This window comes from Diceros bicornis, chromosome 18 (assembly GCF_020826845.1).
Source record: "Diceros bicornis minor isolate mBicDic1 chromosome 18, mDicBic1.mat.cur, whole genome shotgun sequence".
NCBI lineage: Eukaryota > Metazoa > Chordata > Mammalia > Perissodactyla > Rhinocerotidae > Diceros > Diceros bicornis.
Window position 1 is genome coordinate 37344518 of NC_080757.1, and position 67531 is coordinate 37412048.

The 67531-nt window shown below is 54.8% G+C and overlaps 6 protein-coding genes across 6 annotated transcripts; all 6 read left to right on the forward strand.

Moving 5' to 3' along the window:
- The first annotated feature begins 9852 nt into the window (after positions 1–9852).
- HOXB9 (homeobox B9) lies at positions 9853–14584 on the forward strand. Its single transcript, XM_058559362.1, has 2 exons — positions 9853–10369; positions 13018–14584. Exons 1-2 carry the CDS (start codon positions 9853–9855, stop codon positions 13251–13253), a joined length of 753 nt encoding a protein of 250 aa, XP_058415345.1. The 3' UTR covers positions 13254–14584.
- A 6866-nt stretch (positions 14585–21450) lies between these two features.
- Positions 21451–22979, forward strand: HOXB8 (homeobox B8). The gene is made up of 2 exons (XM_058559363.1): positions 21451–21874; positions 22672–22979. The coding sequence occupies exons 1-2, from the start codon at positions 21451–21453 to the stop codon at positions 22977–22979; spliced, it is 732 nt and encodes a 243-aa protein (XP_058415346.1).
- A 2193-nt stretch (positions 22980–25172) lies between these two features.
- On the forward strand, positions 25173–28027 carry HOXB7 (homeobox B7). Its single transcript, XM_058559364.1, has 2 exons — positions 25173–25616; positions 27714–28027. Exons 1-2 carry the CDS (start codon positions 25217–25219, stop codon positions 27965–27967), a joined length of 654 nt encoding a protein of 217 aa, XP_058415347.1. The 5' UTR covers positions 25173–25216; the 3' UTR covers positions 27968–28027.
- Positions 28028–37522: 9495 nt separating this feature from the next.
- Positions 37523–39232, forward strand: HOXB6 (homeobox B6). Its single transcript, XM_058559365.1, has 2 exons — positions 37523–37937; positions 38973–39232. The coding sequence occupies exons 1-2, from the start codon at positions 37523–37525 to the stop codon at positions 39230–39232; spliced, it is 675 nt and encodes a 224-aa protein (XP_058415348.1).
- A 2638-nt stretch (positions 39233–41870) lies between these two features.
- On the forward strand, positions 41871–43363 carry HOXB5 (homeobox B5). Its single transcript, XM_058559367.1, has 2 exons — positions 41871–42432; positions 43116–43363. Exons 1-2 carry the CDS (start codon positions 41871–41873, stop codon positions 43361–43363), a joined length of 810 nt encoding a protein of 269 aa, XP_058415350.1.
- Positions 43364–57190: 13827 nt separating this feature from the next.
- Positions 57191–58859, forward strand: HOXB4 (homeobox B4). Its single transcript, XM_058559368.1, has 2 exons — positions 57191–57713; positions 58561–58859. The coding sequence occupies exons 1-2, from the start codon at positions 57257–57259 to the stop codon at positions 58857–58859; spliced, it is 756 nt and encodes a 251-aa protein (XP_058415351.1). The 5' UTR covers positions 57191–57256.
- Positions 58860–67531: the final 8672 nt, after the last annotated feature.

The following is a 67531-nucleotide window of genomic DNA, read 5'->3' on the forward strand; positions in this document are numbered from 1 at the left end:
CGGGTCTCTGGGACGCGGCTTCTGGCACCTCTGACGTCTCTGAGATCCCCCCCACCCACCCAATAATGAACCCTAGGAAAGGAGATGCGCCAGGAAGGCTCAGAAATATTTATTCTTGTGACTCTTACTAGATGAAAGGGGGTCTCAATTTCAGGGTTTTTTGAGGATCCTGTGTTCTCCATCTGTGTCTACATTGCCTCCTCTCACTATCCAAATTGTCCAGCCCCCTCCAATTATGCTAGAACTCTGCCTTATCTTCAAGGAGGGAGGGGAGTAGGGAAAAGTTGCCCCTACATCTTACAGCTTGGTCATCTACATTTTCAATTTTCTCAATCGTTTGGAGATCGACGTGCTTTTGGAAACGTATCCGGAAAACTTTTGAGCGTGTAAAGAAACGTTACCTAAATGGCTTTTACTCACCGAGTGATCATCAGCTCAACTAGTGTTTGAGTGACTTTCAGGAGGGTGCTTGTCGGCACCAGTGCCCCTGTCGGTGGGTGTCTGCGCTGAGCATTTGAAAGTTGACTCCTCTGGGGCCAGGCGACCTCAGAATGAGAAGGCTGGCTGGCATCTATGGGAATGGGTTTGAGGTGTTTGGCCCCATGAAGAGAGTTTTATTTTTTAAACTAGGATCCATGGCCTGGGTTCTGGGGATGTGGGCAAAGGGAAGCCACAAAGTCCTTGAAAAGTGTATGCAAAACTTGTGTGTGCACAGGTACGTCATTCTAAGGCTGTGGCCTCTTCAGATTTTTCAGAATCTAAAACTCTAAAATGGTTCAATCCCCTTTCCTCTGTCCAGGGAGCCTCGGAGACCTGGGTCAGCAATGGGCAGGGAGCCAGCACACTGACCTGCCCCCACTGCAGGCCCCAGGGTGGGGCAGGGGGTAGGTAATAACAGTCTTGAATGGTGTGGAAACTGTCGGCCTCTCAGTCCTGCCCTCCACCCATGGCAAACAGCTCCCAGAGGCAAATCCTGATAGGAGGGGTGACGGCTGGTGGCTGCCATCACAGTTTTTTTTTTAATAAAAGTATAGCATGATAAAGAGTGAAATGAGGGAGTTTGGGGCACATAATGAGGAGGAAAGCTGGAGGGGCCTCCCCATGCATATCCTGGAATACGAATATTGGATGGAATGATGGAAATAAGCTGCTTCCTGTCCTCCAGCTGTTAATGAGCTCTCCCTTCCTCCTTCTAGGTGCAAGGAAGGGGCCAGAGGTGCCCCCACCCCAACCGGCTGGGGCACAGTGGGACTGCCTGCAGCAGAGTTAGCCTTTCAGAAAATTCGGGAACTGTAGATCACAGCCTAGTGTTTTCCCCCGCCATTCCATTTTTTATCCATTTAAAAAAATCCCAGGCAGAGCTTTGGCACCTTTTCTTCGACGAGGGGGGTGGAGTTGGCCAGTTACAGAGGGCCGCAACTGTGTGTGTCTGTGGGAGGAAGGTGCCCTCAGTGCACCAAATGCCCACCTGGGTCTGCAGCTGGGCCTCAACCCTGTGCCCAGACCAGCCTGAGCTGGAGCCCATCTTGGCCTCCAGTGCCTCTTAGACCTGAATCTTTGGTATTTCGGGGTGCATAACTGTGAGGCATGATCGAATTCCTTTGCTCTCCCACCAAGAAGCACACCTAAACCAGGCCCCTCCAGCAAGTTCACTCCCAGTTATCTGGAGCCCCAGGAGAAAAGGGATTTTTCTTACCTTTGGTTCACAATGACCAAATTGCGATTTCAAATCCGGATTCCACAAAGTTTTGTTAAAAACCAAAGAGCAGAAAAGAACTATGGAGAGGGTAGTGGAGGTCGGGTGTAGTGGTTGTTTTTGTTTGATTTAGAGGCGTTTGAAGAGCCGGAGAGGAGACGGCGGCAGAGCTCTCGGCAGAGGCCAGTGTGGACACCACCCAGGGCCGGCCGTCACCGTCACTTCCACTCCGGGGAAGACCGGCCGCTCGGTTTCTCCTGCGGGAGCCTCGGCCCCGCACAACTCGCTCAGGCCTTCTGATCCCCTCTCCCTTTCCAGCAAGTGCCTGGCAATAAACGGGCGGGGCAGAGCAAAGGTCTGGCTCTGGCTGCTGGAGATGAAAAAGAAAAAAAAAAAACCCGCTTTGTGCGGAAAGATGCAAAGCACGGAGGCCACAGGGCGTGGCTGGCAGAGCCGGGGCTTTAGCAAGCAGGGAGCAGGGCCCTAACTCCGCTTCGGCGAAGAGCTGGGAGCCTGGCCCGGGTGAGCTGAGCCCGAGGACGCGCGGGGCCCGGGAGTTCTCCGTGGGGGCGGCGACTCCCGTCCCGGCCGAGGCCGCTTCTCTGCACGCGGGCCCCGGCGCCGCGCCGGCGAAGAAAGGGGCCGAGGCGGGGGCTGCCGCGGCTCGTAAATTTGTTTCCCCTGCCTTTTAACCCGCCCCCCCTCCCCGGCCGTCTTTCTTTTCAGGACATGAGGGGATGTAAACCGTTTGAAGTTCATCAACACGGTGAAGTTTTATTGTATTTCCGGTCCCCAAGATTTATACCCGGGAGGGGGCGCGGGCGGCCGGGCAGACTCCTTCGCTCCCTCGGACTTCCCCGCCGGACACGTGGCCACTCGGACCGTCGCCGCCAGGGCGAGGGCGAGGGAGCCGGCCGGCCGGACGGGAGGGCGCGCTCCGCACCTTCCGACGGCCGCTCCAGCCCGGCCCGGCGCCGCCGCCGCCCAGGTAAGTCCGCCGCCGGGTGCCGGTGTGCCCGTGAGCACCTGTGGGGGATGCGGCTGTGGGAGGTGGCAGTGGGGGACATGAGTGCGGGGCGGGGAGCGAAGGGCCCAGGCTGAAGGTCAGGAAAGAGGAAGCAAATTTGTTCTCAGCCTCCCGGTTTCAATTGTGAATTCAGAATGGATTGTCTTACCTGGGACCGCTCAGCCTCTGCGGAGCCGGGTCCCGGACATTTCGAGCCGAGGGACTTCACAGCGACTGTTCAGGTCAACCCACTTTCCTTCCAATCATGTTCTTCCGTTTGCTCCCTAGTCTTCCTGATACTTTCTCACATTGTCTGTTTCTCCGACTGTCACCTTCTGGGCCCTCCTCTCCTCTCTCCTGTCTGTATCCTGGTCTCAAAGCCGGGGTGGTGTAGGGCTTGAAGATGTGGCCTCTCAGAGCTACCCTGGGTGACCCTGGACTATAGGCACTAAACAGAAGTGAGTGTAGACCACCTTGATAACAGTCTGAAGTGAAGAAGTCTTTTTATCTGTGGAGACCTCCAGCTGCAGAGACAGCAGCTGAGAGGAGGTGACCAAGCAGGTATATCCACAAGGCCCTGCCCAGACCCGCAGGATCCCCTCCAGCCAGGGCTTCTGGAAGAGAGCAAAAGTTTTTGGGATCGGAGCTGCCAGGACCAGTTCCAGAATGGTTTTGCCTGGAGTCCTGCCTCCAGTTCTTCGGATATGTTGTTGGCTAGCAACTGGGCTCTGTTGGGGAAGAGGTGGAGGAAAATGAAGTTAGCTGGCCAGCCGTTTTGGCCCACAAAATGGCTGCAGGGGCCTGCCCTCAGTGAACCCTTGACCTGGAGCGTGAACTGGAACTGCTGAGTGAATTAGGTAGTTTCATGTTGTTGGGCCTGGATTTCTGAACACAACGACATTAAACCACCCGACTCACGGCAGTTACTGCTCCTCGCTTAGCTGGAGGAGTGGGGGGGCAGGTAGTGAAGCAGAGTCACGACTAGTGTATCACCCTTGCAAAATGGTGAAGAGATTGGAGGTCCCTCGCCCAGGAGCAGTAAGGATGTTCCCCAGAGAAGAGATCTGGGAAGTTCTTGGTGTCTTCCCACTTCTGTTTTTTTTTAGTGTGTGTTGGGAGGGAAAGGGGGAAAGGGGGACATTCCACTCTCCAAAGGCACCTTGCTGGGCTGTTCTGCGCAGCCAACGGATGGTAGTTGGGGCTTCAAGCTTCCTGCACTGGGGTCTTGGGCCCCTGTCTACATTCAGACTTTCCAAAGAAAGTCTCCTCACCTTGGCAAATGCTCGATTTCAAGAGACAGGGGATCCTTGAGGTCTTTGTAACCCTTTGGGGGACAGGGCTCCACCTCAATAGGAAGCTTCAGGTCTTTGAAGAGGGCTCAGTACGTCCCATTCTGAAAGAGAAACATCAGGATCCCTTGAAGTCTCAGCCTACAGGCCCCCAGGGTCCTTTCTGGGGCCCCCTAGTGGGATAGAGATGAGTCAAAAAAAGTCCTCCTTTTCCCAGTCCCTCAGTTGGCTCCTTCCCCACCGAGTGGCCAAGGCTTCCCCATAGACCCTTGGGCTGGGCTGCGGGTTTCCATAGGTCTTCCAGGGCCATCCCCTGGGAGAAGGGCCTGACTTGCAGGCTAGTGGGGAGCCCAGGCCGTTGGGCAGCTCAGTCCAGACTGATGGAGTGAAAGGAGATGAATCTGGGGGGTGGGGCAGGGGCAAAGCTGTGATACCCTCTTTGACCCCAGCCCTCTCCAGGCTGCTGGCTCTCTGCCCAGGAAAGGAATAACTAGAAGTGCTGGCGGAAGGAGGGGGACGTCCAAAGCATAAGCTAACTTTTGTTCCCAAACTTTTTCCCCCTGCTTGAGGCAGAGGAAATATGGAAAGGGGCCGGGGAAAGAGGCCTGACCGGATGGGGCTCCGGCGCCAGGCTGTCTTGGAGGGTGAGGGGGGTCTCTGAACAAGGGGCCTCTACTAGGGTGGAGGGGCCCTTGGGAGACCCACCCCCCAACGCAGAGGAAATGCAGCCTTCAACCCACTGTCCTGGTGAGCAAAGGCCACAACGGCTGCCCCTTGACATTTTCTTGTCCTCTGGTCTGGGTGAAGATGGCCTGGAGTATCCTGCTGCCTTACCTTACTTCTCCCCGGGCCTCTCACAAACCTGCCCAGCCACTCGGAGCCTGCCTGTGCCTTGGCCACCCCCTCCCAGGAACAGTGCTGTAAAAAGAAAAAAGGGGGATGTTAGAAAGGAGGAAATAAAGTCTTTGGAAAACAGAGAGTTTTACAACAGCCACAGTTTTATGGAAGCAATTCAGCAATAACCTTCTACCTGCTTAGCTCCTTTCCGCCCCGCCTGCTGCCCACCCCGTTTGGCCTCCTGGATGCCCCCTCCCAAAGAGTCAGCCGCCCCCTCCGTCTTCCGTATCCCTGATGGCTGAGAGCTGGTAAGAAGATTCCCGAGGTCTGCTTGGGCCGCTGACCTCTCCGTCCTTCCTTTCACCTCTGACATCCTGGGAGGGAGGTTTGGCAGAAGATTTCGTTACTTTGTAATTAAAATCCCCACATGGAGGGTGTGGAAGCGCTCAGGTTTGAACCCATGTGTGCAGATTCGATGTGATGCATTTTGGAGGCCGTTTTGCATAAAGGGTTCTGGGGACCTTGATTTCTTCCCCTCTGGAGCAAGTGTCCCCATGCCTCATTCTTTCCCAGAGTGGGTCTGGACTCTGATCCTGGGTCAGAAGAAATGGCTCTGGGTGCTTGATGACATAGACTTGGGGACTTCGCTAATTTCGTTGTATGCAGCTGTGTGTTTGTGTGACCTCCAGAGTTACCTGAGGGCTTGCGCATTCAACTCATCTCTGTCCACTGGTCAGATTCACACTTGCGTGGGGCACACTTGTGCACATGTACGCACTTGTGCACTCCCATGACATAAGCATCGTAAGATGCACACTGTCTCTGCAGTTTTGGGTAAGACACACAGGAAAGGATTTCATGATCCGACAAAAAAGTCACAAAATTTCATGACCTTCATGGGCCAATTTGAGACATTTCCTTCACCTTCCAGAGAAATATTTTAGAAGGAAATTGTAAAAGAATCCAGATTTAAGTCACATGCGTTTGTTTGAGGTTTCGGTATATATTTTGCTTGAATATCAAGTCAACAGGCAGATTTTCAAGTGAAGCTTCCGAATCAGCTGATGTTTTATAGCCACAATTCAAGTACACAAATACTTAAGTTTTTGCCCTTTCCATAGGTATGTGATGGTTATAAAAATGTACACACAAGCTTTTGGGTCATACATCTTCTTATATGAGCAGAATTGTAAACCCACATCACTCACAGCGGTTATACACGCGTCTACGTATGCACCATTAAAGATCTTACATACGAACGCCCAAGTACATCAGTATTATAGCTGGGCAGATTTTTTTATTACATATTGTATACACAGCATAGAGCACAGCCCATTTGCACACTGGGCTCCCCATAAAGAAATATTGATTTGAAATATCCATATAGGATACACACATCTATTCAAATACACCATGAGTAAATTTCAGCTTAGCTTATCAATTAAAAACAAACTTTTTCCCTTTTCCCATTTATTGTTTTTCTTTTTTTTCTTCTCTCTTTCATTTCCTTCTCTCCATCTAGATTTTCTTTCTTTTCTTAACAGGACCCTTCCGAAAGCCATTCCTTCCCTCCATCTAGATTTTCTTTCTTTTCTTAACAGGACCCTTCCAAAAGCCACCCCTGAAGCACAGGGACTCACCGGCTGGTCCTGGCCAGGGTCGGCCTCTGCTCTCCCCACCTCGGCCTCACTCTTGGCTGCTCTGGGGCCCAGTGTGGCCAGGGGCTGCAGTTCTTCCCTGCTTTCCCTTCCCCGAGCTACCAGCTCCCCGCCCCAGCTGTGTTCAGGCTCGGCTCCTGTGCAGGGAATAGGAAGAAGCTGCGAGGGAAGGCAGGGTTTGTCCTTCTTTCTCTTTAGGATTGGGAGTGGGGTGGGGAGCAGTTTTGCTTTCTCAGGACAAAGTGACCCCCACTGAAAGAAGCCCTCTATTAAGTATCTCTAGAAGCGGGGCTCCAGAGTTCGCCATCCTGTTTGCCTCTCTCTGTTGTGGTGGGTACCATTGTCGAGGAGAGAAAACAAGGATTTTGGAGGGTCCATAGGCCCTCAGAGCACCCAAACAAGGGGCTCTCTCTCTCAGTCGACCCTTTAATCATTTGCCTGAGCTGGAGTTGAGCTCCAATTGGGGGCAGCAATGCTTTCTAGAAAGCCTAGTTGTGGTGGCACTCATTGCTTGGTGCATCCACGTCCCCACCTGGAGGGAGATAGGCTGGGGTGCAGATTCCAGGGCTAGGGGGCTAGTTCATTCTCTTCCCTTCAGAGTCACCTCTTCTGAGAAGACTGAGACCTCTAAAACCTGGCATGTTGAAATTGTTCCCACCCTACAGCTTCCTTCTGAGCAAAGGCTGAGCTCTGCTCTCAGAAAAGAGGCTTGAGTCCCCGCCTCACCCAGCACCCAGGAGCCACCAGAGGCAACTCAGACAGACAGATAGCAACTCACAAACCTGAACCCTGTTTGCTGGGTGAGTCTGCTGTTATAGGGCACAAGCCATGAACCCAAATAAATGTTCTTCCTCCTCTAACTTCTTCCCTCAACTAAGTGGCCCTCCTGACTTCTCTCTTGTTGCAAAGAGAAGCAGCCGCAAAGCCAGGGCCAGGAGTGGGAACCAGAAGGGCTACAGTCAGAGCCCAGCACCCGCACAGCCTGGGTCTTAAGAACAGCCCAGCACTGTGACTTTTTTATAAATAAAAATAAAAAAGTCCCTGCCCACAGTCCCCATGTCCTTTTGAGCCCTAATTTATATACTACAGAAAGTCATATGCTCAGCGCGCCATGCTTCATAACACCGTTATTTATGGCAGGAGAGGTTTTTTTTTCCTGAACGATATATTTATTATAGGTAAAGCCAACAGCAGACTCCATGCGTCTGGCAAATCGAGAACAGGTGCCTTGCCTTAATTGTGATTCATTCGCTCTGCGCCCAGCTTTCTCGCTGGCGAGTCCGGGGAGCTCCCTCGATTTTCCCAAGCGTCCAACTGCTACTTAGAAGAATTTGCATCAGACTTTTGTTTCCCTACTTGGGTCCCAGGGAAAAAGCAGATCTTCACGCTGTTTGGTTCCCGATCTGCCAGGCTGTCGCCCTCGGAGAGCTGGGATGGAAGAGGAGGGGGCCGGCTGGGCGCCGGCATTGATCTTTAAAAAATCATTTTGAAATCGCCATAATGTGAAGAAATATGGCGCATCGCCCTCGTATTTCACACGTAATGACATGAGATGGCTTCATTTGGGAAGAAAAGCGGGCGGAAGTGTGTCTGTGCGTGTGCGGAGGTGATCCGCAGCCTTCTGCACGGCAGAGGGGTACATGGCCCAAAAGATAAAACCTCTAAATAGAATGGCCCCGCTTTTGTTAAAAGGACCAGGCTGGGGGCAGCCTGTCTTATCAGGGTTCAGAGTCGGAGAATGCCGAGAAAATGCGCCCCATCCTGCCCCTAAACCCAACCCAAGGAGAATCGGGTCTGTGCAGAGGCCGCGCCTCCGTGAGCGCCCACAACACGCAAAGCGGCTGCACCCAGGACAGGAGCTGGAGGAGCCGCCGCTGGGAGATGAGCCAGGAAGCCAGCCGGTGGTCCCGGGAGAGTCCCAGCAGGGCCGAATAGTAGATACTAATAAAACCGGCTATTTGGAAGCTCCAAGGAGAGAGTCTGCAGGAGGAGAGGCGGCAGGAGGGCAGGAGACTGACCCCGCAGGCTCTCCATCTGCGCTGGTGCCCAATACCGGTATTTGGAAATCTTTCTGAACGGCAATGCCGGGGTGATAGGAGCCGGACAGGAGAGGCGAAATCTCGGACGCGGCTCCTTCCTCACTGGGTGGAAGGGAGATAACTCGGGGCCTCCTCTCTGCTGACACCTCAGGGAAGTTCCCTTAACCTTTTCCCACATTCAGCTCCCCCATCTGGGCACTTTTAAGGGCCTGGCCTGTTATTCAATGGAGGAAAGGAGAAATGGCTGTGCCCCTCGCCCCATACTTCCTCTGGCCAGGACCAGAGAGAGGCCCAAGAAATTTAAAGGAGCTTTGGCTAGTCGTACTAAACTCAGAGGCTCGGCTTTCCAGGGCCTGCTGAATCTCTTTAATCTCATGCAGGCTCCAATTCTGGGACAGCTAAATTTTAGGATAGGATCCCTGGACACTCACTCCCTTTTATCCTGTTCTCTCTTCCCTCAGCTGCTGAGGTATCAGGAGAAGCTCTCATGCCTGTAAACCTCCCCAAATAGTTACAGAGAGCCCCCTCCAAAGGGATAACGTCCTATAAAACCTCCACTTCTCTCCCATCGCCTTTACTTCATCTCCAGTGGATTGCTGCTGCCCTGTTGTTTAATAAACATCTTGTGTCAAGGGGACAGAGAAGAGGAAACCAGGGCCTACAGGGTGGAGCGGAGGTGTTTGTGGGGGGACAGGACCACCTCCTCTTTAATTATGCTGTGGGCCTCTCTGGCTTCTCCCCAGACTGGGCTCTCTCCCTCCCTCTGCCCTGCTCTCCCTTTCTCCCTCCCGGACCTGCCCGGGGAGAGGGCTCCACAGCCTGCGTCCCTCCTGAGGCAGCCCGCTGCTTTCCCTCCGCCTCTCCTCCGCCCCCGCCGCCCCATGTCGAGAGCTCCCCCCCCTTCCTGCAAAAGAGGCGGGGGACCGGGCGGTCGGCAGCTCAGGCTGAGGTTACGTGGCCACCGGAGCCCTGACGTGATAGCACATTGCATCAGCATAAAACAATCCATCCTCGATATGGAATGCGGTGCGGACGGATGACAGCGAGAGCGCAGCCCCCTCGCCCGATTGATTTATGTCGGAGCTGACGCTTTATCAGGCAGTCGGAAAAACTTTGACCAATCATTTTGCAAGGAGCGCTGAGCCGGGCTGCTCCACTGTACTTTGTTGGCTGAGAAGTTGAGCAGGGGGTGGGGGTGGGAGGGTGGGGGGCTGGGGGGGTCGCGTCCGAAAGCCCTCACACGGGTCTGGGTGCCACCTCTCCCTGCCTGGGCGCCGCCGCGCGAGCGCTTCCCTTCCCCCTGCGAGCGCCCGGATAATGTCTGAGAATGTCCATTTCTGGGACGCTTAGCAGCTATTATGTCGACTCGATCATAAGTCACGAGAGTGAGGACGCGCCTCCAGCCAAGTTTCCTTCCGGCCAGTACGCGAGCCCCCGGCAGCCGGGCCACGCGGAGCACCTGGAGTTCCCCTCGTGCAGCTTCCAGCCCAAAGCGCCGGTGTTCGGCGCCTCCTGGGCGCCGCTGAGCCCGCACGCGTCCGGAAGCCTGCCATCCGTCTACCACCCCTACATCCAGCCCCAGGGCGTCCCGCCGGCCGAGAGCAGGTACCTCCGCACCTGGCTGGAGCCGGCGCCGCGCGGCGAAGCTGCTCCGGGGCAGGGCCAGGCGGCGGTGAAGGCGGAGCCGCTGCTGGGCGCGCCTGGGGAGCTGCTCAAGCAGGGCACGCCCGAGTACAGTTTGGAAACTTCGGCGGGCAGGGAGGCCGTCCTGTCTAATCAAAGACCCGGCTACGGGGACAATAAAATTTGCGAAGGAAGCGAGGACAAAGAGAGGCCGGATCAAAGTAAGTTATAAAAAGTGAGGAAATACCCAGGCCGAAGGCCAGGCGAGGGGGAGGGGAGAGGAGAGGCAATAAACTGCGGACAATGTGAAGGGAAACCGCGGCGGTGGCCGGAGAGCGAGCGGGGGCGGAGGGAAGAGGAGGAAGGAAGGGAGGACGCTGGGTGTCTCAGAAGGCGAGACTGATGCCACTGGAGGAGCGCCGCCCCCACTACCAGTCCAGGGGGGAATTGGGGCGCAGGGACCAACGCGCTGCTCTCTCGGCCTCCCTTCCCCCGCTCTCCCGGAGGCCAGGGCTGAAAGACCGGAGAGGGGCTGACGATGGCCGGCCGGGAGAGGACTGGCGGGGTCGGGGCAGGCTGCCAGTGAGGCCGAGAGTCTGCGCGGGCAACGGCGGAAGCGCACGGGGCTGCCCGGGACCGCGCGGCTGGCAGAGCTCCCCGCGCCACGCGCAGACCGTAAAAGCCGGCCAAGGGGAAGTGGGAGGGGGCTCATTAGGATTTTATTTGCGATGCAACAGCTTGGCGGAGGATCCTTCCTAGCAGATCTCGCGCAGTAGCCGCTCAGGGTCCGCAACCGGCGCCGGGAGGGGCGGGGGAAGCCCAAGACCCGGTGCCTGAGCCCCCTCCCCGGATGCGCCAGCCCCTCCCCGGGAGTCTTCCCTCCGGCCGCCCCCTCCCCTCCCTGGCATCCTCGCCCGGGTTGCCGCTTGCCCTTCTGCGGCCCCTCGCTGCTCGCCGCGGGCCTCCTTAGCCCCAGCCAGAGCTGTCCGCCTCGCGGGGAGTCGGGGAATCGCTTCCGAACTTTCGGGCCGACCGCCGGGGTGGAAAAGGAGAGATCCCGCCCGAAGGGACCCTGGGGAGAGGAAGGGTGGGAGAAGAGAGGCTGCTGCGAGTCGGAGAACTTTACCCTCCGACCACAGTTTCTCATCACCTCCACTCCTCCGAAAGCACCCCCGCCAGGAGCCCAAGTCTGGCTAATTTCCAGGAGGTGCTGCTCACTGGGAGAGTGGTCTCATATTTTTCGTTTTTAAGGTTGAGAAGGGCAAATTGGTTGGGGGCTCTTAGCCCCAAACAATAACTCTCTGGCTCGAGGAGACAAATCCTCACTTCTTACTCTTTTGGGGGAGTGAGGTTCTGATTTTTCAGTCTCTGCCTGCCCTGCCAGATTTCCCACCAACAGAGTGGCCCACAGTCCCTGTGGGGTGTCCTTGCCTGCCGGAGGCTAGAGAGCTGCCCCACTCCCCAGAGGTCCCTGCAGGGTCCCACCACCTCCAGCCTACCAGGTTGAATCACAAGAGCTGGGTTTGGGTAACAGGGGCTCTTCCAAACCCTCCCTGCTCACACCCAAACAGACTCCCCACCCCAAACCCCCAAACTCTGCCTGGAAAGCCCATTATTGCCAGGCAGCGGTTTGGCTAGGATCAATTATTAACAGATTTTTTCCTCTTTCATATTTAATGCGGCTGCGGGTCCCATCCCAAGCAATCACATTCAGGAAATAGCGCTGCAAGTTGGTAAGGCACAGTACTTAGTGTAGGATGAACCAGATTATTTAAAAAAAAAAAAATGTTCAGTGCTTTTCATTTGATGAGAAAGAATCTAGCAGAAGATGGCTATTATTTTTAATTGGCTCTGCTTTATTTGGCAACTTTTCTGAGTTCCAGGGTAGGGAGAGAGATGGTAAGGAGAAGAGAAGCCTGTATGTATTTTTGTTTCCTCTTTTTTTCTCCCCTTCCACTCAATTACCCCTTTCTCTGTTCCCCCTCACCACATGGAGCCAGTTGGAGTTCTGGCTGTGTTGTGAAGGGCTTTCCCCCCACATCATCCATGGCTCCCCACCTTGGGACTGGAGCAATCTTGCTTCCCAATTTCCCTGAACTTGCTTTAACAAAACTGCGAGCTGAGCAGGAGCGGAAAAGAAGAGACTATTGCAACCATAAGTTATCTGTGAGCCCCCGGCGCTCTCTTGTCCATGGGCTGGAGTTGACAAATGGTTGCAATTGGGTTGCATGTGAATTGGAGTGTGCTGGATGTTTGCGTCTCTAAGTGCAGACCCATATTTGCGGTGTTTGTGTGTGTGGGGGTGAGATATCTACACAGACACACATGCCTGGTGCCATGTGGCCAAGAGACACAAGTTTGTGGTCAAGGCAGGGTGTACTCGGACTGGACTGGAGGGCCAGGAGGTCTCTTGGCTGTGGCTGATCGGAAGCCGCTCTCCCCCAGCCCAACCCTTCTCTCAGCTCCCAGAGCTAGAGCCTGGACCGGTCAGGTCAGCCACCCCTCATCAGTCTGGTGGTGCTGGGGGGGGGGGCTTTAGCCATGCTGGGCTCTGACCTGAGTCCTAATCAGTTTGGACCCAAGTGGAGAAAATGAATGAGAGGAGCCCTGAGGCAGGCAAAGCCCTGGAAGTGCTGAGAAGCATGGGATGTGCTTGACTCCATCCTGTCCAAATAGCCTCTCACCTGGAGGTGTCTTTAGCAACTCCTGGCCCATTTCTGGGACCCTTTCTGGGAACTTGAAGGCCCAGGTGCCCCTTTCTCCAATGCAAGATGGGGAGTGGAGACCAGGGATGTGCCCTCTTGGAAGGAGAACACAGGGGCCTCCATCCCCCCTTCCCTTCTTTGATTCTGTGCTGCTTCTCTTTCAGCCAACCCCTCCGCCAACTGGCTGCACGCTCGCTCTTCCCGGAAAAAGCGCTGTCCCTACACCAAATACCAGACGCTGGAGCTAGAGAAGGAGTTTCTGTTCAATATGTACCTCACCAGGGACCGTAGGCACGAAGTGGCCAGACTCCTCAATCTGAGTGAGAGACAAGTCAAAATCTGGTTTCAGAACCGGCGGATGAAAATGAAGAAAATGAATAAGGAACAGGGCAAAGAGTGAAGATTCCCCCCAGCCCTCCCCCCTTCCCCATCTCACACTTATTTATCAGTGATGGCTGCAGAGCCAGTGCTGTCTGGGATGGATTCAAGTGAATGGGGAAGGGGGTCTTTCTCTTCCAAGTCCTTTTCTGCACCTAGAGCTGCTCCTTCCCTCTGCCCTTACCTGCCCTTCTCTTCACCCTGGGCCTCAGGAGGAAGTTTTGTTGATTTAGAAGGTAGACGTAGTTGGTTCTAAGAAGGTGATGGGCCACAAGGAAAGAGAGACCCTAGTTGAGCCCCTAGCAACCCCTCTAATTTTTCTGGGAAGCCCCAGCCCCTCACTTCCAGCCTGCCTGTTCCTTCCCCTACGTCTATCCCAGAGTCATCCCGGGATGCCCCAACTGCACGCAGCCCAGCAGACGCCGCATGCATAGAGCCTGGAGCCCACAGTAATAATGGGGAAAGCTCACAGCCAACACTCAAATGAGGTGACACCCCAAATACAGACCATAGCACCCCAAATCTGGCAGAACAGCCCACCATCAGGCAAGCCCAGGTTCTACACCTGATGCAAATACATGGCAAGAAGATGTCTAGAGACACACTCCTGAATGAGGCGCTGAGCCCAAGGGGCTCAGCATCACAGTACTATCCCCATGAGTCCCCAACTATCAGGGGGCAGGGACTCAGGGGAAAGTGGGGTACACTCAGCCCCAAGCTGGTGGGTAGAGAGGGCAAGGAAAGGCAGCGGTGGTCCTCTGATGGTATCTTAGGATTTATGAAGGTATTCCACATACATATTTTGTTGCAGGAAATATTTTATTCTGCATGTTGTTTTCCTCTCCTTCCAACAAAAGGAGGTCAAATCGTGGGTCGTAAGCTCTGATCATGTCCTCCTCCGGCTCATCTGTGTCCCCCTTGACAGAGACTGTAGCTTCTCCTGCTCTACACTGGCCCTGCATTCTTCCGCATCCTCCCCAGCTCTGAAATCAACTCAGTTCAGCCAAATCCACCTTGCACCAGCGAGTCAAGCCGCCCCTTGTAGAAAACCCCTCCACCCTCCATCCCCTGCTAGTTCAACCCAACTACAGGCAAGAAAGCCAGGTCAGGAGAGTCCGATTGAGAGTTTATTGTGAATTGATTCCGAGCTCCCTTCCGGGGTAAGTTGTGGAGGACAGGGAGGAGCAAAGGCTCCAGCGCGCCGCGCTTGGCGCCTTCCGCCCCATCCTGCCCAGTCCCGACCCAGGCGGAGGAGCCCCGGCTCGGCGGCTGCCCGCCCCAGCGCAGAACCAGACCGGCCCCCAGCGCCCGGCCTTGCCTCCCGCGACTTGGGCCTGGATGGCGATATGTGCGGCTGCTGCGCGCACGCTTCTGGGGAACAGCCCCGCGTGCAAAGGAAAGACTGGAGAAATCGCACCTAAGCATCGGTCCGCAGCTTACTCTCTGCTTGCCTTCCTCTCTCTGCTCCCCTACCTCTCCAATCCCCTTCAATCCCAAGGACTCTTGCTCCTGCTTCTCCTGACCCTGCAAGGGGGCATTCCATTAGAACTTTTTTGCTTTGTCGGTGGCTGTCGTGAAATTGTGCTGTGTTTTGTGATTTCTTTTGGGGTGATTGTCTCGCCTGTTTTCAGTTGTCGCTTCTATGGGAGGGCAGTGGGTGGGAGTAGGGAGGGCAAGGGACCTAGAGCTCTGATTGTTTTGGAAGAAAAAAACAAGAAAAAGAACAAAAAATATATATCACTCTAGAAAATAAATCTCTTTGTGTCTTATTCTGTGTTGACTCTTCTCACCTGGCCAGAGGTAGAGATCCTAGTTCCAAGAGGGCGGCTTGGGAAAAAGAGAGACTTCTGTGCCCAGGAGTTTTCTCCTCAGACCTTGCAGAGCAGGCTTCCTGGTGGAGCTGAGAGCTGGTTGGGACCCAAGGTCCCAAGACCACTGCTTAAACGGAGCAAAACCCTCTAGCCGGAGAGCTGAGCCACTGGAGAGGGAGGAAGGGAAAGATGAGCGGTTTGGAGAGGGGTCTGGGTTTGCAGGGAGCAATGAGATTTTCCTCCAAATAAAGTTGCCCTGGAGACTTCCTCACCAACTGCAGAACCGGAGGGAAGGCAGGGCCTGTCCAGCAGCTCCTGGGAGCAGTTTCTCTCTTAGAGGGCTAAGAACATCACCTTGGTTTGGCCACTTTAAAATATCGTGCAAGCGAGGAAGGCAGTCACTTCCTTTCGCTATTCCCTGCAGCAGGACGACTGGGTGGTAGAGCAGGGCCTGGGAAGGCCAGGCTCTCCTTTCTTCCACTCAAAGGAGCTAATCCATTAGGGTTCTTGGTCCCCATCTGGAATTTGAGGCTTTGATTTGAGCCACAGTGTAGCAGCCTTGATGGGAGGTGGAAGGCAGGTGGAGTTTGGTGAGGGTGGAGGCCTGGGGAGGCAGCTCCCAAAGGCCAGGAGAGGGGATTGAGTGTGGAACGTTTCAGGAGAAAAATAATCCCCTTCCCAATCGGACCCCAGAACTAAATTTGGCTTGGAGAGGCACCTTTCTGTCTCTTTCAGGCTGGAGTGTCCGGGCCAGAGCCTCTTATGAGGACCGTTGCTCTCGGCAGCCCTGCCTTTCTCATCGAGGCTTTGGGATTCTGCTTGTGCCTGGCTGGCGCTTGGGAACCAGCCTCTCACCGGAGCCTCCCACCCGGCCACCCCAGCAGCGCTGCAGCCCCCGGAGACCCTGAGGGTTGTGATAGAGGTGGGGACAAAGCAGGGCCTGAGTGAAAGGAGCCTAGAAATGAAAAGGCCGGGCCTACCCCTCTCCGGCGAAGGAAAGGATGAACTAATCGGAGAGAGAACAGGAGGCAGGAGAAAGCCAAGCTCCTGGGTATGGCAGGGCCCGGAACCCGCACCCTCCAAGGAGGGTTCCATTCGGCATATAAAATTAATCTGTCTTTAGAGCTTGTGTAGACTAGGCTCCATTCTCGTCCTGGGCTCCCTGGATTCCGGAGTCCGCTAAGAGGAAAAGCAAAAAGCGAGGCTGGAACCGGACGAGTGCGGCGGAGCAGGGGGCGATGGCGCCCGGGGAAGCCTCCGGCGGCGTCTGCATCCAGAGTCCGGGTGGCTTTTTAAAGACAAACAAAGGCGAAGATGCGGAGGCTCGGAAGCCGGAGATGGGGAAATCTGGTGCCATAAAAGAGAGAGAGATTCAGAGAGGGAGACCGCGAGAGTGCGAGACAGAGAGAAGCCGGGAGAAGAATTCAATGCCGTGTGCGCAGCAATAAAAGAATATGACCGCTATAAAAGTTTATAGCGTATAAATTTCTGAAGGTTAAGAAACTAAACAGCAGCAAAGCAAACAGTGAGGGGAAACTTTCCGGAGCTGAGAGAGCCGCAGCTGGGCCTGGGCTCCGGGCCTGGCGGGGCGAATGGGTGGGCCTGGCTCCGGCAGCCGCCACCCTCACCGGGCCAGGACTCGGGGCCTGGGGTTTCCAGGGCCCCAGGGGGCAAAGAGGGGCGAAGAGGGAAGGGGGGGAGGGAAGAACACTTTGTTGTCACAAATGCTTCAGAGAATGCAATTCGGACTTTAGTCTTTGTTCCTCACACCCCCTCCAGAATGGGGCGTCATAAGAGAGAGAAGCCCCCTGCACACACGCGCGCGCGCGCGCGCGCACACACACACACACAGGTCCAGCCGGGCCAGACGTCTGGGCGCGGGCAGCCTCTTGATCCTTTTACAGTCCCATCCCACTCTCTCAGGCCTCCTCTCCCCCCACATAAAGCCTAATTGTTTCTCCTCAGAATTCGAAACAATCGTGTTGGATTTGAAAAGTGCTCGGCTCCCCCTTTTACGGGCGATAAACGGCGCGAGTACTTGGCGGTCTCAGCCAGAAATTAGGGGCTTGAGGTCGGGGGGCGGGTGTAAGTAGGAGACAAAAAAGCTTACGGCTTCTTTTTTTCCTTCCCCCCTTATCCTCCCCACCCCCTCTTTTTTTTTTAAGCTTATCTGCACAATTTCATGAACCATTTCCTGATTTCCGATGCTTTTTTCTCTCGTCCGCTCTCGTTTCCCTGCCCCTCTTTTGCTAATAATGAAAGTTTCTCCTGCTTGTCGCCTCGGTGGCTGGCTCTGCGAGAAACTGGCCGAGCTGGTGGCGGCGGCGCCTTTCTCAGAATGGCCGCTAGATGGCACCCTTGCTCCACGTGAAAATCCCCGGTGGGGCGGCTGCGGACGCTGGCGGCTGTATATCGCACCTTGATCCGCACTGAATTTACGAACTGAGTGCTACCAAAAGTCATGAATAATTTCCCGTAATAAAAATATAGGGTTCCTTATGGCCGTTCCCCCCATTTTATAGATTCCAGTTATAGTGGTGCTGCCCCCCTCTCCTCAAATGGTCAATTTCCTGAATTTCCCCCAGGAGGAGAGCTCAGTGCTTCTCACCCAGTTTCTATGTTCGGTGGGGTAACTAATGCATGAAAACGGGGAATAATAATAATAGAAATAATGGGTCAAAATAAAAGAGAACTGATTCTGAAAAATGGGATTTTCCGGGGAGGGGGGCAAGAGAAACGTCTGCGGATGCGGTGAGTAGGTCAGGGGAGAGGGGCGAGCGGGCAGAAGGTCGGATGGAGAGGAAGCTGCCCGAAAGCTGCTACCGGGATCGGCAGGAGAGGGAAGGGGGTGAGCTAACCCGGAGGTGGGGGGTTGGGGGGACAACCCGGGGGGGGAATGGATCCGTGGCTTTGGTGGGGACTGGAGGTGCGCACAGCCGGCGGGGCGGCTAGGCTCCGACACAGACTCCAGAGCCTTTGTGCGTGTCCGGGTTTGGGCTGGACGCTCTCCGGGCCAGCCAGGCGCCGGACAGTGGCTCCCCAGAACGGCGAGGTGCGCGAAGACTCAGATGTTTCCTCGGGTTGCTCTACACGCCCCAAGTTGGGCCGCCAAAAATACGCGCGTTTTCCAGATGGCTGTGGGGGCAGGCAGGGCGGCCGGGCGCAGGAGCTCGGTTCTCTCCGCATTCCGCGGCTTCCAGGTGAGAGCTGCGGCTCCCTACGCCGCGGGCCCGGCCCCAGGCAAATCTAGGGGACACGGGTCCTTTTGTAATTTAGCAACTGGAGGCCTAGACTCCAGGCATTTTTCGTTCGAGACCCGCGCACCGTCTGCCCGTAACCCCTGCCATTCCAAATCTCCGCTTTCCTCCTGGCCCAGCCAGATCCGTATCCCCCATCCAGACAAACCTGCGCGAGAAATAGATACTCCCTCTTTAAAATTAGCCCCTCCGCAGCCTCTCCTCTCTCCACCCAGGGCCGGGTGCGAAGAGGCAAGCGGAGTTTCTCCTCAACTGGAGTTTCTCTAATAAATCTGCGCTCCTTTGGGTGTTTATAAATTATCTCCTCGCTCTTTCTTGTTTTTTCTTATAATAGAAACATTTTCCTTCCATCAGGAATTTCTGGCACGGTGTAGGGATGATTTAGAACAAGCCATTGCATTTCTACCTCACCGGTGAGTCCTCAAATCATGACCATAAAATCCCCCGCACTTGATAAAAATGTTTGCTTCGGCAACAACTTGTCCGCCTTCCGCTGCCTCGCCGCCTCCTCAGCCTCGCGCTGAAAATTCAAGACCTGTTCTCTCCTTTTCCCTTTTCTCCTATCTCTCCCCCTCCCTTTCAGCCCCTCTCCCATTCTCCGGATTCACTTTTGAAGGATCAGGTGGCCCCACTGGTAACTTTCCCTTGGAAAGGGTGATGGTTTCATTTTTACAAAGGTTGGGGTGAATGGGATCCCCCAAAAGTACCCTTCCCAAAGCAAACCACTCTGCGGTGAATAAGCAACGGACTGAGTGTATTTGTAAAGCCTCCACCTTTGTTGCCAGAAATTTCCTTTCTCTTTCCCTTCTTTCCTTTCCTTGGCCAGTGAACTGCTTCAGGAGGCCATTGGTTCTGACCCTCAGACTGGGGCCTTCTAATGCCTGGCCACCATGGTCACTAGGCCTGAAAGGCTGGAAAAGGCAACCGGCAAGAGTGTGGCATCGGGTCAGCTGGGTCCTGCAGCCTCTGTTTCAAGTCCCAGGTCCTCAGGACTGCAGGGAGAGCCGGGTTTAACTAGAGCCTCCCCAAAGGGAGAGGGGATAAAATGGGGACTCAGCGGCCTTGCTGCATCCCAATCCCCTTTACCCCAAGGTCAGTTCAGGTAATGACAGTGGCTCAAAGGACGCTGAAGGCGAAAAGGTGCCCCACCCCCAAACATACACTTTGCAACCATTGCCTAGGGCAGAGGAGGGCACAGGACAGGGGGCACTAAGGCCAGGTGCCTGGGCCTCCATGCCCTTCCCTCCCTTTGATGTGCTGGTGGGTTTGGCGGTGCCCACTCACCCAAGGGTGCTGCGAAGGTGTGGAGGACTGGCCTGGGAAGGCTGGGAGCCAAATTGGGCTTGGTTACTGGGTCCCGAGGCCTGGGTGCAGGCTTGGGGCAGCCCAACTGAGTGTCAGACTGCTGGTCGCATCAGACCCCTGTCCCCCTCACACAAAGTTGGTCCCCAGAAGCGCTGACTGGGCCCTAGTGCCTTCTGGAGACACTCGCTCCCACCCAGCACTCCCCCCAGACAAGAGAGGTTGTGCAAAACTGCAGAATCGGCAGTCGCACGATGAACTTTGCTCCCTGCCTCACCACTACCCATTAACCAGAAAGTTCCTTCTCCAGCCTGGTCCCTCCTCAGGCCCTCCTGGACCCCTTCTCCACAAAAAAATCCTTGCTTGTTTGTTTAATGAGGGAAAGTTGGTGAGTGGCTGGGGTGGAGCAGAGAGGGGGCGGTTTGGGGGCTCCGGAGAGGGGGTGGGGGCAGGTGCTCGCGACTGCTGAAGGAGACGAAAATCTCGGAAAAGTCACCGTTTGCGCCGAAAAAACCCATAATCGTTCTCATTTCAGCTTCGTCACCCCCACCGTGCTGCAGTCGGGCGGCGGGGGCGATCGAAGCTGCAGTTTTATAGCTGTAGAGGAAAGAACTCGTAAAATGCTAACAGCTTTTATGCGCTGCGGCATAAACAACAACAGACTCCGGCTTTATTGCGTTTTATAGTTTGTTAAAGAGTTTACAGCCGTTTTTTGGGGGCCGGTTACCCAGCCAATTCCCTCCACACGATAGTTAAACCTTTATCAATAATAAGGAAATTGATCATTAAAGCTTTAAATATGACTACCTCGTTTGTTTGAAAATATGTTTAGGAGAAGAAGCTGTATGATTTGATAACTTGTATTAAAATACCAATTACATTTATAGGACCTTTTAAAACTCGGCGCAATTAAACCGTGTTCTTTTACATTTTTCCGAAGCGACCCTGACATTTAAAAAGACTCCAACTGCCTCGTTAAAATCGCGAAATTAACAGCGTGCCTACGCCTGGCGCGTTGTGTATGCGTGTGTGCGTGTTTGTATCCGAGACTCCCCCACATCAGTCTTTGGGGGTGGTCTGCGAAGGTATTTGATTTGTTGTGAGGCGAGAGATATCTCATTAATGTAGGTAGTTAAACAGATTTAATCCGTATTCATTCTCTCTCTCACCCCCTCTCCCTCTCCCTCTCCCCCCCTCCCCCCTCTCTCTCCCTGGGTGTTTTTTTTCTTCCCCTCCTTTTTTTTTTTTTTTTTCCGCTCTCTCCACACTCCCTGGCGCTCTCTCGCTCTAGCTCTCTCGCTCGCTCGCTCGCTCTCGCTCTCACCCTCGCTCTGCGTTCTGTCCGGGAGGAGTACGGAGAAGCCAATAGGATGCGGGGTCTCTAATGGATGCAAATGATCATGAAAAGACAGTGCAAAATATGAAACAACTCATTTGCAGGGAAGTAAATCACCGAAAACTGTTTATGAACTGGCATCCCTTCTTCGAAATGTAAAGCAAGGACCTCTCTAAGTGGCGGTATATTTTTGTGTGGGGGGTGGGGGGTGGGGGGGAGGGCGAGCGAGCCGCGGCTGCCATGCAAGCTTAGACTTTCGGAGGCTTCTCTGTCCTTTTCTGTTCCTGGAAATCACAAAAAGTGTGGTGGCTTCGAGATCTTCTTCGCCTTTTCTTTCTTTTCCTTTTTTTCCTCCTCCCTTTCCCTCTCCTTTCCTGGCGAGGGTAACTAGGAGCCGGCGAATCCGCGTTTTTTTTCTCTCTCTCTCTCCCTCCCTTTCCCCCTCCCCACCCCCCTCCCCAACAGCCCCCAACTACAGCCGCCGCCGCCGCCGCCGCCTCAAAATTCAATAAAATGAGCTCTTATTTCGTCAACTCACTGTTCTCCAAATACAAAACCGGGGAGTCCCTGCGCCCCAATTATTATGACTGCGGCTTCGCCCAGGACCTGGGCGGCCGACCCACCGTGGTGTACGGTCCCAGCAGCGGCGGCAGCTTCCAGCACCCGTCGCAAATCCAGGAGTTCTACCACGGGCCGTCGTCTCTGCCCACCGCTCCCTACCAGCAGAACCCGTGCGCCGTGGCGTGCCACGGGGACCCGGGCAACTTCTACGGCTACGACCCGCTGCAGCGGCAGAGCCTGTTCGGTGCGCAGGATCCAGACCTGGTGCAGTACGCCGACTGCAAGCTCGCCGCCGCCAGCGGCCTGGGCGAGGAGGCCGAGGGCTCAGAGCAGAGCCCGTCGCCCACCCAGCTCTTCCCCTGGATGCGCCCGCAAGGTGAGCTCGCGTCGGGGCCGGCCGAGGCGGAAGGGAGAGCGGAGGGCCCGAGGCCGGGCAGGCCAGGGCGCATTTCCTCCAGCTCCTGGAAGACGTGCCTGCTCCGCTCAGGTCGCCTCCCACTTCTTTCCTTCCTTCCTTCTTTCTTTCCCTTCTTCCTTCCTTCCTTCCTTTTTTTCTTTCTCTCTTTTTTGTTTCCCTTGAAGGGGGGTCGCTAAGCGACATTTCCTGAATCCATAAACCCCTCACCCTGCCTTACTCTATTCTCTTCCCCTCCTTTTTTTTTTAATTCCTTTTACTGTTTTATGGGGGGTAGTAGAGAGAGAGTGGTGGGAATGGGGGCGCTCAACTTTTGCACTTCTCAATTGCTTTATAGTTTAATTACCCTGAAGAAACTTTTCTTCTGGGGCAGAGGCTGTGGGGGCTTTTCAAGGTGGGTCCATTCGTCCCCATCCCGGCTTTTTTATTCTTATTTTTACCCCTCCTTCACATCCTTCCTTCTAAAGTTTATGGCACTTTTAATAGATTTGAACCACCCCCACCCAACTCTCTGGTGCTGGTTACCAGGGGAGGGGGCTCCCCCTCTCTGGCTCCCTTAGATTCAGTGGTGTCTGATCCCCTCCCCCGCTCTGCTGACCGCGGCCTCCCAGCGCCCCCGCCCCCGCGCGGGGTAGAAGGTCCCCTGCCCTTATTATACTGGTCTCCTAGGCTGGTTCACGAATCTTCCAACCTTCTCCGTCTCTGCCGCCTCCCCCACCCCCCCCTCCCCTCTGTCTCGCCCTTTCCCCCATTCCCAGCAGCCGCCGGACGCAGGCGAGGCCGACAGACCTACAGCCGCTACCAGACCCTGGAGCTGGAGAAGGAGTTCCTATTTAATCCCTATCTGACTCGAAAGCGGCGGATCGAGGTATCGCATGCGCTGGGACTGACAGAAAGACAGGTCAAAATCTGGTTCCAGAACCGGAGGATGAAGTGGAAAAAAGAGAACAACAAAGACAAGTTCCCCAGCAGCAAATGCGAGCAGGAGGAGCTGGAGAAACAGAAGCTGGAGCGGGCCCCGGAGGCGGCGGACGAGGGCGACGCGCAGAAGGGCGACAAGAAGTAGGCTCCAGCTGGGACTGCCAGGGCCGCGGCCGCCCTCCGTCCGCGGGTCCCCTACCGCGCCGCCGTCGCCTGCCCCCGCCCGAGAGAGCTCTGGCCCCGCGAGCGGGGCCGGGAGCCTGGCCTCCCGCCGCAGCGTCCCCCGCCGCGCCAGTCCCTGCTAGTGGTAGTATCTCGTAATAGCTTCTGTGTGTGAGCTACCGTGGATCTCCTTCCCTTCTCCTGGGGGCCGGGGGAAAGAAAAGGATTTTAAGCAAGGACTCCCTCGCCCAGCGAGGGTGAGCGGCCGCGGCCTGGCTGAGCACCCCCCCATGCCCCCGCCCCGTGTAAAAAGCCTCCTTGTGCAATGGTCTTTTTTCCTTTGAACGTGCTTCTTTGTAACGACCGAGGTACCAATTTCTGCTAAGTTCTCCCAACAACATGAAACTGCCTATTCACGCCGTAATTCTTTCTGTCTCCCTCCTCTCTCTCTCTCTCTCTCTCTCTCTCTCTCTCTCTCTCTCTCTCTCGCCGCGTCCTCATTTCCCCCTCCCAAACCCTCTCTCCCCGCTGCCCTCCCTAGCTCGCTGGCTTTCTCTCTTGCTTCTCTCTTTTCCTCCAACCCCCACCCCCTTTGGTTTGACAATTTCGTCTTAAGTGTTTCTCAAAAGAGGTTACTTTAGTTAGCATGCGCGCTGTGGGCAATTGTTAAAAGTGTTCTTAGGTTTACTGTGAAGAGAATGTATCCTGTATCCGTGAATTGCTTTATTGGGGGGAGGGAGGGCTAATTATATATTTTGTTGTTCCTCTATACTTTGTTCTGTTGTCTGCGCCCGAAAAGGGCGGAAGAGTTACAATAAAGTTTACAAGCGAGAACCCGAGACTGGCCAGGCCCGCGCTCCTCATTTGCTCCTGGCGCCTTGCAGAGCTGGGGGAGCCGGTCACCGGGCTCCTGCGCCCGCCAGGCCAGGCCGCGGAGAGGAGGGGGCGGGGGCTGGAGGCAGGTGGTGCGAGTCCCTTGGCCCAGGGGCGCAGGGGGTGAGGGAGGCGGCTGCGCGTGATTGGAGGAGAGAGGAACGAGGGAGGGGAGCCAAGAGAAACCCCCTCCCTTCGCGTTCCTAGGCTCCCGGGCCCCGGAGACCCGGGCGCCCAGGCCACGCTGCAGTGATGCGCCTGGGCTGGTGTCTATATCCCCCGCTTTGTTTCTGTGTGCCCTCTTCTGTGTGTGTGTGTGTGGGGGGGCGGGTAAAGGTGGAGTGCAGGGCTGCTGAACAAGCTCATATTTTTATTTTTCCCTGGACTCTGGTGGGGGGAGAAAGAGGAGAAGGGAGATGCTCTTCCCAGCCTCTCCCTCTCTGGGACTTGGCCACCTTCACCCAGCGCCCAGCTCCGAGGTCGTGGCTCCCAGCCTCCCTTCCTTGGCTTGCTCTGCTCCTCCGCAGCCAAGCTTGACTGAGGCATCCACCTCCCGGAACCAGGAGAGCAGCTTACCCGCGCCGCCCTCCTCCCTTCCTTTCTCGTCCCACCCACCACACCCCTTTCCTTTTTTTTTTTTTATTTTCAAACCTTTTTTTTAGCCGCCAGAAACCGCAGCATCCAACGCCCCGGGGCTAGACCCCGCGCCTCTAGGAGCACCCACGCAGCCTGGCTCCATCCCTGCCCGAATGCCTGGGGCACCAGGAGAGAGCTGTGAGGCCAGGCTCACCTTGTTCCTCACCTCGGGAGAACCCGACCAAGTTCACCCAAAGGCCCAGCCAAGCTGAACTGGTCCGGATTAATAAAGACCTGACCTCCCCCCCACCCCCAGCTGCGTGCAATCCCTGCGTTTGTTTCTCGCTGGGTAACGGGCTGGGGAGGCTGAGTGGGGGGGGGTGACAACACAGATCGCTCGGAGGTTATTTATTTTCCCTTCTACTCAATCCCTTCCTCCCCAAATCTCGCCTGCAAGCTGCCTCCAGCCCACGGGCGTCGACAGCAGCCCTTGAGCCCCCAGACCCAATCCACGGGGCTTGGCTTTCCCATTCATTATTGATCATATTTTATAAATCCAACGCCACACAATTTTTTCCACATTACCGGGAGCCGTGGGGAGGCTGCCCGGCCATTGGCGGAGGGGACGTCACGTGGGCGGGGTCACGTGGTCCGGAGAGGAAAAAGGGGGTCCTTTTTGGTGTAAATCTGGACTCTAATTCTGTAATATATCAAGGAATCTCGTAAAACCGACACTAAAACGTCCCTGCCTACAAATCATCCGGCCAAATTATGAGTTCATTGTATTATGCGAATGCTTTATTTTCTAAATATCCAGCCGCAAGTTCGGTTTTCGCTACCGGAGCCTTCCCCGAACAAACTTCTTGTGCGTTTGCTTCCAACCCCCAGCGCCCGGGCTATGGAGCGGGTTCGGGTGCTTCCTTCGCCGCCTCGATGCAGGGCTTGTACCCCGGCGGGGGGGGCATGGCGGGCCAGAGTGCAGCCGGCGTCTACGCGGCCGGCTACGGGCTCGAGCCGAGTTCCTTCAACATGCACTGCGCGCCCTTTGAGCAGAACCTCTCCGGGGTGTGTCCCGGCGACTCCGCCAAGGCGGCGGGCGCCAAGGAGCAGAGGGACTCGGACTTGGCGGCCGAGAGTAACTTCCGGATCTACCCCTGGATGCGAAGCTCAGGTAACGCCGCGCACCCAACCGTCCCGAGCCGCAGTGGCCCGGGCACATTCCCCGAAAGACGCCCCCTTCCTGGCCAAGTGCCCCTTTCCGCGTCCAGAGTGCTCCCGGCAGGAGGTCGGCCCTGGGGACGCGGCACCCCCTGGGCCGCGACCCGGCGCGCCGCCCCCACCCCCATTTTTGCTTGGTGCTCTCAGGCTCCCTCTGCCTCCCTGGCGGATCTCTCTCCGCCGACGCCGTGGCGCTCCGAGCCCCCAGCCCGCCCCCTACCCTTCCTCCCGGCCTTTTAGCTTTAAATATTTATCAGCCGCGCCGGCACGGGCTGGAGACGAGGCCGTTTGTCTTGCGGAGGAAGGCTGGGGTTTGCAGAGAATAGCCATTAGGGTCTCCCCCCTCCCTTCTCCCTTCCCCCGCCGGGGATCTCAGCTCTGGGTGTGTCCCCCAGCCCTAGCTTGGAGAAGGTCTGGGGGAGGGGGCCGCGGCGCTGAGCAATTCTCCCCTCCCCTTCCTTCCCAGCCAACCCAGCTCCCCCATTATTCCCTTTTGGACAATTAGAGGTGGGCTCTAGAGGCCTGGCGAGAGGAGGGGGTATGAAAGGAGATGAAGATCCAGCCAGGGACACAGAGGCAGGTGGAGAGAGGGGGGCTGAGGCCAAGAGAGATGAGGCTCCTGACCCCCCAGTGAACTTGGGAAGCAGGAGGCAGGAGAAGTAGAGAAAGGGGCAAAGGCCTCACGGGAGTACAGCTGGCTTCTTTGGGTGCCCTTCCTAGGGCTCCTAAGTGTCCCTGGAGAACTGGCCAACAAGTTTGCAGGTATCATTCTAGAAGGGTGAATGTCCTCCTTGGGGAGGGACTAGGGCTCCATGGAGCCAAATCAAGAGTTAGAGAGCGCAGGCCATGGAGCCAGCTACTGCAGGAACCCCAAGAGACCAGGGGCTCCATGGGGTCTCCTGACAAGCTTGTCCCAGACATCCTTCTTAATGCTACCTTGGACCCGGGGCCAGCCCCAAGGTCCAGAAGGCCCAAGACTTGTGGTCAGAGTCTCCCAGTCCAGCCAGGGTTGAGAGCCAGGAGAAGCCTAGCTCTTACACCATCAGCATTGATGGTCATGGTCCCCATTACCTGCTCCATAATTCAACTGCCTTTCCAGTTGATTTATCAAAGCCCAAATTCTTCTGCTCCTAAACATTTCAGCTTGGCTTTTATCTGACTTGAAATTAGGGCCACTAGCCCCTCCTCCCACTGTCTCCTTCCCAGGAGGGCTGGCACCAGCACCTCCCCCAGCACAACCTCCCCCAAGCCTCCTTAGTGTTCTGGGCCCAACCTGGGAAGCTCTCCTCTACCCTTCAGCGCCCACCACCCGGATCCTTCATGTTCCACCCCAACCCAGGCTGCTGTCTCTCCTCTCTCCCTGTGCCTTCCTGGAGACCCAAAGATGTCTGTGGAGAGCTGGGCTGTCTGGGCAGGTGGGCAGGCAGGGCAGCCTGGCCCTGTCTGAACCTCAGCCACTCACTGGAAAATAGTCATCAGAGGGCAGCTGCTCTCAGACCAACTCCAGGCTCCAAGGAAATCTGCAAATTCTCACCTCCTCCTCATTCCACGGTGGTGGTGGGGTGGTGGTTGTGACAACTGGACCTGTGAGGTTCCTTTGTCTCCTGTTCTTTTTGGGAAAAGCACTCCGGCCGGGCCTAGAGCCCCACCCCAGGGTCGCTTGCATGGTTTCCAGTACTCCAAAGACCCATCAGAGTCAGCATCCAAAATGAGAGGCTGGGGGTCCCTGGTGCCCAGGGTAATGGGAAGATTAACCTCCCTTCGTTCCACACCCTCCCCTTAGGTGTAGGGCCTTCAAGAGCCCTGTGCTGGAAGACTTCCTGGATGGAAAATGGGAATGTTTGCCTCATGAGGCCTGTAGAAAGGTCTGCCCATTGAGGGAAGAGGGCAGGCATAGGCTGGGGTATGGAAAGTGAGAATTTGGTTTAATGGGAAAATGGGCTCTTCTAACCACCGACTCCAAATCACACAGAGGATCTAAGAGGGAGGTGGGCACTCTAACGGCTTTTTCTGCACGCACTGATTTTTCTTCCCTAAATTCTGTGCGCAGGGACTGACCGCAAGCGAGGCCGCCAGACCTACACCCGCTACCAGACCCTGGAGCTGGAGAAGGAGTTTCACTACAATCGCTACCTGACGCGGCGGCGACGCATCGAGATCGCGCACGCGCTCTGCCTCACCGAAAGACAGATCAAGATCTGGTTCCAGAACCGGCGCATGAAGTGGAAAAAAGAAAACAAGACCGCGGGCCCCGGAGCCACCGGCCAGGACAAGGCCGAGGCGGAGGAGGACGAGGAAGAGTGAAGGACAGAAAAAGGGCAGAGGAAGAGAGAGAAGAGAGAGGGAGAAGCGCAGCTCTGGGAACTGAACCAGAAAACAAATCCAACAGGGGGGAAAAAACTATTTAAATGGAAAGCAGTTAAATTTTTAAGGAGAGAAGGTGAAATTTTGGTTTCTTAACACTGAAAAAAAATACTACCTATAGGAAAGTCCGTCGGCTTTGTTTTGTACAATATGGGAAGGACGTCTTCTACCTGTTCTGTAGCTTTCTGGAATTTGCCTGCCCTTTTCTATGTCGCTGTTGTAAGGCCTTTGTAAAATCTTGCTGTTTTGTAAGCCCCCTTCTTTGAGGCTGTCTTTGTGGTCTGTGGGTCTGGATAACGTGTGTGGTTCCCCACCCTCCTGAGTCCCTGACTCCCCAGTAGCAGCACTGAAGGGCCTTAGGGAGCCTCAGGGACCCACCGACTAGCTTGAGTGTCCCCTCTGTGCACCTGGCCTGCCCAATGCTCCTTTTGCGCCCGCCAGCCCCTGTGATCCTGTTTACATTCTATGTGTATTTGAAGGATGAAGAAATAAAACACAATTAAAAAATAGATGTGCTATTTTCTGTGTCTCCGTAAGGCCGGGAGGGCGTCAGAGTTAGGGGTGCAGCCGGGTGCCCCTCTGCTCCAATGCTGCTGGCCCATTTCTTCCCGTGCTGGGGTCTGCTCTTTTTCCTGGTGCCCCCCTGCTCTGGCGGCTGCCAACTAGTGAACCCTGATATCACACGACATGCATTCCCTTTACACTGTTTTACACCCATTGACATACACAAATGCATACAATCACACATATTTACAAGCTGACATCACACATAAATAAACATATGCACTGTCACATACAGTCACAAATAAACACCCATATTCATGTGTTCACAAATGAACATACAGGCATTCACACATCCCAACTCCACACCCAGAACACATGCACCTTCACACACACTCACAAGTAAGCATGCATTCACACTCACTCACAGACATTTATACATACCAATGCACATTCACACATTGGCTTGTAAACACACAGATTCATATCTGCCCCCATGTAAACATATCCATGAGCCCACATGCTCAGTCACACACATTCGCAAAACAAAACAAAACAAAACAAAAACAGGCACAGTTCCCTATACTCGTCTTCATCCAGGCCTTCCCACCCAGCTGCAGCGGGGCAGGGCTGATGGGGCACAAATGCAGAGCTGAGATCCAACATGCTAGGCCGCCTTCGAAGGAAGAAGGGAAGGAAAGGGAAGTTGACCACCCGGATCCACTCCTGCTTCTTGGGCGGCATCAGGCAGAGGCCAGGCGGGTGAGCAGAGGCCTCATGTCGGCTCAGAGAGGCCTCCGACGCCAGCGCGCTCCCGGCGTCCCGCTCACTCGGCAAACGTTTTCTGCAAGAGCTATTCGGTTGTTTTACTGCAATTTATTTTACTTTCATTTATTTTAATTTATCTCGTTCTAAATTAACACAGCCACCCAAATAAAACTTAAAAATGGGGCGAGGGGAAAGTGAGCCTGGAGATCGAGAGCCTGAGCGGCGCGTTTACCGGCTGCTCTGCGCCTGCCGCCCGCCAGCCCGGGCTCCGCCGGCTCTTCCGCGCCTTTCTGCCCGCTCTTCGCGCTGCCCGCAACCTGGAATCTTCTCCGGAGTAAGAGAAAGAGAGAAAAAAAGAAAAACATTTTGGGGGGAGGTTATTTCGTTTCCTGCATTTGGGCACTGGTAGCTCCATTCAAAATACGGGAGTATTTCAGGGGACCTGGGAAACACGGGGTGAATTTTGTTGTTTGTTGTTTTTGCTCCAAAACACCCCCTGATCAGGGGATAAAAACCCGGAGGAGGCGTCTACGTAGCTAGACCTACAGAGCCGGGTTTAGTACTTATTCGATTATAAGCCCTGGATTATTTAAATTTAAGGCATCCGACCAGAAAGGGGTAGAGGGTTGGAAGGGAAGCGCGTTCTAGGAGAATCTGTGGAATTTGAATTTGTAAGTAAAAGGCCCCTAAACCTACAATTTCCCCCATTAATGACCGCAGAACCCCCCGGAGAGCACATGGAGTTGTCACAGGGAACCCGGGCATTCGGGCATTTGGGCGGGAGAGGCCAGGATCCGGCTTTACCCTCCTCCAAATTCTGGGGTGCAGAGGGGAGAATCCGGTTGCTAAACTGTTCGCCTTGGCCTCCATCCGGGCCACCGTTCCTCCCCAGGGGCGAAAACTAGGCCCCAGGGGATCTAGGGCCCCCTCACCCGCAATGCTACACGCCTCACGGGTAGGGGTCCCACCATCCATAGGGCTGGGAACGGAAGGAGGCGTTCAGAGGGGGAGAGGGGGCACTGAACCTTTCCTTTTGCCCGGATGCAAGTGGCAACTCTGGACACCGCGTGCTGCTTCCCCCTCACCCCCACATTGCCTTAGAATGGTCCCTGTGTGGAGGATTTGGGGTGAATTTTTACTAGAAGAGCGGGGAGAGCTCCTTCGAGAACAGGGAGGTTCCGAAAAGAACCCCTTTCCCAGCTGAACCCTTGCGGCTCCTCCGCCTGATTGCCTGCACCCCAAATCGCACCCCTTCTCAGACTGGGGTTTCCCCAAAAAGCGAGAAGGAGAAGAAAAGAAGATGGCGACTGAGAAAAGGGTTGCTGGTGGAGCAGCCATGAAGAAATGCAATAAATTCCTTGTTGTTTTATGAAAATTTACAACTTTGTGATAGAAGTTTATGAGTGGTTGAATCCAGCGATTGGCCGGCGCCGGTCATGTGGCCGGGCGATCGTGAACATGAACTTTTTATCATTTCCCTGGTGGTTATAATGCAGCATTCTTTTGGACACCACACCTAGGTCGGAGCACTGTCGTCCTTCAGGGCTCCAGCCTCTTGATATTTTTATACTTCAGTATCAGCTCGATAAAGCAAAAGAGAGAGAGGGGGAGAGGAAAAAAGAGAGAGAGAAAGAGAGGAGGGAAGGAGGGGTGAGAATTACACAAAAGAGAGAACCAAAAATAATTTTAATTTCTAAGTTAATTTGCTTGCTGATCTGGGATTTTAGTCATCATGGAGGGTAAATGGACAATCCGCTCAGGACCGCAGCCTGATACCATTTTTCAAAGCCAGAACTTACTCCATTTTCTATTCAAATATCAGAAAATCGAAACACCCTCTCTCCCAAGTCAGAGAAGGGGAAGCGACGGCTCTCAGGTTGGGACAATATTATCTGGAAGATGAAGACGAAACCGAACGCTCTTTCCCCCCCCCCTTCCTCCCCACTCCTTTCAACCGGAGGAAAAAAATCCCAAGGTCTGCAAAGGTAAGGGAGATTCTACAATTCTTTTCTTATTCTTTTGCATCGATTTTGTAGGGGGTGGGGCTTGGGTTTGTCTCCCTCCTCCCCGCCTCCAAGACGGGGCTGAACCCCACCTCTGGGCGCTGCAGGGAGAGGCTTCCCAGGAAATTCGGTGACTGAAAAAGGGTGGCTGCTTCCTGGAAGGGGAGCCAAGGCAGGGAAGACGGGAGTAGGAATCGAAAGGGGCCACAGTGGCGAGCTCTAAGTTGCCTTTTTAAGCTGGGAGGAGAGGCTCAAGCGAGGGGGCTATGAAAGAGAGGATGGGGGTGTCTGGGCTTCAGGGCGCCCCGCAGAAGCCGGTTGCTATGGCCTCTGTGGTTTGCGCCCCCTCCCCCCATTCCTCCCTTATCCCGGCCTCCCCCAGTTGCCCCGCGCAGTTCTCTTGCCGGGTGAGGGTATCGGCGATTTCCCGGCAGCACTGGCACGAGGGGCGGTGGCGCTGAGGGAGTCCTGGTCTCTGGAGGGCCTAGAATCTCTGCAGAGGCTGGTGAGGGCGAGGAGGCAGCTAGAGAGACACAGAAAGAACAATTCACAGAGAAATGCTCATTATCTCCCTTCGGAGGAGACATTTCTGAAATTAAAGGGCTGTGGGTGGAGGCACCCAAATCGAGGAAGACCCCCCGGGAAGCCTGCCTGAGAATGCTCAGGTCTCTCACCACTTGCGCCTGAGGAAGCTTCGCTCTGCAGGGAGACAATTTTGTGGTTTTAACGCGGTAGGTTACAACGTGTTGGTTTCTGTGCAATATTGATTGTTACTTGCGTTTTAATGGTATGGGGTGTGTGGATTTCGGTGGAGGAGAAAATGCCGTGTGTGTGTCTGATGTGAAATCGTTTCAAACTTTCCTGGATCCAAATGTGGTGATTGTGAAGAAGCTGTTTAGAATGTTGTTGTTTTAGGCTTGTAAACAAAAACAAAAACAAAAAGAAATTTTTAAAAACCCAGTTAAGGGACCTGATGGTGTCCGGACTGGAAAGCTGCCTGGCGCTGGGCTCAGACAGCTAGTCCTGTCCCTCCGGCGCCTGATTTCATTCCCCAGCCAGACCTCCCGGGGGGGAGGAGGAGAAGAACCGTTTTGGGAGGGAGACAGATTCCTAAAGTAGCTGATGGGGTGGAAGGAGGCGCAAGCCGCTAGGTGAAGACTTAAAAATAGAGTGAGAGGGCTTCTGGGGAAGCTTCCAGCCGAGAAATCAGCGACCTTGGGCGCGGAGGGCTGGAGAGACTGATTTAGTTTGGTTTAGGCCAATAGGTGATTGCTTTTCTCTTTTTGAAGACCGGATGTAGAGCATTCAGCCTCGGGCTTCTGGTTGCCCAGGGATTGCGGGGTCTGGGGTGTGTTTGGGGATGTTGGCTCTCTCAGTCCTGAGCTGGGAAGAGAGGGACGCAGCCACTTGTGGCGCGGGAGGGGGCCCTTGGAGGCACAGGTAGATGCCCTCGAAGCAGGCCCAAACTGGGTGCCTGGAGGGACCCCTTGGCTGCGTAGCAAGAGAAGTTCTCGGCCAGCACCCACGGCACTCGGAGCCTATTCTCAAAGGGAAAATTCCCCAAACCCACCCAGACTAAAGGTCTTTTTCTCCTGTAGTCTTGGCGGGGTATAAATCATCCCTTAGTTTGCTCTGACCCAAATTATGCGGTTTGCTGCCATCTACCGTCCGTTCGGAGACATGCGGCTTCGGCGCCGCGAGCCCCGCGACGCTGCCTGAACCGTGCCCGACGCCTGGCGCCCGGGCCGGTCAGGTTTGGCGGGCTATTCTAGGGATTTCAGGCCCAGATGGTCGCTTTCCGCTGGATCTTGGTTCCCGACCGCCCGTGTGTGGATTAGAGAACAAGTGTCCCCTCTCCCTCGGCCTCCTCATCCCTGCTCCCAACCTGGCGGCTGGCTGAGGAAGCGGCTTTTTCCAGGGCGTATTTAAAGAGGACTAACACTGCATCCCGCGGGCAGGGGGCCCTGAATCAAAGGGATGGGGGATCAGAGCCGTGAGCCCTTCCTCCCCCGCACCCCAGGCGCGAGAGAGGATCATCCGGACCGCTGGGGAGATCCGAGGCCAAGGCTGTTCAAGGTTTATTTGGTTTTCTTCTCGGCCATGGGAGGGGGCCAGTAGGGGAGGCGCCGGCCTCAGCAGTTCCACTCGGTTGTCAAAAGACAAACCGGGTCTGTGTTCTCCGGGTTGGCTGGTGGGTCTTGCCAGTTCCTTGGCCGGTGAGTCCGCGATGAAGGAATCGAGCCGAGCTTTCTGGAAACTGTGGGTGTCTGCAAGTGAGTGTGGATCCCACCCCCCATTCCCGATCGTTTCAAGCAAAATCGACACAAATATGCTTTGGGAAAAAATTGGGAGTAGGAGTGGAGATCAATCATTAGGAAACCAAACCATTGTTATTTCAGTTCCTGCCGGACCCCTCACACCAGCTTAACCCGACCGCTTTCCCAGAAGGGGGTGGCGAGGGCGGGGTGCGCGCCTCTGCCGCGGCGTTTGAATATTGGCCCCTGTCTCACGGGTTACTGATTAGCTCGGGCTTTCAAGCCACAGGAGGAAGCTCTGGCCGCTCTTTTCAAGGTGCTGTGGCCCCGGTTCCTGGGCGGGGGCTCCAGGAAATTGCCTGCGGTGCCAGGCAAGCCGAGGTGTTACTAGGATCTGGCCCGGAGCTGGAGGAGCTGCGGAGGTCGAGGGGCCCGGCGGTGCTGGGGGCAAATGCGGCGGCGTCTGCCCCCGAGCCTTCGGCGCCTCCTGAGTCTGGGCCGCAGAAGCAGCCCTTTCAGCTTTTCGGCAGCGAGAGTGACTTTCTGGCGGCTTGAAAGCCCGGCCCAGTGCGGGAGGTCCCCAGGGAGCGCGCCCCGAAAGTCTTGGGCCCCTCGGAGATTTTTTTCTTGTGGTCAATCCGAAGGACAGGTAGGGAGGGGAAGGCGGCTGGTAGAAAGGGTTGAAATACTTCAGGGCTCTTAGGGTGCCCGTGGACCTGGGGGAGGGAACCGGGAGAGGAAGCCGCGCCACCGGCCACTCCCCCCTCAAGATCAGAGACTATGCCATTCATTTGCATAATGGAAATGAGGTCTTTGTGAGGAGCTTTGGACCGGACAATTTCAAGCCAATGTCCCACCTAAACAGCTCCCAAAGGTTGGGAGCAGCCACACTGCTCCCTCTGGGAATATTATGTTCCCCAAACCCAGAGAATCACAGAGTCCAGGCGAAGAATTAGGTTGAGATGTTTTAATTTGCCCCACCCCAGCCAGAGTTGGGAGTGAGGAAGGGGAAGTTGCCCTTAACCCAAAGAGCTGGGGGTGGGGGGAGCTTTGTAGCTGGGAGGAAATGGGACGCCTGGAAAATGTCTCAATCCCTCTCCCCTCCATAAACATACAGGGAGAGATCCCTCCTTGAGGTTAGCCGAACAGGAGAGTTCCACTCCTGAGCTGATACAACTTGGACATTTCCCTGGGAGCTGCGATGTGTGTACATCACAGGACCGCAGACCCGAAGTACAGAAAATTACAATTATAAATCCTGCCTGTGGGGTTTCTGTACAATCCTTCTCTTGTGTACTCAAGACTCAGCACACATTTATATCCACCTCTCCATACACACTTCCTCATTGAGGCAGGGAGAGAGCCCCCAGACCGACAGACGGCTGTGCCTGCTGTGTATTTACATATTCCCCCCTGGAGACAGACAGACGGCAGTGGACCGAACCACAGACAGATTCGTAGAGATCTGGCTCCAGAAACCAGGCGGCCTCTGTCCGGGCCCCGCCTGCTTGCTCTTTCTCCCAAACAAACGGATCAGACGAATAAACGCTCATAAATACCTCTGGGCTTAGATAAGAGCGATGAGGCGCTATTTCCTTTCATGCCGGACTCCAGGCGCCCAGGCCCTGCCTTTTCGGCTCTGTCTTAAGACAGGCAACCTGCAGAGGTGAGGTTAATTTGGTGTGGTGACTCTAAGGATAAGGTGAGTATTTTTGTGCTTCTATCACAGAGGAAGGCTCCCTCCCTCACCGCATCTTACTTCATCTAGACTCCACAGCAAAGCCCACAGGGTCCAGTCCTAGGATGGGGACACTGTGGCCAGGGAGGAGGCAAGGAGGGCTGAGGCCCGAGGCTCATCCTCAGTGGCAGAGAGAAGGGAGGTGCACATAGGCACTCTCCCCACCTTACTCCCCTGCCCAAATATTCCCCATTCCTCTCTAGGAGTGAGCCCAATCTGTTAGATTGGAGCATTTATGATTTTCCATCATTAGGAGTCTCGAGGTTTATTTTCCTAAATCTTGATTAAAACCCCCCATAGAATCAGGCTAGGAAGCGGTCGATGGGATATCCAGGGATCGCCACCTGGCCATGAAGTTGCAGCCTAGAAGTTGTCCTGAGTTCAGCGAGCCTTGTAGGCCACTTTGCAAGTTTCCACCCTTGGTCACCAGTCTCAGCTCTCCACCACTTTCCCTAGTGTCTTGTGCTGTGTTCAGTGGACAGAGGTGGCCCACAAAAAGGAGCCCAAAGACAGAGAGTCAGCCTAACCCTTTCATCATCAGACTTTGTCCCACACCCTGGACCATTCCTGGCTCCAAGTCCGAAGGTTGTCACTCTTTACTGCCTGGCCTCAACGTGCATATGAGAATGTTGAATACACATTGTAGGTCAGTCTTCCAGCCAGGCTTCAATACTCCATTTCCTTAGATGAGAGAGAGTGAGTGCTGGAGAGAGAGCTCCAGAGACATACACTCTCACACCCAAGCTTGTACCGAAGCAAAGCTGGTGATACAAACAAGGGGTGTGGGAGGGATTGTAGAGATGCTGAGAGACAGCCAGAAGGGTGGTGAGCATCTGGAGAGGGGATGCAGGCTGATAGGGGATGCTGCCTGCTGAGTCCCCAGGAGGACCCAAACATCCCTCCCTCCTTATAAGACTAAACCAACATCAAATCGTGGAAAATTAATTCTAAAAACTGCCAGCTTCTGGAGAGATCTGGAAAAGGAGTGCGAACACCTCTCTTTTCGGTGGTCTCTCATTGCCTCAAATATCAGGAGGGTTTGAGGACCCCAAATTGGAGGAACAATTTCTTCCCTGGACCCACTTACTGAGACAACCTTGATTTCTGTGAATCTGTAGCCCAGGATACTCATGTCTTTTGGGGTAGGAGGCAGGGGTCGAGTGGGGGTTGCAGACAGGATAGGGATGAGACAAACCTAGGCTGGGGGATGCCCCTCACTCCTCCTTTCCATATCCCCCAGTGAGGAGACAGTTAGTCCCTTTCCCCAGTGCCCCTTCCCGTGCCAGGAGCAAGCGGTACATACTAGAGCCAGGCAGGGTGTCTCGGGCAGCGGCAGCCTTAGTCTTCCAGGAAGCTCCTAGCCTAGCTGCAGAGCCAGAGGGAGAAGCTGGGGCTCAGACCTTCTTTCCATTTCCCGGCCTTGGGTCCTCTGGGCAGCAGGCTCTGGCCTGCCCCTCAGACCCTAAGAGTTGTGGAGAAGCAGGAATAATAAACCCCGGCTTGGAGGAGACAGAGCAGGTCTGACAATCAAGAAAAACGGTTTTCAAAACCTGAGAAAGAGTGTTTCTTCTTTGGCTTTCTCTTTCTGAAAACGATGCCAATTAGCGGAGAACTCTTCTTCCCTCTACCAACACAAAACCGGAGAAATAAACCTTCTCCTTTAGTCCTCTCTTAATGAGACTGAGATTCGAGATTCGGTGACATTTACTCACCCTTCCCTTGAGGGAATGGGGCTCAAGCAACGCAGGGGTTAACTTTTCTGAAAACACAATTAACTTTTTCCTATCCTGCGTGGGGAGGGGAGGGATATATTTATTTAATCACTGGGGGATGGGGTGGTCTCCATCCAAATGCTTCCTCCTCCCTCAAAGGCACAGACGCCTCTTTCGCAGATCCTACGTAGGTGGAACAGGAAGCGTCGTGTTGTTGGGGAGAGAGAGAAAGGAGAAGGAGAAGAAGGAGGAAAAAAAAGGTTGATAGGTTTGTGCGCGGGTCCCTCGTGCGGGCTGCGCTCCTCCTGGGTGCTATTTGACAATTCCTGCCTCTGCCATTGGTCAGTGTTGGATCAGATGGTTGTATTTCCTTCTGGCCCTCACTGGCACCTCGCCATCCCCCCTCAGCTAAAACCCAATCTCAGATATACTACTAATAGGCGCGGCGCTCGGACTATAAAACACAACAAATCATAAACCCGGCGGAGCAGCAGCGGCCGTGCGCGCCTCCCCTCCCAATGAGTTCCTATTTCGTGAACTCCACCTTCCCCGTCACTCTGGCCAGCGGGCAGGAGTCCTTCCTGGGCCAGCTACCGCTCTACTCGTCGGGCTATGCGGACCCGCTGAGGCACTACCCTGCGCCCTACGGGCCCGGGCCCGGCCAGGACAAGGGCTTTGCCGCTTCCTCCTATTACCCGCCGGCTGGCGGCGGCTACGGCCGAGCGGCGCCCTGCGACTACGGGCCGGCGCCGGCCTTCTACCGCGAGAAGGAGTCGGCCTGCGCGCTCTCAGGCGCCGACGAGCCGCCCCCGTTCCACCCCGAGCCGCGGAAGTCCGACTGTGCGCAGGACAAGAGCGTGTTCGGCGAGACCGAGGAGCAGAAGTGCTCCACTCCGGTCTACCCGTGGATGCAGCGGATGAATTCGTGCAACAGTGAGTGAGACTTCCCGCCGTCGCCCAGACCCCCGCGGGTCTCCACCTCCGGGAGACAGGGCTAGGGATGTCCCCCGCCCCCCTTCTCCCCCAGGGTGCTGGGTGGGCATCTCAGTTAGGAGCCAAGCGAAGACTGGGTGCCTGCACAGGGTCTCCTGCTCTGTCCTCTCGCCTTCAGGAGTTACAAAGTTTGCAAAGTCCCAGCTGCACTCGGAGCCAGGGGGAGCGAGTGGGCTCTCTGGGAGCGTCAGACCAGAGCGGGATTCCGGGTCAGGGAAGGGGGCAGGGGCTGCCGTCACGGGCTTGGCTTTCCCTTGCGCCCCCAGCCCTAGTCGGGTCCCCCACCCAAAGACTGTTCCATTAAAACCGGAGTGCTTCATGGGAAGGGGGCGGCGTGACGCTGGCGAGAGAGAGTTGAGTCTGTCCCGGACTGTGTTTCCCTGGGGGTCGGGGGCTGGGGAAAGATGAGGCACCAGGAAAAGGGTGGTAGTCAGAGGAGGGAGGCAGAATAAGGGGAAGAAAGAGAGAGGGAGCAGGCGGAGGGGGAGAGAGGAAGCAGCAGGCGCCTGAGTCTCAAGTTGGATTATTTGTCGGCCTTAAGTCCCAAATTGATGTCCATTAGAGGGACACCAAAGTGAAGAGCCGTTAATGCCGACTACGGATCGATCCACGTCATTACGGATTAAGGGCCGGAATCTATCACAGGGTAGTGGGGGAGCCAGATGGATGGGAAAAAAGGATGCGGCTAGGAAGAGACACACCTGGCCAGTACTTCCCCAGCCCCTCCCCCAGGCTCAGGTGGGATTTTAAACTGCTCCTCCCATCCCCCCATCGAGAGTCTAGACTGGATGCGCAGGCCTAGGAGACCCGGAGGGAATCTGGAGGGGGCGCTGGAGGAGTGAGGACGGGGGGCAGGGAACCAGACAGTGGAGGGCATCCCGAGACAGGCTAGCGTCCGTGTTTGAGGGTTGAGTGGGGGTGGGGGGCTCTGGCCCTGGTGACCCCAGGCCTCAGCATCTCCTCTCTGCGTAACAGGTTCCTCCTTTGGGCCCAGCGGCCGGCGTGGCCGCCAGACCTACACGCGCTACCAGACGCTGGAGCTGGAGAAAGAGTTTCACTACAATCGCTACCTGACGCGGCGGCGGCGCATCGAGATCGCGCACGCCCTGTGCCTGACTGAGCGGCAGATCAAGATCTGGTTCCAGAACCGGCGCATGAAGTGGAAAAAGGAGAGCAAACTGCTCAGCGCATCTCAGCTCAGTGCCGAGGAGGAGGAAGAAAAACCAGCCGAGTGAAGGCGCTGGAAAGGGAGGGGGGACGCGAAAGGGAGAGGCCTGTGGGGAGCCGAGGGCATCGGAGAGCCCGGAGAAGGCTCTGCGGGTGGGGGAGCCCGGGGACCTGCTCTCCAGCGCATGTCAGGCGGGGCCCAGCGCTCTCCTGGACGCCCCCGCCCGCAGAGCTCTCGCTGGGGGCTGGGAGGCGGTGCGCCTGAGCCCACCCAGCACCCGGCTCACCCCCTCCATCCCCGCGGAACCCGCCTCCGCCCGATCAGACTCCCCGTGAGAACTGAGGACCGAACTCACTTGATGTTTTCTGGAAGCAGAGCAAAATACTCTTGTCCGTGTCGCGTCTCATTTCGTCCATGTACCCCGTGCACGGTTCAATGGTAGATTCACAGTCCCCTCAGCGGGGGCCTCGAAGACTCCCTGACCCCAGACCTCTCTCCCACCCCCTCCCCAAAGCCACTGGAAGGAGCACATACTACCTAGAAGTAAGAAGAGGAGCCTCAGAAGAAAACAAAGTTCTATTTTATTAATTTTCTATGTGTTGTGTTTGTAGTCTTGTCTTAGCTCTGGACGTGAAATACTTCGGTAATATTAATATTATTAATAATGATAATAATAATAAAGACGTAAAAACTCGCGGCTCAGTCACCTCTGCTCCTGCCCCACCACTCCCCCGCCCCCACACCACCCCATCGTCCCCGTGCCGGAAACTCTGCAGCAAAGGCAGAAGCCCTGGTCGGCCCAGCGGGCCCGACACGACTCGGAAGTTACAGTTGAGATAAAGGCTGGAGCGGTCCGGCCAGGGCCCCAGCGCCGCGCCTCGCCCCGGTGCTGCGGCTCAGACTGGCCTCTCCTGGTGCAGACTTGGGGGACGGAGAAGGGCCATTCCCTCTTATTCTCTAGCTTTTCCTCGTTTGTCCGTGGCACGAGGGCCACCACCGAGGCCCCCTAGCCCGGAGCCCCTGCAGAGACTGAGCCAGGCGGGTCTTCGCCTCAGCAGCGCTTTTCTGTCCTCATGCTCACCAAGGCCCACGGCCTTTGCCCTGCTCACATAGCCTCATCTCCGCCGGCCGTGGCCCTCGCCTCCGGGCCTGTGGCTCCGGAGACTCAAGTGGGGCCACCGGGTATCTCTTTGCCTGCAGCTGGAGGCTCCAGGCGCCCCTTCCCGCCTCTAGCAGGAGCTCAGCGACAAGTAGGGGAATGCGAAGCCTCCGGCGGGCGCAGGGCGAAGGACACGACTTTCTCCTGCTCCTTGGAGACCTGAAGGCAGGAGGCCAGGTGATGAGGCGGTTTGGTCATCCCCTCAACCAAAAACGACCCATTCTCTCCCCACCCCCACCCTCACGCAGGCGGCGTGCTGCGGACACTGTTTTCCTTTCTTCCTCCTCCCTCTCTCCCTTTTTTATTTTTAAAGAAAATAGCTGCCCGGCAGAAGGGGCCCAGCTGCAGCGGTCTCTGGCCGCCCAGCGCGCTCAGCAAGGCGCCGCCGGTCTTCGGAACCCCTTCCCTGGAAGGCGTGGGCCGCCGGGAAAATCCTGAAACTACCCAGCCGCCAGCGAGGGGTCTCGAGTGGGGCCTCCCAATGCAATAGAAGGCATCTGGCGAGGAGGGGAAAGGGTCCTGCCTTGATCTCAACCCTCAGAACCACGTTTCCATCCAAACCCCAGCCGCCGACGCGGTCGCCGCCGCCGTTTTTCCCTGAACTAGGCCGCTTAGCCGCAGCGCTGCTCATCCTCTGGGGTCCTTGTCCTGCTCTGTCATTCCCGGGGCCTGGCTAAGGATGGGGAGGAGGTCAGGAAGAGGATTCCAAACTTCTATGGGGCCCAGAAGTGAAAGCTTCTCCTTCCAACCTCGGCCCAGCCGTGCCAGCTCGGCCTGGACGCCGTGGATGGGCCACTGCAGCCCCGTCAGGAAGCAAGCCAGGCCAAGCTCGCGGGGGAACCCCGTTGCCATAATTGTTTTTCACACACATCTTCCAACCCTCCCCCTCATTTCCGCCCCCAACTCGGAGACTTACAAAGCCCGAGTAAGGGAAAAGCAACTCAATCTTTGATCATCTCATCCAGAGTTAAAATAATGACAAGGAGAAGGACACAAATAGACTAACTCCACTCCAAAGAAAGTGGGTAAAGGCTCAAGCGGGTCCCTCCTCTAAAAGGCTCAACCCTGCGTGTGAGCCTAGGCCGGGTTTCTTTCTCGCCCGGCGGTTGCAGAGAGCTAACAGGGAGGCAGCCGTCGCCGCCATGGCGGTCTGCGGCCCGCGCTCCCGCCAATCGCCGGGAGGTGGCGCGCTCTGCTCAGAGGCCGCCGCCAACCTTCTCCCTGTTTCTCCCCCTTCTCCTTTTTTCCCCCTCTCTCGGAGGCTCGCATTGAATCGGCCCTAACGATTCTCGGATCGTCATTATTTGTAACCATAGAGCATGAATTACCTCTTGAGGTCATCAGCGAGAATTTACGACTGGTCAACAAAAGCACGTGATTCCCTAACGCCCCCCCACCCCCCTTCCAACACCCCCCCCATATTTGGCCGCATACATAGCAAAACGAAGTACAGTGCATCGCTATAATTCATTAATACATCATAAATCGTGAAGCACAGGGTTATAACGACCACGATCCACAAATCAAGCCCTCCAAAATCACCCAAATGAGCTCGTACTTTGTAAACTCCTTCTCGGGGCGTTATCCAAATGGCCCGGACTATCAGTTGCTAAATTATGGCAGTGGCAGCTCTCTGAGCGGCTCTTACAGGGATCCCGCTGCCATGCACACCGGCTCTTACGGCTACAATTACAATGGGATGGACCTCAGCGTCAACCGCTCCTCGGCCTCTTCCAGCCACTTTGGGGCGGTGGGCGAGAGCTCGCGCGCCTTCCCCGCGCCTGCCCAGGAGCCCCGCTTCAGGCAAGCGGCGTCGAGCTGCTCCCTGTCCTCGCCCGAGTCCTTGCCCTGCACCAACGGCGACAGCCACGGCGCCAAACCCTCTGCTTCGTCCCCCTCCGACCAGGCGACCCCGGCCAGCTCCAGCGCCAATTTCACCGAAATAGACGAGGCCAGCGCGTCCTCGGAGCCTGAGGAAGCGGCGAGCCAGCTAAGCAGCCCGAGCCTAGCTCGGGCACAGCCAGAGCCCATGGCCACCTCCACAGCCGCGCCCGAGGGGCAGACTCCGCAGATATTCCCCTGGATGAGGAAGCTTCACATCAGCCATGGTAATTCTCGCCTCTGGCTCCCTTTTTTTGTCTTCTGGGCTTGCCTTCTCTGCGTTTGGGGTGGGGGGGTCGGGTGGGGGCGAGGAGAGTTTGGCTTTTCCTCAAATACAGATTTATTTTTTCCAGAGAGGGAGAAGTCTCTAAGAGGGTCCTCACAGCCCGGGGGACAGAGCCAGAGGTCTTTAGCTGGGGGGTTGGGGAGGAGTATTTTCAATAATTTTTTCCCAGATTCCGCTTAGCTTTTATTCGCCCAGCTGTCCTAGCTTTAGGATGAAGGATGGGGTTTATGTAACGTGGGGAAGGTTCCTGCTTACCCCCGAAATTTTTAGACTGCCGGTAGCAAAAGGAGGAGCGAGCAGTAAAACGAGCTTTCCAGGGCAAAAGTGCAGCCACTCTCCTCCCTCTCGGGGCGAGCGGCCGCCTGAGCCCAGCGAAGGGTGAGGCACAGGGAGGGCGCACGAGACAAAGCCGGGCGCATTCGCTGCCGGCAGAAGTAGGGGGCTGCAGGAGAAGGGGGTGCAGAAAGCGAGCTTGAATGCGGGCGTCTGGAGTGGGGAGGATTGGAGCTGCGGTGAGCTGGGTGCTGGGGACGCCTGGGTCCTGCTCCACGCCCCCCTCCCACCCAGTGCCCCCTCCCTTAACCGGAATAACGTTGCCTCGCGGCTCTACTCTGTCTGCTCCAGATATGACCGGGCCCGATGGGAAAAGGGCCCGGACCGCGTACACCCGCTACCAGACCCTGGAGCTGGAGAAGGAGTTCCACTTCAACCGCTACCTGACGCGGCGGCGGCGCATCGAGATCGCCCACGCGCTCTGCCTGTCCGAGCGCCAGATCAAGATCTGGTTCCAGAACCGGCGCATGAAGTGGAAGAAAGACAACAAACTGAAAAGTATGAGCCTGGCTACAGCCGGCAGCGCCTTCCAGCCATGAGCCTGCCGGGAGGAGCCCTGGGCGGCCCAAGAGCCCGTGCCGCCCCCAGCCCGGCCCCTCCAATCCTCCCTGCGCTGCCGCTGCCCGCTGGGGACCGGTTCCCACGAGCCTGCCTCACCCCGGCCTTGTGTTAAGATTTTTCGTTTGGTCTTAGGTCCTCCTGTGGCTCCCTCTCTCCTGGACTGGTTAATCTTGTTATTATTGTTAATAATAATGATAATTATTTTCCCTCCATGCTCCCCACTCCCCTCCGCTCACCCCAAATCCGCCAGTGTTTCTGAATGTGCGTGTCTGTGGTTGCACTCCTTCCCCCAGGAAAAAAAGAAACTCGCATGTTTAATGTGAACTTCCTCCTCCCCATCTGTGTTCTAACTTATTTATAAAAGGATGATCGCTGTATTTTGAGTTTCAGCTCGAAACTTCTCTAAGGGGCCGCAATTGAGGCGGGGTAGTACCGCAGAGCGGGGCCCAGCTGAGCTGGCCTTGGAGGTGGAGTCCATGACTGTGTCTCTTTCCACCCTCCTCTTCCTCCTCCCTCCATGCTCTCCAGGCCCAAGTCTCCCGGTGGCTTGGTTCCGGAGTGGAAAGGGGCCAGGGAGGACCAAAGGAGTGATGCTGAGAAGAGGGAAGGTAAAATAGTGAGATTTAAGTTCCTGCTGCCTGGGTAGGCCCCACAAGGCCTGGTCTGGGAGTGTACGGAAACAAAAATAATCCTCAGTGTAAAATGTCTTGTGTATTTCTCTGTGAATCCATGGGTCTGGCGTAGAGGGCCCAAAGCTTGTACATATGGGGATGGTCTGGGTCAGACCCATCCTCTCCCCCCTACCCATTTCGCTTCCAAGACCATTTGTAGTGAGCGAGTGGATGCTGTGCTCCGTGTGAAATCTGTCTTTGCCGGGCCTGTCTCAGTGATTCGCTTTTGGTATTTGTTTGTAGCTTTCCTTGAAGTCAAATAAATGTCTCCCCTACTCCACTGCCCTTCCACTCGTCTTTTCTCTGGGGGCCTGCCTCTCCCATCACCGGGCACACCCTAGACCATTCTTGATAGATCTGGGGTGTAGGGAAGGGAAAGCAGGATGCTCACCAGCAGCCCCTCTCAGCCACCCAAGTCCCCACTTGGTCAGCGGTGCTTGGGCCAGGGGACAGGCTTTGATGCCTGGGGGACTGAGAGACCCAGAAACCCCATGTGGGGCTGGGGCTGGGGCCAGGGAAAGGTTGAGCTGGATGCCACCCTGGCCTTCCACCAGCCAGCCAGAAAAGCCTCTGGAAACCTCTTTAGGGAAAGTAATTTGGGCCTAAGTCCTGAGCGGGAGGCCCTGGCCTTTTGGGAGTGGTATAGGCCTGCCCAGCCCCGCTGTCCCATGCTCCAAATCCCAATTCAGCTCTGCCACCCACTAAGGCCAACAAATAAAAAAAATCAACTCAATTTCAAACGTTTCCTCTCATATTTAGTCTTCTCTACACTTATCAGGGGCTCCCTCTCTCCAGGGGCCCAACTGACCTTCCCTCTTAATAAGGAATTGGGGTCCCTCCTAGAAGACCCCTGGTTCTCCCTCCAGCCAGACTGGCCCAGGGCCAGGGCCCAGTCCTTCTCCGTCCAAGTCAGCCTCCACCCTGAGCGCAAGAGTCAAGTCTGGACACTTACCCGGTCAATTCCTTCCAGCTTGGCCCAACTTCTTACAGGACTTGGGGGGAGGGGGAGCTGGTGAGGAGGCAGCCGAGGGTCTTGGAGGTTCTACTGGGCCCTACCCCTTGACTTTGTCCCCCTTTGTCCATAGCAAACTATCCCAAAAGTCGCTATGACATTTAGATGTCAAATGGATAGGGGTTTTATCTCGAAGTTAGATCGTAAAAATCGCCGAGAAGTCAGACAGATACCCCTCACTGGCTCGAGAAAGTCACGTGAGGTCCATAAAGTTAGTTTTATGGTTTTGGGGAGTTGACACCGCGCAGTATATTTCACATTCTCCAGAATGTTAAGTGACACTTTAACTGCTCGCTGTGGTGGGGAAGGGGGCAGAGGTAGGTGAGCGCTCTCCCAGCCCAGAAGGCGGTGGCGGCAGCCCAGGCCCAGCACGCCCGCAGTAAGTCGCTTCCAGCTTTCGCTTTTTCCCCTTGCAATTTTGGGGCTTGGAATGGGGAAGGAAATCTTGCCTCCGGCAGGGCTGTAGGGTAATAAGTGGGGGAAATTCAGTCTGTTTTTGGAACCAAGTTCTGACAAGCTGGGTGTCTGAAGAGGGGGCACTCAGTTTGATAAGGCCTTAGCGGTTAGGGTGCCTGGTTTTTATTTGCAGGAACGTCTGATTCTTTGTGGGGAAAGGGGCTTGTGTGGGTTCCTTCAGCGCCCTTGGAAATTTAGGGGGCAAGAAGGAGGGGCGTGTACTGCTGAAAGAAGGGCCCATTGTGGGGGGCCACTTCACTGCTGGATATCTTCAGACGGACATCTCCCACCCCCAGGAAAGAAACTTTATGACATTCATTTGTCAGGGCTGTGTGGGGGCATGCCGCCGGGCACTTTTATCTGGATACATCTGAGCTGAGAAAAAGCACCGGGAAGGCTAAGGCAGCTGCTGGGCGCCGCCTCGCACTGGGGCACTCTCTGGCTTTCAGATCGTTGAACCTCATGAAAGGGGGTACCTCCAATTCTCCATGGCCTCATCATGGTTATCCAGGGTGGGGAGTGTGGCGCCTCTGCACCCAACTTCAGCCTGTCGGTCCCAAGCCAACTCCTCTGCTTGGCTCTAAGCAGGGTCCTGAGGTCAGAGTGGGTTGCCGAGAGAGGGGGGCAGTCCCCTCAAATCTGAAACCTAATCCCTGGCCATGAGTAGGGGGAAGAGGAGAACTTCTTCCCTTGTCTAGAAGAGTTAGGTGTTTAGGTAGATCCCTGGCAATCCCTTCATAAATAAAACTTGCTCAGGAACACAGACTCCCAACTGTTGGGAGGGAAAAAAAGGGACTCAGGAGCTGGGCAAGAAAATTAGGAAGGTGCTCTCTTTCTTCTCCTCTCCTTTCCTCTTCTTCTCTCCCCACCAGACCCTTAAAAGCCCCTTTGTTGTGTGGTGCCACAAGCCAGAGGGATTTCATTATTTGACCCCCAGGGGGCCTCTTATTTTCTAAGGATGTCACCCTTCTTCTAAACACCAGAGGCCTCTTCTCCACCAAATTGACCCCCCAGTTTTAAGACCCACGGGGTCAACCGCTCTGTCACTCCTGCGTTTGCCAGCTCACCGTCTCTTGATTCAGCTTACCAACTCCTGTGGATAGTCCCTGGGATTGGACATGTGGCACGTTAAGGGGCTTCTGATCTTGGAACAAGGAGAGGGTCACAAGATTCCCTCCATTTCCCACTAAAGGGCTTCTCAGCACTCTCTCCTGGAGCTGCTCTCTGTTCCCTGAGCTCTTCAAACCCTGCCCAGGCCTGACCTACAGGAGGCCCTTCACTGGCTTTGAGAGCAAAGAGGAGAGAAAGCTTGCCGTCCTCACCCTGGATTTGAAGACACATCTCCTGAAGAATGATAGGGCATTTGTATCCCTTGGAAAGGAGACTCTGGTCAGCTCCCAGAGGATTCCCAGCACCATTTGAGATACTAATAAATTTTGGAGGCATAGCTTCCACAGGCTTCCACTCTGGACAAGGCAAACGAGTTGAGTGAGGCGCAGAGGAAGAGTGCCCCAGCGGCAGAATCGGGAGCTGAGACCTCCTGGGAAACCCCATTCCTATTGTGACCCTGGCTTCCCTCTCTCAGAAACCCCAGACTGCCAGGCCCGCCCTTGAAGATTTTTTTGCCCCCTCTCGTGTCAATTCTGCAAACTCTGATAGTGTGTGGGGCCGGCGACCCAGGGACATCTGCTGGACATATCTAGACAGATTTTCCGGAATGGTGAAGGGCAGCCCCGGATGGGGGTGCCCACTTCTGCCGCAGAGGCCAAAACCCTTGCAGGGTCTCCTCCTGCTCTAAGTGGATCCCGGAGAAGACGCCCTAGCTGGGCTCTCATCTTCACTTCTGTTTCTCTGGGTGAAGGTCTCCCTTGAACCCCAACAAGGAAGCATTAGGTGAGGGGATGAGAGGTGCAAAGGGGTTTCTGGTGCAAAGGAACTCTCTCCTCTGCCCCAGACCCGTGCTCTCCCCTCCCGTCTCCCTTAAGACTTTCTCTCAGACTCTAGGCTGGGTCCAGGCCTTGGTCCTCTGAGCTACAGGCAAGCACCCTGGGGCCAGATCACTACGCCCATCCACCCATCCTGGCACCCTCAACCCTGGGCAGGGACAAGGAGGCAGGCAGCAGCTGGAGATTCAGGCTGCCCTTTCCCTTTTCCCTCTGAGGCCAGCCTGACCACCACTCAGTGGACAATTTGATTTTGATTTTTTAATTTTATTTGGTTATTTTTTGTTGTGTTTTGTTTTGTTTCTGCGCGGCGGGGTGGGAGGAAGTATAAAGAAGTGTAAACAGGAAAGCCAGCCGGGCCTGGAGTTCCGAGCGTCCATATTTCATCGGCTTCCTCTCCATAACTGCAGCGGGGACACTTAACCCTTCCCTGGCTGTGAGAATGTATTCACTGGGGGCTATCGGGCAGGCTGTGGGGGCAGGATGCAAGTGGAAGCTCCTTTCCAGGCCTGGTTCCTTTATCCCTGGGGTCTGGATGCTGGGGCAGGAGCCAAGGATTCAGAGGAAGACAGACCAGTCCGCTCAGCACAATCCCCTAAACTCAGTCCCTTCCAGGACAGAGAGGAGAAAGCTCTTGCCTGCATGGGCTTCCCAGCTTGGGGACCAAGCCAGCCAGCCAAGGAGGAGAGGGCTAGCAGGAACTCCTCCCCTCTTTCAGGGAGAGCCCACTGACCACTCTCTCCATTTTTGGAGTTTCTCAGAGTAATCGGATTTCGAGGCTGGGATCTGCCCACAGCGGGATTTATCGATTGCTGCAGCGCTGTTACACATCCATATTAATTAACCCAGACACCGCCTGGAAACCGAGCTGTTTGGGGTGGGGGAGGGGAGAAATGGGGGGCCCCTTAAGGAAAATGGACATTTCTCCCTAAGTGCCCCAGGGGTGCAGGTTGGAGAGTTGCTCCCCAGAAGAATCATGTAGCCCTCCCCAGCTCGAAGTCCCTCGATTGCTCAGCAGGGATAAGCATGACTTACTCTCCACAGTGGGACTGCACTCATGTCTCCTAGGAGGTGGAATCAAACACCTCCAGGACCGACTCTTCCTTGTCAGAGTTAGGTTACCCCAGCCCTTCGATGGATGGATCCTCTGGTGGGTGTTCCCAGCACGACCTTTCCAGAGGGGTTAACGCCTCCTCCCCACCTTCCTTCCAACTTCCCCAAGGTGGATTTTCGGGCTTGTTTTGTTTTAGCGTTTGTTGGTGGTTGTAGTGATGGCCTTCCTCTTTCTTCTACCCCTCCCTTGAAAAAGTGATTAAAATCTGTTAAAGGATTTAATTAAGAGAGTTAAATGAAAAGGAAGGAGGCACAAATGAGTTGGGGGAAAAAACCCACACCAAAGCTATTCTCAACGATTAAATCGCCATTTTAACAATATAATGGAGTTTGCATCCTGAAAGGGGAAATCAACGCTCATATCTCATCAATAATTCATAGAGTCCGGGATCACACAGAGGTCAGCAGACTGGGGCCTGAGCGTCGGCCTGGTTGGGGCTCCAAGCCGCTGCCGCATACATTACGCGCCTCCGGGCGCGCCGCCGCCACCTTCGCCGCTCCCGGCCAGGGCCCGGGGCAGGCCGACAGGTTTAGGCGGATTTTTCGTTGTTGGGCGAATTTACTGAGACCCAGTTTGCGGGCTCCAAGAGGAAGTGGGGGATTTAGGAGGCTGGAGAGGATTGGACTTCAGGCAATTCGAGACCTGTCGGACCCGAATATCATCACCTTCCCAAGTTTCAATCTCTCTCTCCCCTTTCTTTCTTTTCTTTATGTTTTAGGCATCTTCTGTTCTCTTTTCTCCCTAAATTTCCTCTTGGAGAGGAAAATGCCCTCTCTGAAGCATCCTTTAGCTTCTCCTCCCTGGAAAAGGCTCCCAGGCTGCCCAGCCGCCCTCTGGCCTTGCTCTCCGAGTGGATTCGGGCTGAGCCCCCATAGCTGCGGCCTCAGCGCGGCGTCTGGCTTTGGTTGCAAGGATCCCTGACCTCGTAGACCTGTGGGGTAGGGATAAATGCATCTAGGGAGGAAAGGGACCTCGCAGGCCACAGTCCTGCTTGCTAGCCGAGAGATGACCCGGGCCAGGTGGAAAGGAGGGATTCAGCCTGGAAAGCAGCATTTAGGGGAACAGTGGAGGGAAAGTCCCAGCATGTGGGAACGTCTCGGCTTCTAGGTTTGGAGGCACAATAAAGGATAATCCCTACAGATCGGAGCCTCTGCGGGCTTGTTCGATTCTCTGTGTGTGTCTCTCTAATTCGCTCTGTTTTCTGCTTTCCGACTCCCAAGGGCCCCTAGGAAAGAAGAACGAAACCCTTCCCTGTGAGAGGTGGGGGCCTAGGAAGCGATATTTGGGCGCAGGGGAAACCGAAAGAGCGCAGGTCTCCGGCGCGGCCGCTGCGCTGGCCGAGCGGCAGAGGCTGTAACATCCCGGAGCTGCCAGTAGAGTCCGCCTTAGACCAAGTTCACAGCCAGGCTGGGGCCTCCGAGGCGCCAGCGAGCGGCGGCGCAAGGTGGCCCCGGGTCCGCTGGGCCACGCATGGTCTGGACACTGAGCGCTCTCCCCAGCCTTAGGGGGTCTGTGGCCCCCTCCGCTCCCAAGGGACCCTTGCTCCAAGCTCTCTCCACTCGTCACCACAGAAACACCCTTCTCCAGAGCAGCCCATTCTACCGCTCCCCATACGTCCCCTCGCCCAGCAACCGCGGCCCCACTCTGGGGGACAAGAATGGAGAGGAGAGGGCGGTCAAAAGCTCTTCCAGGCATCCTAACATGACAAACTGGTGAAAATGCGGGAAGTGGGGTCCATGCAAGAAGTGGGGTTGGCGTCTTTTTCCAAGGAGTGATTTAATAATCAAAAGACCCCTCTTCCCCAGGTCTAAGGCCCTTAGTTGGGGGAGAGGGGACGGTTTGAGGGGGGAGGGGCAGGGAAGGCGTTTTGCGCTTGGGTTTCTGCAGCCGGCGCAGCGGAATGAGACTCTGGGCGGTAAGGCCAGTGTTATTGCCGGAGGGGTCGCAAAGTTGGAGGGTCAAAAGTTTACAGCGTGCGTGAGCGTCTAGCGTTAGGGGCGGGGTGGCAGAGAGGAGGAGGCTGTGTGCGCGATGAGAGGAGAGCCAGCAAGGGATGCTCGCGGTAAGGAAGACTTGTGGGCTGGGGGAGTGAGGGAGCAGAACTGGGGCGAGGGAGAGGCAGATATCTGGGGAAGGAGAAACTGAGGGAGAAAGAAACCTTTCTCCAAAAAACAGCGCTGGTGGGGTGGGGAGCTGCACAAAAGAGAGCGCTCCGGGCATGGCGAGAATCTTCTGCGCAATTTTCTCTCCCAAAGATAACCTTTGAGTCACCACATAAAATTTAATTAAAACCTACCCAGCCGCACACATTTGAAAAATCCAATTACCCACACGTCCTTGCAGGACGTTTGGTGGGGCCAAAGAAGGCTTCCAAGGTGAAGGCCTGATTCTCACCAACGTCAGCCCCACCCTGCTTCCCCTAAGGGGGCCAAACTGCTGGATCCCCCATCCCCCCTTCCCCCAGGCAGGGCTGTTTTTCAGGGATTCCTAACCCCCAGGCTGGATCCAGGCAGCTGGAGTCCATGACCATGGGCCCAGACTGGAGGGTTTCTAAACTTCCAGCCCTCTTTCCAAATTGCTTGGGTTTAAGAACTTGGATATTGAAAGAAGGTAGGTTTGTTCATTCTCTCACTCTTTCCCAAACCTCCACCTATATGTTCATCCAGAATCCCTCTGTTCCTGTTAGAGGAGGGATGGGAAATGAGAAGGAAAAATACGGAATGGCCCTCATAGAGATCTTTTTAACTGGAGTTGAAACAGGCAACCTGAAATGAACCTTGAATCCATGCATTGAGCTTGGCTCTCAAGTAAAATGCTTAGAGAGACTCTGTAATTATAACACCAGGGCATATGCTTATTTTGGGTCTTTAAATGACTGTTGCATTATGAGATGTCATCATATTCTCTTCCAAGCACTTAATGAAGAGGTGTTCTGTGGGTGTTTGTCCTGCTGGAATAGAGATAACCTGAGAGTTTTCATAAAGATGCCTTTTGAAATATGGCCAGAAGAGACAATGGTTTAATGTCAAATTTCAAATCAATATGACCCCAGTTTTTGACTAAACCAGCTGGATGTAGGTCCCCATTTCTACTCAATCTTCAGGCAAATTTCTCTGGGGAGTCAGGCAAGGAAGGAATTCCTGGGGTCCAGAGGAGGTAGAAGTGAAAGCCTGACTGGAGAAATCTGTCTCCTTCTGTTCCCCTCAGTCTCTTTTTCCTCCATTCCAGGACGGAATGTTAGCAAATTTACGGTTCTGTGGGATAGACTGGAGCAGCCCAAGGTCCTGGGCTGGAGAGGCCTCAGGATGAGGAAGGAGAGCCCTCTCCGGACACTCTCTCCCCACCTCTCTGTGCTAGGGGAATACCACCCTGCTGACACTCCCCCTAGACTTGAACTGGGTGGCAGAGGAGTCACCTACCCTACTCTGCTGGTCCCTTGGAGGCTGGAGAAAGGGGGAAATGTGTTGTTGGTAGTCCACCGGATTCTAATCCTGCAGGGACAAACCAAAAAAAATCTCTGAGTATTTTCAACATCTCTCTGATTTGCTCCTGAACCTCCTTGTGGTGGTGATAGGGGTAGGCAGATAAGTTATGGTATAGATGAGAAGTGGTTTTAAACAAAAATTGGGGGGAGCATATTGTTTTGTTTTTAAAGGAGAATTAGAGCCTTTGAAAGCCAAGTCCCCAGCTTTGACCAGAGCAGCCCAGCCCCTCTCTCAGGGTTTTCTATGTCTTCCCCAAATGCCGGCCTAAGGACCAAATCTCAGCAGGGAGGTGGAGAGGTCATTCTTGGGGCCCTGGAGCCTCCAAAGTTTTCGCAGAAATGGGGGCGTCTCTGGCACTGGGGAGGGAATAAAGCAGATGGAGTGTGCAACGGGGTCAGGATACAGGCCCTGCAAATGCGCCCATTTATAGGGAAGGCAGGAGGGAAGGGGTTTCTGGCTCAGGCCTGCTCTCTGGGACCCAGATACCCAAGGCCACATTGCCACTTCTCCAGGTGCCAGCTTCCTTCACAGGCCGAAAAGGGAACCCCCGTGGAATATTACCCTCTCCCTCTTTGTCTGGGAACCAGAGCTGACAAAAAGATAGGAATGATGGAATATCAAAGGAGAGGTGGGGTGGGCTGAGTCCTATCCGAATGGAATTTTGGGGGGATTGGAGTTGGGTGAAGGGAAGAGAAGGTTCTGGCAAAAAGTCAAGCTGGAGAGGATGAGCTGAATCAAATTCCTGCTCTGTCGTTTTTCTCCCAAGTAATGACCTGCGCAAAATTCAATATGACCGAGCAAACTGCGCGAGCGTATTATAGTAACTGCCTGCTCGTGGGGGAGGCCCGGAGAGGGGTGAACCACAGGTCACGGCGTCTAAAAATTATTAAAATGTTCGAGAGCCTCGTGACGCGCCTAGCTGTTTAACAAAGACTGCCAAAGTATGAGATTAATACGAAAACTTGCGCTTCAAAAACAAAAACACATCGGGAAAAAAAAGTCTTGTTCCGGCTTCCAAGGGGGCCCGTAGCTCCTCTGCCCGCAGCTGCGGTTCGGTTTTCCGGACACACAATAGTGGACAAGAGGGAACTCATCTGTTGCCCAGCGGGTCCGCGGGCGGGTCGGCGGCCGGGAGGGCGCGGGGAGCGACCGGGTGAGTACTCTCGCCGGCTCCCCCTCTGGGCCTTCCACTCCTCCGAGCGGCTGCCAGGGCGCCGGCCGCTCGCCTCCTCGGCCGGCCGTTCGGTGTCCCTCCCTACCCGCCCACAAAAGGTATATGATTCCCCAGGGCTGGGCACGCCTGGGATGGCGGAGGGGGGCTGAGCAGCGAGAGGTCACGCTAGCAACCTGTGGCTGCCGGAGAAGGCGGCTGGCGAGCCAGCGAACGATCCGGAGCGCAGAGGAGGTGGCTCCGGCGCGCGCGGAGCCCTTGCTCTTTATTTTTATTATGCATATTGATGTTAGTATTCTTCTCCGGCGCGCGCGGAGCCCTTGCTCTTTATTTTTATTATGCATATTGATGTTAGTATTCTTCTGGGCGTGAAAGTGAGAAGCAGCCTCCTGCTCTGGTGAAACCCGTCTTAGGAGTCCCTGATAAACCTTGTCCTCCACCCATCTCGGCTGGGGTGGGGGTGCGGTGCCTCGGTGGGATGGGCAGGTGGCGGCTCCCAGCGCGCAGAGGAGAAAATCTCCGCGCTCTGTCCCTAGGATCAGCCATACCCAGCCCCGCAGTGGCTCTGCCTCCCATCTCTCTCTCTCTCTCTCCCCCCCCCCCCCATCTCGGGATGCTCGGGGCAGCTGGGCCGCATCCCTTGTGAAGTGTAGAGCAGCAGAGAGGCCCGGTGGCCAGCCCAGCGGCCCTCCCAAAATTCTGAAAAGCCGACGAGTTGGACGGGTTTCAAAGAGCGGGCAAGTTGAGAAGAACAGGAGGTGGACGGTGGGGGAGGGGGCCTAGCCTGTTGGAATGGGTCGTGGAGCTCCTGACTAAGTGGCCTTTGACAAGACTGGGAAAGGTCCCTGCTTGACGCTTCTGGGCTGGTGGGGGTCCTACCCACACATTTTGTCTATGAGCCCAGGGCCAGACTCCAGTCTCCCTGGGTGCCCAGATGGGGGTCTGAGATTACCTATTGGACAATCTCTTGGCAAAGATAACAGCAAAATAATTGTGTTTGTGTGTGTGTGATTTTTGAAATATTCGTGAGTCCAGCCTGGCTGGGAGAGTGGTGGTGTTAGAAATCATGCCTGGAGGCCCATATTGGCAATCTAGACTTGGGATAGACCGTCTCTGGACCTAGTTGCTGGCAGGTGGGAGTTCTCCTGTGCACCTGCAAGGGTCCCAGGACTGGGGATGGGCAGAAATTTCTGGAGTGTAGTGGTTAGAGGGTTGTTTTTTTTTGTTGTTGCTGTATTTGTTAATGAAATTGTTATTCTTCTGACTTGCTCACTAGGGATGCAAGTATTTCTCGGACCTAGAGAGATGGGTAGGGAGTCGGGTGGGGAGGAGGCCTCTTCTGTGCACATTTCCCCTCACCCTGTGAAGGCCCTCAGCCTTCACATTCTAGGACTCAGTTCCCTCCAGCCCAGTCCTCTCTCCCAGCTTAGTAAATTGGGTGGCTACTGGGAGCCTCAGGAAGTTCGTTAGGAACCCCTAGATCTCCCAGATTTCCCAGATCCCCATTTTGGTCCCACTGCTAGCAACCCTCGAAGGTGGCCAGGTGAGAAACTTCAGACAGAAAGAACCTACCTGGGGCTAGGGAGGTGGGGAAAACAGGGTTCCTCCCCACAATTTGGGGATTATCCCCCTTTTCTGGCCCCAGGAGGTATGGGAGGTTGGGAGGGGCCGCAATATCATCTGGCTGCATCTTTTATGGTTCCTCATCGCCCTTCATTCGGAAATGAATCGCCTTTGATCTTTTTCTCAGGTTGTAAACGGAATTGCCCGTCATTAAATATCCGGGGCCCCATCTGCTTGGTCTCCTAGCATTTTTCTTTACAGCTGTTTCTCTCTTTTTACCATTGAATTTTTCCAAAAGGACTTTTATGACACCCCCTTCACACTCAGCTGCCTCTCCCTCCTCCCTTTGCTGAGAGGCGGCTTGGAAAATATCTAGATATTCGTTTGATCGCAAACTAAAGCCTGCGAGAGGCACGGAGGAGCAGATTGGGGTTTTGTTTTTCTTTAAAAAAAAATAAAAGTCCTGGGGTGGAGGGGAGGGGCGCGAGGGCACCCAGAAGGGCCTGATTCTGACTTCGCGGCAGCCTCAGGATGACCCTTCCTCCTTTTGTGCTTAGCTAATGTTTACATCTCATAATTCATGCGCCGCCGAGAGTTTCGCGGCGGCCGCGAGGTTCGCCTCCTTTGCGGACTGTTTGCTTCTATTTCTCTATAATAGAAGAGAAAGAGAGTTGAAAACCTTGTAATCCCAAGAATGGACCCGCAGTGTCTTTTCCTGTTCCCAGAGCTCAAAACTAGAACAAAACGAAATAAATTCCAAGCACTCAAACCACACCCCAAACGAAGAACGCACAGAAAGTAGGAGAACTGGAAAATGTCTGGGCCAAGAAGATCTGTCTGTCTTCTGTATATACCCTGTAGATCCGAATTTGTGTAAGGAATTTTGTGGTCACAAATTCGTATCTAGGGGAATATGTAGTTGACATAAACACTCCGCTCATTTTTTTTCCCCGAAGAAAATTTTTTTTTCTAAATGAGGACCATCCGGTGACTGACCACGCGAAGACTCCTTCCTCTTTCTTTCTTCCTCTTTCTTTTCCTCCTTCAACTGGTTAGAGATGGAGGAATCATCTACCTGAAATCTCCCCACGCCTTCACCCTGGAAGCCTTAATCCTTTTTCACTTCTCTTAATAGGTTAATGTTGTTGATGTTTTCATTTTATCTTCTCTCTCAAGCCTACCTATTCTCTGTTCTGGGCTCAGGGAGGTTTTACTGAAAATCCGGAAAAAAATGACTGTTGTCTTCAGTGTGCGAAGGCAAAGGAAATTCGCTTTTCAAACGGAAGCTGAGGTTGCCTTTCCGTTTGGGTTCAGAACAAGACGCCCTGGAAATACGCGATTACCAAGGGGTGTTATTGTGTGTGTGTGTGGGGGGGTCACCTCTAGGGCTCCTATCCCCAGCGTCGCAAGGATGTGAGATTTCTCTTCGCTGCGCAGGCGGCTGCATTAGCGGCAATTAGAACGTCTGGACGCGGTGGTTAGTATTGCTCCGGTGGTTCTGGAATTAGCAAATTGCTATTCAATGCGCTCTCAAAAGTTGCAGATTTTTTACTCCAGCGCTCATGTTCAGTGTGGGAAACCAAGTCGTTTCTCCAGGTTGGGCCGCGTGGAGTAAGAGGAGGAATGGATAGGAGAGGGGAACAGACGGACCGACTGACACAGCCAAACTAATAGCGCAGCTAAATGCGATTTGGAAGGCGAGGTCTCCCCGAATTAGTGCATGAATTTCCTATCGATCCGCCCGCGGTTCCATTCATCTCTGACAAGTCCCTCCGTGCACCCGCCTGCTTGCTCCCGACGCCTCCTCTCTCACTCCCTACCCCTCCCCATGCGACTGCAGAGAAAAGCCCCGTGTTCAGTGCCTCTCGCCCCCATGTGGGTTCCCCTGTATAGGCGGAGCCCCCAGTCCGCCCCTCACTTAACTCCCCACAAAGACGCCGCGTCCATGGGCTCCCTCCCGTTGTGAGGAGGGGATGGGGGCCTATGGAAGGCCGAGAATGCTGGGCGGAGGTGAGACAGGGCAGGAGGGGCTATGCCGGGAGCCCCAACTTCTGAGGGGATCCAGGGATTGCGCTCTGCCCAGCGCCCCAGCAGGCCCTCCGGTGACAACCTGATCGCTCGCTCTTGCTCTCTCTCTCTCTCCCTCTCCCTGATTCCGGAGAGAGGCAGGCGAGGAGGCGGTCGCCCCGCAGGAGCCCTATGTAAATCCTGGTGTTGGGTGGGTGGGGAGGGGGGGAGAGAAGAAGGGGAAATAAACCTCTTTGGCTGGAGTAGGGTCTGGGTGAGCAGATTTCCTTATCCGGGAATCGCAGGCGGGGCGGCCATTGGCTCCGAGGATCACGTGGGCCCCTAACTTTGTTCACTTGACAGTAAGTAGGAGGGCTTTCGGAAACAGGAAAACGAGTCAGGGGTCGGAATAAATTTTAGTATATTTTGTGGGCAATTCTCAGAAATTAATGGCTATGAGTTCTTTTTTGATCAACTCAAACTATGTCGACCCCAAGTTCCCTCCGTGCGAGGAATATTCACAGAGCGATTACCTACCCAGCGACCACTCGCCGGGGTACTACGCCGGCGGCCAGAGGCGAGAGAGCAGCTTCCAGCCGGAGGCGGGCTTCGGGCGGCGCGCGGCGTGCACTGTGCAGCGCTACGCGGCCTGCCGGGACCCCGGGCCCCCGCCGCCTCCGCCACCACCCCCGCCGCCCCCGCCACCGCCCGGGCTGTCCCCTCGGGCTCCTGCGCCGCCGCCCTCCGGGGCCCTCCTCCCGGAGCCCGGCCAGCGCTGCGAGGCGGTCAGCAGCAGCCCCCCGCCGCCTCCCTGCGCCCAGAACCCCCTGCACCCCAGCCCGTCCCACTCCGCGTGCAAAGAGCCCGTCGTCTACCCCTGGATGCGCAAAGTTCACGTGAGCACGGGTGAGTGCGTGGGCACCCCTTCCCCCTCCCGCCCTCGGCGCTTTACACCGAAGGGACCAGGAGGCATGGGGCGGGGGGAAGCTGGGGGAAGCCAATTGTCCCCGCTATAAACTCGCCATTGCCGGAGATTTACGGTCGCCTGTTTTCAGAGCCACATAATTACATCCCCCATAAATTTTTATGGCCCGGTGGGCCCCGCGCCTTTGAAGTCGGTTCCCCATCCTCTTTGCCATTCTCACCAGCGACTTTTTCGTCAGGGAGATGCAGTCTCAGTGAAGTTGGAAGTTGGGGAGGGGTGTGGGAAGTGGGGGAGGAGAAGGAGGAGGAGGTAATCTGTATTTAAGCGGAGAGTTGAGTCAACTCCCAGTATTTATTTTTCCCTTTCTTTCCTCTAGTCTGGCTCTTTGGCTCGAGAAGTAGGCAAAAGTTTTTGCTGGGGGCAGGCACAGCTTTGGAATCTGAGCAGCGAGGGTGGGAACTAACGTAAGAAAGGTTTAGGGAAGCCCCCCTCCCTCTTTCACCCCTCATTCTCCCATCCAGGGCCCCAGGCCAAGGGGGGAGAGAGGAGTGATTAAAACCTTGTGAAGATTTCTCATTCCTCCCTAACTCCCCTCCAGACATCCAAACAACAACATTGAGACAACACGACCCCCCAAAACTTTGAGGTCTCTTTCTCTTCCTGGGGTCCAGTTTTCTTCCCCTTTCGTCCCCACCCCCCTCTGGAAGAAGAAGAGGTGGCGGGAGTGGGAGGGAGGGAGACACTGTGCTAGCTGGAAGAAAGAGCTCTCCCTCCTCCCTTTCGGGGCAATAAAACTTTCTCTTTCTCCTTCTCTCTGTGTGTGTCCAGTAAACCCCAATTACACCGGCGGGGAGCCCAAGCGCTCTCGGACCGCCTACACTCGCCAGCAGGTCTTGGAGCTGGAGAAGGAATTTCACTACAACCGCTACCTGACGCGGCGCCGGAGGGTGGAGATCGCCCACGCGCTCTGCCTCTCCGAGCGCCAGATCAAGATTTGGTTCCAGAACCGGCGCATGAAATGGAAAAAAGACCACAAGTTGCCCAACACCAAGATCCGCTCGGGTGGCACCGCAGGCGCAGCCGGAGGGCCCCCCAGCCGGCCCAACGGAGGCACCCCGGCGCTCTAGTGCCCCCCGCGCCGGAACCGCGAACCTCGGGGCGGGGGTGGGTTGCGAGTGCTGGGGGTTTGGGGAGCAGATGCGGGAGGGGACCCTGGGGCCTGGGCCCGGAAAAGCCTACCTACCCTCCCCCCCACTTTATCTATTTACAAGAATAAACGCAGAGGAGGGGGAGGGGAAGCTTTATTTATAAAAATGACAATAGGGAGCCTGGCGTGGCCCCCCAGAAGCAAGGTTCAAGTCTCTTGCTTTCTTCCTTAAAAAAAAAAAAAAAAAGAAGGAGGAAGAAAGAAAAAGACAGAAAGAGGAATAGGAGGAGGCTGCACTCCTCATTTTCAGCTTTGGCGAAGATGGATCCACGTTTCATCTTGAATCACGCCAGGCCCAGGCCCATCTGTCTTGTTTACTCTGCCGAGGAGAGGACGGGCCTCGGTGGCGACCATTACCTCGACACCCGGCTAACAAATGAGGCCCGGCTCCGCCGCCGCTGCCTCTGCTACTGCCGCTGCAGGAAGACAGCCTGGATTTTCTTTCTTTGTCCCCCATTCCTGACACCCAGCGAAACCACCCTCTGACTGCCAGATAGCGCAGTGTTTTGGCCACGGTAACACACACACAACCTCCTCCTCCTCCTCCGTGCCCCTTCTTTGGGACACTGACTGCTCACCCTCTTCCATCGAGGGGCCGGGGTGGGGGGGCAGCAGGAAGGGGGTACGGGGAGGTGGGGGCAGCCTTGGCAACGCAGGAGAGGGCAGGGAAATTGAATCCAAGAAAGAAAGAGAGGCCCTGAGACCCAGGAGGGCCTTCCTCTGCAAGGTGAAGCCATCCTGGCAGGGTTAGGGGCCAGTTGAGTTCTGATAGCTGGGCACAGTCCTCTGGCCCATCTAGAGTTGTACAGCGGGGGCCTTCTTTCCTAGACTGAAAATGAATGTGAAATTAAGAAATAAAAGGTCACGCCCCTCCTGGTCTGGGAAATGATGTTACAGAGACCTCTCCCATAGTTAATCATTGTTGCATTGATTATTATTATTATTAATTATTATTATTATTTTATGTCATGTGCGTCCTCTCTCCTGTTCTCTTTCTGACATTCCAAACCAGGCTCCTTCCTAGTAGTGGGGCTGCCTGAGTCTAGAACCCTTTGTTGGCGTGAAAATTTGTGTCCTGTACAGAGTGACTATAGAAATAAATGTTTGGTTTCTCGTGACCAGCACGGCGTGTTTTTGTTGAAACCTTGCTGTAAAGATACAGAAGAATGCCACCCAGCGTATATCTTAAGCACCCCAGTCCATTCAGCCTCTCGTTGTATGTGGTTGAGGATTTTTTTTCAAAGGGTCTGATGGGAATTTCTGTCTCAGAGGACTCCAAATTGTGGTAGCTGGTTTGTTTTCCTTTTGGGGTGGGTGTGTTTTGTTTGGGGCTTTTAATTTTTTCCTTCCAGTCCAAAAATGGATTGAGAGGGCTGACTCCAATCCCTAATGGGGGGAAAATGTTTCATTGTAGGACACAAGAGGCTTAAGTATGGCAAAGCCTTTCATATTGTGATTTATTTGTCATAAGCAAATAAAATGCGGTTAAGCTGTCTCCTTCTAGACAGACGGCTCTTTGCTTATTAAAGTTCGAGAGAGAGAATTCCGCGAGGCCGGCCTCTTTCCTCCCGTGGAAGAAGGTACCGTTTCCTCTGAGGTGTTTAAGGCTTTAATGAGTCTAATTTTTTGCACAGATGTTTCTGGGTGTTTGCAGGTTTTCAGAGTATTTTTATATTACAAAGGAGCTAGCTGATGCCATAGCTCAAACTCTGACAAGCAAATAGATAATCAAGAAGACAAATGGCCTCTTTTGTGAAGCCCTGCTCCTGTATTAATTTTCATTTTCTTTCTCATAGAAAGTATCGAAAATACGACTGGGGACCAAATAGCTTTCTGTCTCTGAGGTCCCAGTCACCCCCAGAATGGAATGGGGGAAGGGAAGGGAAGGGAGTGCGGGTGACCCTCAGAAGCTCTGTCAGGCTTGGGCCGCTTGTGTGCAGCGCCCAAGAGAAGTTCTAAGGTCTGGGGGCTCCAGCCGCCGGGGCTCTGGCCCTGTGGTGGTCCAGGGTACAGCCACCCCGCCTCCAAAAAGCTGGGAGCTCTGGAGAGCATATGTGATTAAAAGTCGTTTTTCGGTCCCATCTCCCTTCAGAAAATAAAAATAGCCAATTCCCTCTGCACATTTTATTGTTATTTCTTTTGTGTTCCTCTGGTTTGCAGCGCCCGGGAGTTTGAGGCTGGGTAGGGCCCAGGGACAGACGGGGCCCGGTGTCCACGGCTCGGGAAAGGGCAGCTGAACCGCCCGTTTAAATGCTGCCGGGAGACTCATAAAAAATCGCCCCGGACCTGGAGGATGGAGCGGCAGCTTTGTTTCGGTGGAATCGCGGTGTGATGTTTAGCTGCCAGGGGATGCGGCCGTTCTTAGGAGAGGGGGGAAAATGTTCTTAAAAAGCATATGCCCCCCAAGGAATGCCTCTATAGAACCAAATCAAAGCTGCTCCTTGGAAGGTATGAATAGAATAAAAAAGATTTCTATGGACCTTACAGTTCACAGTCATTCTGTGTAGACAAGAGCTAAGAAAAATGTGAGAATTATACAGAAAACCATTAATCACTTCTTTTCTTTAAATACGTATCCTCTCTCCTTTGTTATTATTCAACAGCAAATCTCCGCAGACCGGCTGTTGGGGGAAAAAAGTGTTAGCCGTCTCTCCCGGATCTGCGAGGGGGAAAAAATTTGGAACCATAAAGTTGAAAACTTTTTTCTCTCAGTTTGGAAGAAGCCCTTCGTCATGAATGGGACCCGTGGAGTTCGGGCAAGAGGAGGGGAGAGGCGCAAAGGTAACAAAGCCCCTGCCTGGGCTGGCATTTTTTTTTTTTAATCGTTTTATGAGCTCTTTTTACAAGGGAAAGAAGAAACTCCTCCTTTTTCTTTTTCAACTATCTTCATGGAGGTTTTTATGGTGGATGCTTGGTCAGGTTTGCTGCCTTTTATGATGACTGATGCTTGGGTCAGAGGGAGAGAGAGGGGCCTGACACCTGGAGAGTGTTTGAACTGGTTGGGATGGAGGTGTCAGGGCCCCTGAAAAATCCCAGAGAAGGTTGTTCGTGAGGCAGCTCAGAAGTGCTTTTCTGGTTTTGGAAAACGCAGGCAGGCCTGAGAAGCCCAGCATGTGTATGTGAGTGTATATAGCAATGTGCACATGTAGCCGGTGTGTTCCGTGACTCTGCTTGTCTGCACTGGGGGCTGTGTCTCATATGTCTGTTTACCGGTGAGATGTTGTCACTGCCGCCTCCTGGAAAAATGGAATGCAGTTCTTGGATAGAATGCCCCAGCCTTGGAGCAGGGTATAGGTGGATGTCTTCGTTTTGTTTTTTCTTTTTGTATCTAGCTTGGGATTCTAGACAAATATTTGCAACTCTCTGGAGCAGGAAACTGCTCTGTTCACAGGCAAGGTTCGTTGACCGGAATCTTCCTCCTCGACTCTTCCCCCCTCCCTTCTTCCTGGAGGCTCAGTTTGGTTTTGCTCTCTTGGTTTGGGAGGTGTTCCCCCCTCTGGGGCCCTGCTTCTGAGGGTGAGGGAGCCAGGGGGCTCTGCCTCAGACCTGAATGTGCTGGCCCTTTTTCCCCCAGGGCTCACTGAGGGTTTGGAGGCAGGAGGCTGGCAGGAGAGAGAGTTCATGGAGAGGCCACGTTTTCTAGGCGATTAGCTCAGTATTAGAACCACAAAATGACCTCGGAAGCCCCTTGACCTCTCTGAGACTGGACATTGTGCTGGCTTTTGCCTCCTGCCCAGGACGGAAAGTCACACCTCCACAGGGAGGGGTCCTTGGGCTGTTGTGTGTCCCATCTTCTCCAGCCCCCTCTAGCCCCCAACCCCTTCTTTGCTATCTGGAATTTCTGAATTGTTTTTCTATTACTGTCCATTGAGGAGAAAAGGAGCAAAAATTTTAGCCGAGGGGTACAGCTGGGGAAGGGAAGTAGGGTGCTGGTCTGTCTCTGTGCAGAGCTCCTTCTCTCCCTCTGCCAGGCTCCAACCACCCGCCCGTGTCCAGTTCATCCCTCCTTCTTTCCTGTTTCTCTTGGAGGGGGCTGAGGGAAGAAAGACAAAGGGAGGCAGTATGAGAGGTCCACAGGGCTTCAGAAGGGTAGGGGAACAAGCCCCTGGGTCCTAAGGAGAGAGAGGGCTCCCCCTAAGAACAGTCCCTTGGAGGCTACTGTCTCTCAAGTTCTGATACCCGAATCCACAGCCTCTCAGCCCATTTTTCTGAAGTTTCTTTGTTTGGGAAGCTAGTCCTATAATCACTCTTGCCCACTTCCTATAATCCCCAATCCCACCCCAGCTTCTCACAGAGCCAAGGGAGTACTGCCCCGCCAGAGGAGCAAGAGAAAGGTGAGAGGGGGCAGTGCAGGCTGTTTTGATCATTTCTGGGGGACAGTCTGCCACATTAACCGAAGTTTCCAGCAACTTTTAATTTAAGAGATGGGTGGAGGTTTTGCTAAGAAGTGAACTCCAAACATAGAGCCTTTCCAAATCTGTACTCTACTGGCTATATCTTAAAAGTCCACACCAGCAGCCATCCTCTTAAGAGGAGATAGAGACAAAGAGACAGAGACAGACAGACAGACAGACTCCAGCTGGGAAGAGGAAATGCTTCCTTCTGGTTAAGACTAGGAGAGACAGAACCTTGCTGGGATGTGTGTGGGGTGTTGGTTTGCAATTTGTAAATTGTCTCCCGTAACTTGGGGACTCTGTCTGAGACAAGAAATAACTGGCATTGGTTGGTATCCTCTCCTTTGTCCCTGGGTGGCATATCAATGCAGGGGGTGGGGGGGGTGGGGGTGGGGGGGGCGGTGGCGGCCGCAGGCCTCAGGAAGGGAAGGGAGTGAGAAGAAAGGTGAGCTGGGCTTCTCCTGCACTGAAAATATTTGGGGCTCAGAGGAGATGTGCACCTATTATTTATAAGGGCAGATAACCAGTTGTGGGCCCTCTATAGGCCCAGGTGACAAAGATTTAGTTATGTGAGACTTCACAGGCTGCTGCCTGCAACGTGAAGATTAGGGGGCCAGAAAAAGGAAAGAGGAGAGAAACAATGGAAAGGGAATGTTGGGGTTCATTCAAGGGGTTCAGCCCCATAGGTGGGAACTGCGAGATCCCCCCTTTCTCTCACTCCCAGACTCCAACCTTTGCAAAGCCCAGCGCTACCCGAAGGCTCATCAGCTCGTCAGCCCGTTGGGTTCACCTCCTACAATTTCAGCGGCCACCCCAAGTCCTCCTAATCTTTTGACCTCTTTCCCCTCCAGGTCCCTCAGCAGACCTCCCCACTCTCCCTCCTACTTCCACTTGCCTGGGCAGACCGGGGCTGCCCCGTCCTGCCGGAGCCGAGAGGCAGCCCCAGCGCCCCTCTGCCCGCCTGTGGCGGGTCTCCCTGGGAAGCGGCAGCTGGGAGGGGGGTCTGGTTGGAAAATGAAGTTGGGAAGTTTCCCAGCGTGAGTTGAGCGCTGACGGATTTGTGATCAGCCATAAAACCAGCGCGTTTAGATTCGTAAATCAATCTCGCCTTTCTCACAGTATAAACGTTCGCTTTATCGGCAGCAAGAAAGCGCTCAGCTCGCGCTCGGGCACTTGTTTATTTGAACATGGACATTCCCAGGATCCAGAGAGAGTGTGGGCATTTTAACAGAACTTGCCCGGAGTGCCTTCGTGTCATTTTGCAGTTCATTTTCTTATCCTTAAAAATAATTTCTCGGTTTCAGAGATTGCTGTCTTCCCATGCTGCAGCAGATTATGTCCTCTCTCTTTGGCTCATATTTTTCTTTTAGACTTCAGTGGAGTGTTTTTCTTTGGGGGACTTTTTTAATGGATTTGTGGCCAGGACCTTGCAGGGAGCTGCCCTCACTGGAGCAGGATGAATTCAATACCAGTCTGTGTTTTGTAACTGGACAATCAAAGCGGACCACCCCCCTACAGAGTCTGGGCCCGCCTGCGCTCCGCCCGTGTGCCGGGAGCGGGATTCCGAGGAGGCCAGGCGAGCCCAGTGCCTTGGGCAGGGGCCGTGCTGCCATCACAGCTGAACCGTCCTGGGGCCGATACCAGAGGGGTGGCTGCTTCTTCCAGGGTTGTTATAAGGCAACTAGGTCCTCAACCTTCTCCCCATTGAGTTGCTTCTGGTTCCGACCCCTCCAAGCAAACCAAGGGCGGCCCCAAAGCCCCATGCTCCCCTAAACCCCATTTGTTCTTCCCGGGTCCCGCCTGCCCTCGCGGTGTGGCCAGGCTGCCTGCCGGATTGCTGCTGAAGATAAGGCTGGGAATGTGCGTGAGGGACTTCTTCAGGAATGTCTTTTCTGCTCCCCTTTGCAACTCCCCACACACACCGTGGCCAAGGACTCCACTTCTGGTTGTAACTGATCTGCTCGTTCTGGAGCCAAGCTGTTCATGAAGGTTTGGGGATGTTTTGTTTTGTTTTGTTTATATCTGAGAAGAAGGAGTCTGTGTACGTTTCTCTCTCTAGGCCCGGGGAATGGATTTCTCCTATCATCCCCGTGTTTAACCCTTTCATGTGCAGCCCCCCGCCCCATGTTTTTCCCCTTGATCAGTCTCCACTGCCTGCCAGTTGGAAGCTCAGGGTACTAACGCCTGGGAAATAGGGCCCCGGGGCTGCCAGGCCACTTCAAAGCCCCTTTCTTCCCTCTCCCTCTCTGTCCCTCCAGTGCAGATTTCCAGCTGTCTTCACTGGGGTGTTGGGGGTGGAGGAGACTGAGACAGGGTGTGACATAGGTAGAGACACTGAGTGTCCACTTCTTTTGTGTGGAAACCTTAGTCCGGGTCTTTGTCTCCAGAGTGTATTCTCAGTCGGTCAGTAGAATTTGGCCCCCTAGAACAGTAACAGCACAACGAGAAACAGTCCCCCTTGCGGTTATTCTCAACTCTGGGAGCTCCAGAGTCATCTCTTCACCCTGTCTCTTTTTTGCCCCTTCAAAAGTACCACAAAAGATCAAAAGGAGAATTAAAGCCAGAAACCCCATTCTTTACACACATATAACATGGACTTATGAAGTATTTCTTTCCAAGCTGGTCCTTTTAGAAATTGTGTCAATTATTTGGGAAAGGGGGAGTGGGTCCCACCAAAATATCCTACGAGTGAGGGAGAGAATGGAGTTGGGGGGAATCTTAATCTTAAAGGATGCTGAGAGAAGAACTGGCAGCTGAGAAATCCAGGGGCTTGAAGGGCTCCTCGCCCACCCCACCCCCACCCCTCAGACGCCCCTGCAGACTATTTCTGCACCTCCATGAACTAAGCAGAAGCAGGAGGAGAAAGGAGAGAGGAGAGGTGGGCTGTGGGTAAGTGTGTGTCTGGGGCGGTGTTAGTAGCTGTAGATATAGTAGGTATAGATGTGAATGTAGGAGAGAGAAGAGCTCACTACTATTCCATTGGTGGGTTGGGGGGAACCTATTTTGCAGGAAAATTTCTCCTCCTGAAGGGGAAGGTCATAGTGGTCCTTTGAGCCTGAAATTGAAAGACCCCCTTCCCCCTCCTGGTCACGTGATTCATTAAATAATTAATGCCGAGGTTGCAGAATAGATATGTATTCGTCAGGAAAATCGCAGGCTCGGTCTCCCCGTTTCTGACGTGCAATTCAACTGTCCTTTGAAAAACAAGCCTGTACCCCGAGAAAAAAAAAAGAGAGGGGGAGAGAGAGGGAGAGAGAGAAAAAGAGAGGGAGACAGCAATAAAACAGCCCCGAAGCCGGAGCCACACCGCGGGCTGGGGTATTGTAAGTAGAAGGGATTTCTCACTACCTACTGCGTCTTATATGTCCATGTAAATTTATTGTTTGTTATTAATGTTATTGTCGTAAAATGTGACAAATAGCCATCTTCATTTCCTGCCATTTCTCTTCACACGGTGCTCTGTGTGTTTATACCCATTGAGGCATTGCATAGAGATTTTAGGAATATTCCTCTTCTCTCTCGTGCTCTCCCTCTCTCTCCCTCTCCTCCAACCTTTTTCTTGATTTATAGCAATATGGGTGTCAGCTTCTCGGCCGGCATGCCAACCATTGTGCGTGTGTGTGTGTGTGTGTGTGGGCGCACGCGTCTGCGTGTGTTTGTGAGCAAGTTGTGTTGTTTATGGCCATGTCTTCGATAAATCATTTCTCACGGAAAATGATGTGGAAGCTGGGCTATTTCTGCGGCCGGGAGAGAGTCGCTCTCAGAGGCACTTCCTCCCTCTCTGCTCTGCTCCCAGGAGTTGGTTATTTCAGACGATTTACAGTAATATATCAGCAGTTAATATGAAAGCTCTATAGCTGGAGGTCTTAAATTACAGCATCTGTGATTATCAATTAAGGCGAGATTTGTATAAATTTGGTAAACCAGAAATGCCTCATTGGCATATAAACCCAGTCAAAGACCACGATCTAATATAAAAATTATATTTGCGAGCCTGATAGAGCCAACATTCCTGCGGCAGCAGACAGAGCTTCATTTTTCAGTGGTTCACCCTCAGGAGTTTGGCTGTTCCGACTCCAGCCGGGGGTAAAGAACCAACTCTGAAGGCAGAAGGAGCCTGAGGGCAAGAGAGGTGGAGGTGGAGGAAGAAATTACTGGAGTTGAAGGCAAAGATTTTTGTAATCGATGGAGACCCAGT

Coding starts and splice junctions, on each gene's coding strand:
- HOXB9 (XM_058559362.1), top strand. CDS start 9,853: ATGTCCATTTCTGGGACGCTTAGCAGCTATTATGTCGACTCGATCATA. Junction 10,370..13,017: donor CAAAGAGAGGCCGGATCAAA/GTAAGTTATAAA, acceptor CTTCTCTTTCAG/CCAACCCCTCCGCCAACTGG.
- HOXB8 (XM_058559363.1), top strand. CDS start 21,451: ATGAGCTCTTATTTCGTCAACTCACTGTTCTCCAAATACAAAACCGGG. Junction 21,875..22,671: donor CCCCTGGATGCGCCCGCAAG/GTGAGCTCGCGT, acceptor CCCCATTCCCAG/CAGCCGCCGGACGCAGGCGA.
- HOXB7 (XM_058559364.1), top strand. CDS start 25,217: ATGAGTTCATTGTATTATGCGAATGCTTTATTTTCTAAATATCCAGCC. Junction 25,617..27,713: donor CCCCTGGATGCGAAGCTCAG/GTAACGCCGCGC, acceptor TTCTGTGCGCAG/GGACTGACCGCAAGCGAGGC.
- HOXB6 (XM_058559365.1), top strand. CDS start 37,523: ATGAGTTCCTATTTCGTGAACTCCACCTTCCCCGTCACTCTGGCCAGC. Junction 37,938..38,972: donor GCGGATGAATTCGTGCAACA/GTGAGTGAGACT, acceptor TCTGCGTAACAG/GTTCCTCCTTTGGGCCCAGC.
- HOXB5 (XM_058559367.1), top strand. CDS start 41,871: ATGAGCTCGTACTTTGTAAACTCCTTCTCGGGGCGTTATCCAAATGGC. Junction 42,433..43,115: donor GAAGCTTCACATCAGCCATG/GTAATTCTCGCC, acceptor TGTCTGCTCCAG/ATATGACCGGGCCCGATGGG.
- HOXB4 (XM_058559368.1), top strand. CDS start 57,257: ATGGCTATGAGTTCTTTTTTGATCAACTCAAACTATGTCGACCCCAAG. Junction 57,714..58,560: donor CAAAGTTCACGTGAGCACGG/GTGAGTGCGTGG, acceptor GTGTGTGTCCAG/TAAACCCCAATTACACCGGC.